The sequence below is a fragment of the Diadema antillarum genome, unplaced genomic scaffold (assembly GCF_040938485.1).
Source record: "Diadema antillarum isolate AM-2024a unplaced genomic scaffold, OU_Dant_1.0 seq00000782_RagTag, whole genome shotgun sequence".
Lineage (NCBI taxonomy): Eukaryota > Metazoa > Echinodermata > Echinoidea > Diadematoida > Diadematidae > Diadema > Diadema antillarum.
Window position 1 is genome coordinate 2,089,910 of NW_027271670.1, and position 72,089 is coordinate 2,161,998.

Here is a 72,089-nt window from a genome sequence, read left to right on the forward strand (position 1 = left end):
CCTCTCTGTAATTTAATTGTTCAAACATCACCCTTAACAATATTCTATCTATATCATAGTTATATTATCAATTCAAACAAGATCCAGCCTTTTTGTAATAGTTTCTTGTCATCAATTAATCCAGATGATATTTCCTCAATTGGTGCTGCCATTGCAGCTTAAATGCAAACATTAACTATAGTTATGAATAATGAGTAGTATTCTAATAATAGATATTAAGATAACAAAATAACAAAATAAAAACATATGATAAGACACAAAATTCACATGAACAAAGGAAAAAAAGTGTACATAAATTTTACCAAAGAGTACCTGAGGGTTTTAAAAATATGCCACAAATCATCTAATGATAGAATGAAGTCAAATAATTATGTCATCCTCACCTGAGTCAAACAGGAAAGCAAGCAAGCAAACAAACAAACAAACATAGACTGGCTTAAGTTTAAAGTAGTGTGCAGCAATGACATCATCAGGACTGATCGGCTGGTTTCAGGCCTCACTGTATTGCCCCCTCTCCACTCGTTGCAGTGTCTCTGCTATGTGAGGCATCAAAGTCCATTCTGATGTAGTGCTCCTTGTACATCAGCAGAAGTGGAATTGTGATCAGTGATGATCCCAGCATGAACCAGTTCAGCCAGCCGTAATCACTGTCTGCATCAAACATGGATTACACAAGAATGTTCCTTCTGGTCAAAATATTCATTGGTTGTCACTTTATCCACACCTTAAGTGAGATTAATTGTTTGATTCTGTTTTTCACTATAATAATGTCCAGTTGGCCCATGCATAGGGGTGTTTGACAGTTGCTATGAAGAAGAGGAACTGTATCACCTAGAATAAATCATCTTGACATAGGCATGTTAAAAAGCCCATTGGTGATGAGTCCCAAGTATACTCTGGCAAGTGCCTATAAGAAATGCGTGTTGTAGCAAAATCAGCCCGTCCTCAATTGGTTAACATACAGACAAACATGACATAGCAAACAAACAATCAATTAAACAAACAGTTAAACACAAACATCCGGAGACTGTGAAATGAATTGGGAGATTCAAAGTTGTACTTTCCTGACCTTCAATCAAAGCAGGGAGGTGACTATCTTCTCTCACCTCCCAATAAGCCAGTTCACAGTTCCAATCTTAGCATGTGCAGATAAAGGTCATTGCAGACCTTCTATTGAAATGGATTTGCAACTGAGGTATTCAAAACCTAGATAGGGCTTCATGACAACTGTGTTATAAATGAACCAGGTGCAGATTGGTATTTACAGGTGAATGTGCAATTTTTTCAGCAACATTGACAAAAGCCATTTATGCAGCACTGACATGTAAATTAACACTTCCTGCATTGCTGTTTTCAACTGCTCTTCTTGAGGACTATTCCATGTTTTGCAAAGTCTGTGGTTGGAGAGGTCATTGCAGACTAGTGCTAACTGTGAACTGGCTTATCAAAGCTAATAGGTTGCACACTATATATCACGACTAGATTTGGTTATTTCTCTGAGAAGAAAAACTACATCATTGTTTTCAGTTTGCAATTCGATCGCGATGGCAAATCTTGACATAATTATGTAACTTTGGGCAGTTCTTCGTACCTATAGAAGGTATCATCACCAAGACGAGGAAAATCAAAGCACCAAAATTGTTCAGCAGAGTCATGCACATTGTGGTGGTCTCCTCGCCGATGGGAAAAGCTCCCTCTACGGTGATCTCGTAGAAGAGTGGCACAGTGGAGGAGAGGAGAAATCCAAACATGATGACTGAGACATACAGGCAAACTGGAAGAGAACAAGATGGGTTGGGTTGGGAGGATTGGCAAAGTAAGCTCCTGGTGAAATTTCGGGGTTATGTTATCATAGTGATGACATACAAGCAAGTGGAAAGAAGAATATGAAATCTTGACTATTGTAAAAACTATATACAAAGTAGAGTCTTGTAGAGATCTTACAAGGTATTGTGAATGTGTATAATGCGCAAGCAGGTTGCAAACAAGATAACATCTTGACTTGATGAGACTGGAGATTTTTCTTTATCACATCTCAGAAGGTACCATTATACAGTGTTAACATATACAAGCAGGTAGAGACTTTAAAAACATTTGTTGAAATAACCCTGTATCACAAAACCAACAAAAAGCTGCCAGGCATGGATTTTTAGTTTGAGGGCAGATTCTGATAGAGTGGACTTTAAGCTTTAATATGTGTTTCTGATGCAACGTCACCTATAAAGTTGGCATGATTTGGGTCAAAGTTCACTGTACCTTTGTTGTATGGAATGAAATTGTTCAGTATGAGGATTGTCCAAATGAGGAAGGCTGATGAACCTGTGATGAGGAAGAGCAGAATTGCCTTCATTTTACCCCCAAGGTAGTCAGCACACCTGAGGAAAGAAGAGAGATAGAAAGAAATAAAAAAGAGAGAAAAATGAGATAAAAAGATGGAGAGAATGAGAAGAGAGAAGAGAGGGGAGAGGTAGAGTAGACAGACAGACAGACAGACAGACAGAAATAGAGAAAGAGAAGAAAAATGCAGGTTTCAGCCAAAACATGCTTGCTGCTATAACGGATCATAGATAATTATATAAGATGACTACCCTCAATTCAGCCAACATGTTTATTCTTGATGAGGGATACCTGTATATTGGGATTATGTTAGTGTGGCAGCATTACATGAGAGGTAGGATGTGTTTAGTTGTTGTTGTTGTTGTTGTTGTTGTTGTTGTTGTTTTTCTCGTGTAACTTGATAAGAATTTATGTTAGAAATCTTGATGGGCTTCCAAACAGCTCACCTTGTCTATAATCCATTGCCTGCAGCACCCTCATGAGTGCTGGGCAATGATTTGGGGGATATTAGAATCATATAGGGAACAGGTTAACGTAATAATAGATATCACAGAGCACCCGAATGACAAAAGTTTCTAGCAGTACTCTAGTATGATGGAAGTTTCTAGCAGTATCAATTGTCTTGATACTCTGCAATTCAGCCATTTTTCTTTTTTGGAAAAAGACAACAACAATTACAAAACACACCAAACGGCGCAACTAATAAAGAGATAACAATAAAAACGAGATAATAATATTTAAGAAGGAATGCCTCATTGATGGCTTGTGACTACAAACTCAAGATTCACTCTTCCTACAAATATTCCAAGAAAGAGTGATCAGACTCCCAACCCTACTACCAGACCCCCCCCCCAACAAAACAAAACAAAAAAATCCCTTCTCACTTACATTACAAGGCCTGAGCTCGCAACTTCAGGCATTCTCAACCCATTCCCCAGTACTCACCGTCCCGTTGCCATGCCGCCCATCACTGCAGCAATGTTTGTAAAGAAGCCAATCCATCCAATTGACGTCTAGAATGGGGCAAAAGCTGACCTAGTTAGGTCTACTCTAAAGGACTTTCAAATAACATTATTTTGGAGATTTGTGTTTTGTTTGAATCAGAGAGGTGAGCCCTGTTTGAATCAACTACACTGCGCGTAATGATAATCATTGTCTTGAATCTAAACCTGTCATAAGTTCCTATATACTTCATGGTATATTGTATTTAATACCATTGTAACCACGATTATTAATCATGTAACTTTACCTAACTAAGAGGAATTCCCATTTGTCTTTTGTCGTCATTGTCCCTCTCTTCTAATACATCTCTTTTGATAAAATGACATGCAAATTATCTAATATAGACATGGATATACATTTGTCAAGAAAAGTTATTACTTGTGATAATTGAATCAGTATCCCATTTTACAATTCTCTCAAAGCGTCTGATTTATTTTGTCATAAATTCATAAAATGAATTGCTCTGTTTCACTCACGGGTAGCTATAGTAATACCTGGCAATGGAATTGTAACAAACATTCTATGTGTAACAGAAACTCTAAGTATATAAGGCCTTTCATTCATTTATTTGTCAACCATTATCTGCCATGTAAAGTTGAATACATGCCCACGTTATAATTCCTGATTTATTCTGTGTATTTATTTGCTGGGAAAAATAATGAAAAATAAGTGAATTGAATCAAATTCATCATTATTTCGTTACCTGGTCTAACTCGACATTGCTGAAGAGGCCCACCATCTGTGTGGACCAGCCACCAAACACTCCTGTGTTGATAGCATAGGCCAGGGCTGGGATCCAGAAGGACAACTTCCTATCATAGATGCACAGAAGATGCAGATGATATGCAAATGAGTCTCTTCACTGCATGGCTACACATTCATACACCAATTATCACATGATATATTACATGTAGACATCAGCACTCAAATATTACGATTATTTGAGATTATTGAGGAAATAATACAGGGGAAAGTAGGGAATAAAAAAATATCTAATGGGAGACTTTCAGTTTCAGTTCAATTCAATAGTTTATTAATTTCCATTAAAAAAAACCAAAACAAATGGAAATAATGCCTCTAGCGTCACTTTGTGGTGGAAGCATAAACATAAATGACACATGATACCAAGCTTTTCTGACCTTTGCTTGAGATTTCCCCCAATTTTGACTACCTATATTAACAACATTATTTGTTGTTTTTATTTCTCATACAAAAGCATAAAAAATGTAAAGGAAATGGAGGCTTTCAGAAAAAAAAAAATAACGATCAAGGAACAAAGCTTCTAGTAATCCTATTGTTCTTTAACATGACATAATCATTTCTTTTTCTTTATAGAATGACAGACAAACAGATGGAAAAGCCTTTTGACAAGGACAAACTCAAGATACTTTCATCTGGAATTTGAAAGGGCAATCATTGAATGACCTTGATCTTCAGTGTAACTGTCTTCATCAAAGGGTAAAACAAAAAACAGAGTAGAATTCTAAATCTATGATTTTATTCTCCCTGTGTTCTCCTTTTGTGTATTCACTGACCTACTTCACCAGCTTATCAGCAAAGCTACCCTTAAACTTACTGCCATCAAAGGATTACATAAGCTAAGTAATCCCTATTGTCTAACAATACCCTTCATGTTGGAGGGACTGTAACATGGTTGATTAATTGAATTCAAGGAAGATATATAGCTGCTTGGGAAGTCAGAATAATGAGTGTGAGCCAATAGAGGTAGAAAAGAAGACAAATGACAGTGTGCACTGAGGTATCAGGGTGTTCTTTAGAGTGAAAAAAAATCTTATGTTGTTTTTAAGCAAGTGGAACAAAACAAAAACATTTACGACAAACCACCCAAGATCTTGCATAAATATATACAGTGATTTCTTGGCATGACTGTACATCCCTGGAAGTCTGCAGTTTATTTGAAAATCATACTCACTTGACAATGCCAAAAAGACCAGCCTTCATACTCTCTCTCTTGACAACAGCCGATGCAGTGGGCGGAGATGGGGGTGTGGCTGGAAAGTAGATCACGGCTGATAGGAACACCAGTGCAGTCAAACTAAACTCTGTCCAGGCAAGAATAGATGTAATGAAATTGTGAAGCTACTGATGAGTGATTCTCCCATGATGCAAAGGATTGATGATATTTGCATTATAACTGGCAACTCTTTACTCCAAAGATACAGCATGGATTTGTTTCATAGAGTATTTGGGTTTATGCTCCCTTGTTTTAGAAAGAGTGCCTTCAAATTTAAAGCACCAATACACTAAGAAACAAAGTAGTTCATGCTAACGATAATACAGCATAAATGTTAATTGATAGACTCTGTATATTATGCACACAAAACACATATGTACCTGGAATACATCAGAGGCAAATCAATCTTGGGCATGAGTGCCCTTCAAAGTTATCTTATACAGGAAAAAGACATGACAAACGTTGGAAAGTTTACAGGAAGGTAATACTGCATGCAGACATTAACAGATCAATGTTGTTATTAGATATAGATCACTGTCAAAACATGGCATTGCTTCTCAAATGAAGTATTCTTACCTATGTACATGAGCAATCTGATCTCCTTCAGATGTTTGTCATATTCATCTTGATCTGAGGAATGTAAAACGTATTGTCAGTCTGTGTCATACATGTCTATATGTTGTACATGGTCAAAATTTAAAGGCTTATTAAAGACACCAAAGAATACCTACACAAAATGGTATATCAATGATAGAAATGTTGTGATAAAATGTCAATTACATTTTGGTATCTGAAATATAATGTGATATGTACTGCTTGTAGCTTCTAGGCACAGGAGATACATTGAATGAATGTTTCTTAAGTATAAAGTTTTTATAGACATAGAGAACAAAATCTCAATTGATACATGACTGAATGATAGCTAGATTGAAACCTCGTTACTTTCATTTTATTTTACAACACGTATCTGACAAGTGATATAGCACATATCAATTGGACACAGCTGCACTTCAGCACTATATAGCAATGTGGAAATATATAGGTTAGTAGAAGAAATCATATCAATGATTCCATTAAAAATATATTGTTTTCACAATGAGGTAACTAAAGGATTAGTCTATAGCGCAAGTAAAAAGCAAAGAAAAGGAAGTGCAATCAAAATTTTGCGATATGGATTTAAGAAAAAGCAATTCAAATTTGCACATGTTTTTCTGATAATTACATTTTACTGAAAGTAGAAAAATCTTCTAAGAAATTATTTTTGGTAGTATATGAAGAGTTTGTTCGCAAAAACCGATAAGTCCATATTTGCCAAATGGAGATATTTGCGATTAAAGGTCAAGTAAAATAAAGAGAATAACAAGAAAATTTTTGCTTCTTTTGACCATAACTTCAAAAATGTACTAGTACCTTTATATGTAGTGACCAACATATCATTTGAAAGGTATTATTTTGTACTTTTTGTCAGAGACAGTATTACAAAATCTTCAAAAATGGACTTATCGGTTTTTGCGAACAAACTCTTCATATGGTTGTGGGTGCTTCAAGGAACTTTACCTGATGAAAATCCTCCAAAAGAAACATTTTCTCCAGATGCTATTGACGGTGAACTGAATGACCCAGGTGACCTTTATAATGAAAAGAGAACATGTCCTATCATAACTAAGTAGGTTTGGGTACAGTGCCATACTCTTAACTTCAGAACGTAGAATAACTATATGAATAATATAATATGAAAGGTTATAAATTCAGATATTGAAAAATATTATGGTCTTTTGTTTTTGTGCGGCAAAATTCATGTTCATACATACACCATGTTATAACAACACACAGAATTGTAGTGTGTTTACACAAGTTAATATTGATAACAATGATACTGCATTTTATTTTTACTTTCAAAATATTTACAAATCCATTCAAAAGCATGAACTACTGGAGTAAACTTGATATCAATCAAAAGTGCGAATTGAATCGATTTTTTTTTCACTTTAATCTCATATTTCTTACTTTTTGTGTGTGTTTGATAGACTTTGCATTCTTAGTAGATATCATTAATCAAATTGCTTTAAAAAAATGAAATAAGCATTCTTCTGCACCATAAGATTTCTCACAGCTTACAGGGTGGTTGTTGAATTTTCTGGGGGAAAATCTCCGACAATCTGAGGTCCTATGACAAAAGACGATGCCACTCCAAGAGTTTGGAATGTTGCAGCTATGGCGGTTGCTGTGGTGCGTTCATTGACGGGAAACCAGGCTGCTGATATGGTGGTAGGCGCAGCCATTGCTATAGGTCCAGCCAGACCAATAAAAACGTGGCCCACGTTCATGGTCCTGAGATACAGAGTTTGAGAACAGTCATCGCAGTCCCAATGTTAATAAAACTGCTGATCCTTTACATTGATAACAAGCAGGCCTACCTACATAATCATGTGCCATTACAGGACACAATTTAGTGTCTATTTGCATCTAATGGACAGTCGAAGAATGCAGGGAAAGTTCCATGAAGTAGGACAAAAATAAGAAACATACAAAATCTGACAGTTATTAGGGTTGGAATGCTTTGGCAATGATGGCTTTTCTAAAGGTGCACATCAACTGCTGAATTTTCACACACACACACACACACACACACACACACACACACACACACACACACACACACACACACACACACACACACACACACACACACACACACACACACACACACACACAAAGACTTTTTATCCATGTGCCAAAGCATATTTGACAGTAGTATGGCAATTATGAAAATAATTATGTCAGATATCCTTTTCCTTGAAAACCTACAAATATTCCACTACCTTCTCACTCTCTGATTTTATTTATTAAAATGTCAATCATAATGCTTATTTGAATTTAAATGATTTCTTAAATTACCTAGGCATGCAATATTGTTCCCCTCAAAGTTTATTGTACGTTATGACTTTAAGTCTTTATGCCTTTCTACTTTCCCTTGAGTCTTTACTACCAGTATCAGAATATGTATCGGTTGACATCACAGCACAACCATGCCATTATCCACTTTACCATTCCCTTCCTGTTTATTTGGCTGAAATCTACTACGCAAAATGGCATTATCAGCCCGCTCTAAAAACTCCAGAAGAAAGGCTTAGCTACATGTACTTAAGTATAGAATTAAAAAAAAAAAAAAACACACACACACACACACACACACACACACATACACGTTCTCATGACCTTCAATTATAGATCATTAGAAACCAATACATCCACCTTATGAATCAAGGGCTTTCAAGAAGGCCATTCTCATTTCTTTCAGTTTCATTATTGGCAAGAGAGTATCATTTGTGTCACTAATTTGCCAACATTGTTTTAAATATTGAAAAACATGATTGCTTCATATAGTCTAAACTCTTTCTGCATGAACCATTCATCTGCAAAAATTCTTGGCAGTGTGGACTCCTGAGTTATGTTAGCACATTTATATGCAACACTAGAAGAAAAAAAAAAGGAAAGCCAAAATGTTGACAGGTGATGAGAGTTTGATCATGAAATGCAACAGAGAATTCATACTTGGTCCTACCACTTCATCCTTGATACTGGTACTGGGATACATCGAATGGCCAGGCCCACCACCAACAGACCTCCAGTGAGGAGAACAGAGACTCGCAAACCTGTCAAAAAGGAAAGAAGACATCAATCATAATCACTGATAAAACATTGCAACATGTTACTATGGTAACAATCCTCCTTGTAGGAACAGATATTGAATTATCATATTGTTTATCAAAATTTATGATTAATAATTGTTTATCAAAATTTATGATTAATAATTACAACTATATTGATGAGAAATCACTCTGACATAATGATCTATTTTCAGAAGAAATGTTTGAATGAAAAAAGCCCCTTAATTCTAACAAAAATGTCAGTGTGTTCTGCAGTTCATTTTCCTGGAAGATGTAAGATCACAATTTCATGTCTTTGTGTAGCATATTCAAAGACACTGAAATTTTGCTTCATAGTAGAGAATAAAAAATAAACAAACATCAATCTACTTAAAGGACAAAACATGCAATTAATGGCTCATGAGTTTCATTGATATCAAGCTTTCCTATTGCATATACACGACTAAGCTTCAATAATTCTCTGTCTATGCTTCAGAACAAATATTTATGATATTGGGGACACTCAAGAAAGGCCCCCCCCCCCCAAAAAAAAAAAAAATATATATATATATATATATATATTGACCTTGTGGGATGAGGTAGCAAACACTGAGACTCATTTCCATCAATCAGAAATCATTCTTGATTGTGAACACCTGAGTACGATTTGATAGCATCCTTGATGATTTTTTTTAAAGTTGAAATTGTCATAAATAGGCAGAGCCAAACAGCGGCAAAGCTCCACATTCATAACCAGCTAAATAGAGAGAGATTCCATGAACTGCAACAGGTCATTTTTTCTACATAGAACAACAGGATGCTTATCATGTTCTTTAAATCATATTTGCAGCCCAGACTGTAAAAAAAATTAAAGGAGAGCAGATAACCCAAAATGTCAATTCCAAGCAATGTTAAAACCCCTACCTTTAGCATGTAGAAGCCAAGAAAAGAAGAAAGCTGAGATGATAAAAGTTATTGGACCCCAGTTAGCAAGTAGAGCAAACTGGCCTGGATTCCAACCAAGCACTATAGCAGCTGCAAAGAAAGAAAGAAACAAAGTAAAACAAACAGGAAAAACAATGATGAAAAATCAATCTCTTGCGTGATACATAATTCAGATCCAATCAAGAATAGTTTCAAATAAGACAGTTACATTCAATTAACTGTGAGTGAAGCACTTTCAATAAATCTTATATCACAAAAAAATGATATTGGAAATAAGATTTGATTTGAATTGAATCTAACTAGATATTATTTGTCTGTATTATAGAATCATACGTAAGCACATCATAGCAAGAAAAAAAAATTGCTGATTCACTGGAAATATATTTGCATATATAGATACTTCAACAATTTCAAAACAAAGAAAACACTCCAGTGTAAGACTGTTTGCAAACAAGTCACAATCTACTTTACCCTCTTGACCCACTCTGTTTTTCTCTCAGAGCGTATCTATTCTCAGCAGTGTTACATAACAAGGCAAAGTTTGATCCATTTGTATGACAACTCTTAGAAGGAATCTTGTAAAAGCAGAACCAAGAGACCTGTGATAAGAGAGACACCAACTTGTTAGTGATTCCCATAACTAATTTCTGTTCTCTCCAGAGTTTATTGAATGGATGATATCTGTAGTTAATGCATATGTGGTGTGACCAAACCCCTTCACATCATCTATACACTGAACTTTCAAATGTTGGGAATCGCCATGAAATCATGGATGAACAAGAAGGGTCTTAGCATTCAACACCAAAGTCAACACTATAATTATAAAGGAATACCAGCAGAGACTTAGGGATGGGACCCAGCAAAAATGTTGACTTTTAAACTAACATAAAGCAAGAAGAAGATCGAGGGCTAGAATGTAAATATTCCCAAATAAACATGTAAATCAGACAAAACAAGTTCCAAAATGACCGATGAAAACTATGATCTTGTCAATAACAAACTAACAATTGCCAAAAAGCCTTAAAGGACAATTAAGTTCACCTTCATATACACGTGGGTTGAGTAAATGCAGCAATATTTATAGTAGAACACATCAGTGGGAGTTTGAGGAAAATCGGACAATCTGTTCAAAAGTTATGATTTTTTTTTTTAACTTCTGCTCAGTCACGGCTGGATGAGAAGACTACTATAACTTGTGATGTCATATGTCATATATATATTAAGAAAGAATAAAGAAAATTCAACATATTTTCACTTTTCTCGCATAACAAAAGAACACTCGACTTCTCTCTTTCAGAAGGCGGGGGGAATAATATTACCCTTAACATACGTCAGTATCAAGTCGAAGAAATGTGCACTTTATTAAAAAAATAAAGTTTTGTGAAATTCTCTTTTTATTTTCCTTACATCGTTGTACGCATATGACATCATACACTGTAGTAGTCTTCTCATCCAGCAGGGACTGCGCAGATACTTTAAAAATTCATAACTTTGGAACGGATTGTCGGATTTTCCCCAAACTTTCAATGATGTGTTCTACTAATATTGTTGCATTCACTGAATCCACATATATGAAGGTTGACTTGTCCTGTAAACAGCATTGCCAACAAAACTAGTATCATAATAATCCTACCCAATTCATTTTCTCAACATGGTTAACTACAAATCAAAGTTCAATTTTCTACAATGGCTTATAGCTATATGCACTTTACTACATGATGGCACTTACACAAATATCTTTCTGTAGGACAAGTATTTGAGCAAAGTTTTTTTGCTGATAAAAGTCATAACGTCAGTACAACTGAACGTTATTAGGTGAGCACTGCTAATGGTGCACTTAATTTACCCCCCCCCCCCCAAAAAAAAAAAAAATGCAATCACTGCTGCTATATACAAAATTGTGAAAGAGGGTCAACATTATACTGTACATTCCTCTTTTCCTCATCACTTCCTAAAGTTTTGCATGACCTTTGACATTCCTATGATACCAGACAAAGCACAGTATCAAGTACTCTACCTGTGTCTTGGATGGGTCCCCATGTGTTCCAGGTGCAGTTCTGCAGGAGGGCAATGAGTGAGAATACGAGGAGGACATACCACCTGTCTGGGTAGAGATGGTAACCTCTGTTGGTCTTCCTGTCTCTCCCACCCTGAGCCAAGTTTCTCACTGGGATGCCTAGATCTCCCCGTGAATTCTCCTGGTTGCCATGGTTACTGGCTCCAACTGGCTGGGCTGGGGGCTCTACCGGCAGAATGGGCGCGGTCAAACTGACGGAGACATCATCATCATCACCAGCATCATTCCACAGCCCTGCTGGATGCTTAGGGCCTGGTAGGAGATGTTCTGTATCCATATGCTTTAGTGCCAATTAAGCTCTAGTGTGCTTGCCAGAGGAACTCCTCGTTACTAATATGTTCACGTAGATAGCTCTAACTCTCATGCAACGTACTCAAGACCTGCATAATTGGCATTGCACAGTATGCTCAATTGTCAACAACTCCTTTACACTTGCCGACAGGATTAGTTCTTATAGACCTTGGTTTCAGTTTCCCTTGAATTGTTTCTATTTCCTTTATAATAATGTAGTATGTAGTAATTAATAATGGCACATTTCAGGTATAAATAGCTGAGATAATGGTATGATGTGTGGGCCATGTGCAATATATAGAATAATATTCATCTACACAATAAACAGTCAAAAATGATCATACATTATTCTTTATTGCTTGAAAGAAGATAATATCTTATGGAGAGAGTAGATTAATGAAAATATACAGATATCATAATAGTGATGATGTTATCTGTGAATCATTGTTGATTTTTGGTTGTCTTTATGATGATGATTCCTTTTGAGCTCCCTCTTCACAAGAGAATGTAAAATTGTGGTGCTCCCATCCTTTTAGTAGTGGCTGAAATCTCTGTATCAAGAATGAGAAAAATGATGTTCAGAAATACTGTATTTTGATTTAATTTGCATATACAGTTGTAATTACACTGCTGAATCTCATCATCCAACTTCATCATAAAGATAAGAATGAGTATATTTACAATTGTTTCATATCACATGAGAAACCAAAAGACATTTGCATTCTGAAAATGTGTTTTAATATGGTGCAACACCAAGGTTGTAACATACAGTTTGCTGCATGCATCATGCAACCAGCATTATATGCCAAGACATTTGAAATCAGTGGTTTTTACAGATCTCCTAGTATGTAGAGTAATAATGGTGTTATTCATAAATGAATAGTCGCACCATTAGGCCTACACAATGACTATTTTATTGATCAATTAATAAAACTACAGAATATCACTACAGTCATATTATTATCAAATGACCATCATTTGTTCTTGAAGTCTGTCATTTCAGGACTAAAGGAGAGAAAAAAAGGACATGTTTCAATAGCAATAGCTTCAACAAACCATGTCGCAAACAAAAGTGGGCCAATAATAATATTGCAACTATGTATAATGGCTTGGGTTTATTTATGACCCTGCACGAAGTGGAGAACAATATTATTATTGATGATTTAAAGCATATGTGTGAGTCGAAATTGAAACTGCGTTTAAAGGAAATGGTCTCCAGGCAGCAAGTGAAAAGTTTGATCCAAAACAACTTAACTCCATTCTTGTGACTATGAGATTTTTGCAATTTAACCTGCTAAAATGTAGAAAATAATAATAAGAAAATATAGAATATTTCTAATCATAACTTCAAGGATATTTCTTCTTATCCAACAAATAAGATATCATTGGAGAGGTTTTATTTTGTTCTATCCAAAGATGGAATTACTTTTCATATTTAAGAATGACACTCAACTCATTCTGTGATCAAATTTTTCAAGTGTAAATGTATAGCTCTTGAAGTATTGGGCTACATGAAGGTATACATCCGCTAACCTACTCCCTAAGAGATTCTAACGTCTCCCCCTATAATTTTCACTTTGTGGGAATATTAAGGGTTGATTTTATACTTTAACATTGTATTCCCCAGAGCTGCAAGTTGAATACTGTTCCAATGAGACTTCAATATCTCCATCAAACTATAATTGAGACCTCCAACAAAGACCCCTATGGGTGTCTTTGCCTCCACTAAATGAATGATGTCTGTTGCGAATGGACATGTAGTTCAGATTTTGGATGGGCTTCATTGGTAGGTTTAAAATGAGGATATAATGAACAACAAAATTTGTATAAGTTATTTCATTTCCGCACATTAGGCAATACATATAGGCCTATAAGATAACATGATTTCATTATGCGTAGATAAGCATACAGGAGCTAAGTGCAATTTGAGTGCGGCAAATTTAATCATAATGCTGCTGTGAATACCCTAGATTACTAAATGAAACATTCAGAGAGGCCATGGATAAAAGGAGGCTCACACATAAATGAAGATAGATCAACATACCTCAGCACAGGTGAGAAGTCTTGGAAGGGTACTGTAGCTAGCCAGATATCTGAGCATTTATTAATTTTTCAAGATTTTTTATCCAACCTGATAGTCATACATATGATATAGAGATCAGTGGATCCAACATGCCACGGCATATGCCTACACATGACTGCCTCTGTTGTTTTTTGGTTGAAAGGGGGCGTGGCGTGTACCCTGCTGATAATCAGCTGCCAAGATCAACTTGATAAATAGAGAGCAGGGCAACGAGGTCAGCTTCCCATGCCGATATATAGGCCGCATTTCAGGAAAGACTAGTTGGACTTAAGGGACGGACGCTAAAAGGAAGAACTATAGACAATGCAGTCATCCCGATATCATGTATCAATTACATGATTATAGACATACATACATATACACACATACATACATACACACACATGAAGACAGACTGACATAATTATAGAGGTATTAATAGATAGATACATACAGACATAGGCCTATATTGAAAGATAACTGACATACACGAGATTTAGATAGACAGACAGACAGAAAACAATATAGTATTGCAGGTACAGAATTGTGATACTATTGCCTACATCTGGGCCCTGTTAGAATTGATTACAAAGTTGATTTCTATGGTAGGTCTATGGCAGCCTGTGTGGTAAGGAAATTTAAAATCGATTACATCTTTTGATAAGGCGGGGCCCTGAAATCGATCCCCATTCTGTCTCTTTCTTTTCCCTCATGTGTGTCATGCCTTAGGTAAATGCTGGTGCTATAAAGATATTCTGAAAATGTAATGTTCAAGCATTGTGATATGAATATTGATGAACATTCTGCACAGTCCATCACAGTTACAAATATAGCTATATAATGACAATCTTAGTTGGATCTCTATTGTGTACAGATGAGAGTCTATCTCTCTCTCTCTCTCTCACATACATAGTATACTCATTATGTTGCCCTGCATTAGATTTTTGTGTATGTTTATTCATGTACCAGTGTGTGTGCATGTCACTAAAATAGGATAATTATTATTGATATTACTATTATCATTATAATGTCATAACACATGTATGTTGTTATTACTCCCCCACTGTTTCTTTTGAAACTCAGGTGCAAACAAAATTGCCAAGTTTTGTTTATTATGACATGACAGGAACACACACTGTTGACTCACACATAATAATAATAATAATAATTGCATTTATATGGCGCTTCATACTGACGTTTCTAAGCGCACTTTGCTACTCATACAAATAGACTAGAAAACACAATAACATTAACAAAATTAACGTTAACAGTAACAAAAGAAGAAGAAAGAAAAGAAAAGAAAAATACATGTGATACAATGGTACAATAATTGATAACTGTGTGCGCCTCCAGAAAAAAAAAAAAAAAAAAAAAACATACATTTATTTCCTTAAACACACTTAGACTTGCACAGACAGGCACTGACACACCCACACACACACACGCACACACACACACACACACACGCACACACATACACACACCCAGGCACAATCAACCAATGGACAACCAGATCAAAGAACTACCTTTACGAGATTGCTATGATAAACTTATTGTGTTGCACTCAAACACTATACACAAAGTGATTTCACATGGAGATCATGTGTTAAAAAGGACTATATTCAGGTCAAAACCATTTCTAATTTTTGTATGAATAAAATTTATGAAGCCACAAAATATACCCATCTTTATACAATTCATTACAAGTATACACATTGTTAATATTGCATACACTGTGAATCACATGCACACACAAGAGAGCTTATACAAACAAGACATTTTTCTTTTTTACTTGGGCAAACATTAAATGCACTCATACAAATATTTTCAAATGAACAAGATTGTCAGTGAAGTATCATTAAAAAAAAATATGGAATATATTATTCTAATATTTAGCTTTTCCAGCCCAATTTCATAAAAACTGCATGTGATTTACTAAAGTAATCTTTCAATTTCAAACAAATTTGAATGATCGCCGAGATCAACATTACAAAAAAACTAACTGCAATGTAGTTTTTCTCACATAATAGTGCACAAAAGCACAATCATTCAAATTATAAATGCAAGTAAACTGCATTCAAATTTGCACCAGCACCATCAAATTCATGAATCTAGGCAAGCATTCATAGGAAATGGGCACTGTTTTCCGTACACAATGGTGCAACCACTCTCAGACATACAGTACATGTCAAGGTGCCTTGTGTATCAGTACAGCGACGGCTGAAGAGACTGTACATCACGACTATGAATAATTGCAGAAAGAACAAATATCCAAATGTTATATATATTGACAACACTTAACATGACATTAAGCACAATTTGTAAAAAAGAAAGAAAAGAATATTGATAAATATATGAAAAAAAAAGAGTTATGATCATTCTGTAAGTGTTAACTCCATACTGTTAGGAAATAAGTGAAACTGGAGAAAAGATTTAACAGATTACAAATATATAAAAATGTAATTAAGATAACTGTTCATTGGAAAATATAAATCATATTACATAATCAAACACAGAATGTGAAAAGGGTAAATAGGAAATTATAAAAATAATGAGGTAAGAATATATGTTACTACCATGTTAATTGAATTGAAACATGTAAAGTGCAAAGGCGTGTCTAGAAACAAAACTGGATTTGATATTTGGGATATAATTGGATATGTATCCAGCTGGCATGAATTTGAATGACAACTTTGTGTCATTAAATTGAATGAATTTCTCTCTAAATTGAATGAAATAATAACAAAAGTAATTGAATGCTCAAAGACTGAAAATGAACCTTGAGAGCAGAGAGTTGATGAAAATTTTTCGAATTTAAATGCCTATTCATGGATTTCAATTCAACTCTGATGAAGTTGGGCAAGAGAACTTACATATGCTATAAATGAAACCTGTTAAATGACAGCATTTTTCAAAATGAAATTAATCAAACAGAAATTTGAAGCATCTAAAAGCAGATGGCATCAAGGTAAATGACACACTGACGGAGTACTGGAACATGAGTTATGATATACAGATATGACACAATCAAATGCAATATGAATTGAATAATACAACTTCAAGAAGCACAAGATTCGACTAAACTCAATCTCAACAAGTGACAATAATATACATGTATTGCATAACATGAACATCCTAGTCTAAGAACAAGAAAAGGAATATACTGCATCAGGTCAGTAAAGTGCTGTCATACTGGTATCTTGGATCATATATTCTTCTTACGCATCAAAAAATTGTCTCATAGCTAACTTACATCTGTGTACACACCTTACGAGTCTCACTGGTAATCTATAGATGTTTTCTAGGCTGGCGACCAAATGACTCTATGCACTACATTACCCTACAATGATGGCAGTAGAACTTTACAAAAATAGTGACCAGGCTGCATATAGTTAATGACTTGCTTGACATGGCTCATTTTCTTGTAACTTTGAATGTGCAATATATAGCACAATATTTTTAGCACCCAGTTAAGGTCGATACAATACTTTACAAATACACAGAAATTAAGAAGCACTCAAAAGAAAGAGAGGAACAAATATATATAAACCTTTTTTATCTTTTCTTTTTTCCTTGAAGTAATACTGAACTGACATGTGACACCACAACAGTGATTGGTTTGCCACCAACAGTCACAGTACTGATTCACAGTTCCCTTTCAGAACAATACCACACACATACACTGGAAACCTGGCATAAAGAGACTCGATATAACAATGTACCTCATATGACAGACACTTTCCCTTTAAAGGGATCATGATACATTTTTGGTTAACATGGGACTTGAGGTTTCCAACGTGTTTTGATGATTGTTTTTTGAGATAATGAGAAACCTCGTATGAAATATGAAAGAGCACAAGCCTATAATTCTATAAGAGAAATTCAAAGTTTAATTGATGAAAATCGCTTTTGAACTGGATGAGATATCTAAGAAACAAAGAGATCCTAATTTTATAAGGATCACCTTGTTTCACTTTGTTCTTGGATATCTCAGCCATTTTAAAACTGATTTTCATCAACAAACTTTGAAATCCTCTTAGAATTGCATACTTTTTAACATTTCATACAGCTGTTTTTATTAAGTATAGCCTTATCTCACAAAAATTCTCACCTCAACCAATACTATACTATTGTAAAACGAGGAATGTTCACGTGCATTTTAATTTCGCGAATTTTGCGAGAGCCGAGTTTCACGAAATTAAAATGCACGCTAAATATATTGTCTACACTATATGCATTGAATGTTAGACGCAACTCTCGAAAATTTCATGCTGCGAAAATATCGTATTTTACAGTATTTTACAGACGGAGAGATCTCCCTTTAAATTTTCCTCGTTCTTCGTTGTCCAGTATCTGTCTGAGTGCATTTCTTCAAATTCTGTTATTTCTTTGTATTGTGTTATTGTTGTTGTTGTCGTTATGTTTTTTGTGGCCGATTGCATATCTTCCTTTCCGTTCAATTTTCCTGGCACACCTGGCCCCATAGTGTCTGTGCCACAAATGTGATATGTTATATAGTTTATACGTTTGCATCCTAAAATCCTAGTAAGTATTGTTCATAGTATCAACATCATTATATCAATGAGTAAAATGTACAATAGTATATAGAAGAATTTAAAATGAATATGTCTTGTTGGTATAACAAATTGGTGCTGTTGTTGTTTTGTTCCAGTGTTCCACGTTTTACAAGCGTGGCTTTTTTAGTGGAACACTGTTTTCCATCATTGTGATTATTTACTATTCTTGTTGCCATGACAAAGTGCATTGTTTCTTTTTTACGACATCATTCGTGTATAATAAACTTTATATTGTATTGAAAAAATCCTTTATCAGACGAGTGTAAGAGAAATGAAAAAAAAATTGTATCACTTTGGATTATGTCAACTTTTTCTTTTCTTTTCTTTGTGATGATGGAAATAAATAAATTATTGAATTGAATTGAATTTAATTTAATAAATCATCTTTCCTCTTCCTACTCCAATGCTTCAAGGGGACAATTAACGACATTTAAAGGAACTGTCTACCATTGGGAGCAGTGATTCAAGAAATGTTCAAGTCATCACATTTGATGCATATGTGTTGGTCAGTTGTATCACAAAACATCCCACCATATGAAAATTTTGCTATAAAATTGAATGTATAAGGAGATACATGTATCACTATTTTTCTCAATAAACCATAAGTCATCTGTTGAGAATGAGAAGGATGTTAAGTTGTCTTGAACATTATAGGTTTAGTGGCAACTTAACGCCCTTATCATTCTCAGCAGACGAAGTGCAGATGGTCTATTCTCGAGACAATTTTATCATAACTGTTATTCACATTTTGTATATTTAACTATACTGAACATTCATTATAGTGATAAATATTTTGAACATTGGATGTTTCTATCTCTAACTCATGTTTTAGAACTATATTGAAGCACTAGAGCTGGGTTTTGTTTCATCTGCAATTGGAAAGTTAACACATTTAGGTCTTGTATATGAGTACATGTATCATGCTTTGTGGGCAAACAAATGATTTATATAAAGCTGGGCTATTGTAGTCTGTACACAACATTAATGGTGGTTTGGGGCCACTGAAATTTGATGGCGGACCACCAAATTTCCAAAAAAGTTATTTTCCAGTAGCCCGACTGGGCAACTTACAGAATATTGAAAATGGATTGCTATGTTTCCTTTTATATTGGATCAATACACTTCTTTTCTGGGCCACCAAAATTTCACATTCAAACATCTCAGTAAATACCCACAATCAAACCTGCTCTAGTGGCCACATGCTGCATACAGCCACTAACACAATTCCTCCTGAGAGGAAAGCCATGTTAAAGATCCTGTCCATCTTATAAAACTTATGGAATGTCATCCTAATCATCACACTGGAAAGCTTGAGAGTTTATCAAGGAATAGAAATAGCACATGAAGTTAGAGCCATAGAGGGCTAAAATGCTTTTAAAGGTAAATCTTTGCTTTATGCAGTCATTATATCTTGCTTGTTCCTTACACTGCAATGATTTTCTCCTACACAGCCTCCACTGTAGTATTCCACAAAACAAAACAACAACAAAATCAGAACAAGGCTGTCCACACAAGTTACACTTTTCAACAAAAGTTGAGGTATGGTTCATGGCCTGCCCAGCAGAAGGGCCTAAGGTTTGCACGTTCGAAAAAGAAAAAAGATGATTACATCATGTGAAAGAGCTTTCAAACTCTATTGAATTATGTCACAAACCAAAATTGTATTTTGAATCAAAATTTCATGCCTGGGCAATTCTGCCTGGTGAGTTATATCTCTGCCATTGCTTGCTGATTTTTACATGTATGTATACATGAAACATGCCACACACAATAAAAGAATTCCTGCAGTTGGGCAAATTCATTGCTGTACCTTGAAAGCAAATTGGTAAGCAAGGAGAATGCAGCAAATGCCAACACAAACAAGCACCCAAGTGGAAATTGACACACTATTAAAACAGACAAAAACACACAAATTTAAAAGCTCGAATGAGTTGGAACTGTATTGCACTGCAATTTGGAGGCAAGAACAACAAACCAAATAGTGCCAAATAAGGAGGATTCAGGCCTGTAACTAGGATTTTCGGGGGGGGGGGGGTTTCAGAATTAGAAAAAGTGGACTTTTTTAGTTTAAGTTTATGTTAAGTTCAGTTATTTCACACATACCAAGCCCAAGAGATTTGAGTTTCTTTCTGCACTTGGACTTTGCAGCAGAATTCATAAGAAATGCATGCTACTTGGGTATTTTCCATAAGAAAGTACAATATTTTCAAAATTCATTTATGACATTAGTATAATGTTCGTATTCTGCAGCTCTCTGAGGAGAAATTCAGGTCTTTCTCTTGGCAGAGCTGTTGTCTTTCATTAACTGGGAAGTAATTATTCAACTTTGAGGATTCAAGACCCACCTGGGCAGTTCATGGTTGGAATGAACTATCTAGAATTTTGACTACATTGTTAACAAATATCAACACAGAATAAACACATGGTCAATCACAAATTAATACACTGTGTGACTTGACTGTTTTTTTTTTTTTTTAGATCTGACACCACCAGACTTACGGACAAGTACACCTTCATATACATGTGGATGTGAATGGTTTTCTCACATAATAAAAGAACACTTGACATCCCTCTTTCAGAAGGCAGGGGGAATAATATTACCCATAACATATATCAGTGACAAGTCCAGGAAATGTGTACTTTTTTCGAAATATAAAATCTTGTGAAATTTTCTTTATATTTTTCATGTATTGTTCTACGCATGTGACATCATGCACTGTAGTAGTCTCTTCATCCAGCAGTGATTGCACAGATACTTTAAAAATTCAAAACTTTTGAACGGATTGTCCGATTTTTCCCAAAATTTTTACTGATGCGTTCTACTAATATTACTACACTCACTCAATCCACATGTATATAAAGGTGGACTTGGCCTCTAATGAATCAGGAGAGAGAGTGAGAGAGAGAGAGAGAGAGAGAGAAAGAGAGAACAGCAAATAACAAGAAGAGCTAGCGAATAAAACAAAAGACTATAACAACATCCATGCATACACTACACACACAAGAAAAAACACATTCTAGAGTGGTGGAGCCTGAGAGAGAAAAAAAACAACAACAACAACAAACAAGCCAACAAACAAGCAAAGAAAGACTCTCCTAATTAAAATCTTCTTTGACCAGGATTAAAAATAACAAACTGAAATTCAGTGTAGCTACATAAAAAAAAAGGTTGCATAGAGCACACAATCCCTTCAATGCACACATTTCAATATGAAATAAAACCAGGGCATGCAGTAACGCCAATACAGCGGAGAGTACACACAGAAGTGACATGAATTTATACCGCACACAAACAATGACAGTAATAACACGAATTGCATCTTGATTACCCAACACCTATTTGTCACTCTGACAATGAAAGACGAATGTTACATATATACCTCGTAAACATTTTAAAATGAGTTAGTATTTATTAATGCCTTTTTTTTAATGAAAAAAATAGAGCGGTTGAGAATAAATTTCAGGACTCTGAACAAGTATAAAAATATCTTGGCCCTATCACATTCAACTTGGCCTCCTAGATCCGCTGAGGGCCATTTTCAAATTCAGTGGAAGGCATCAGGTCTTCCTCATCCACGTCGTCATGGTGATCAACATCAAAGTTCAGTCTGTTGTATTGCTCTTTGTAGAACAAGATGAGGGGTACGCAGACAACTACTGATGCCAGCATTATCCAGTTCAGCCAGGCAAAGTCATTGGCTGTCGGACAAGAAGAACAACACAAGATAGATGAATACAGAGATAACAGAAAGTAAAAGTTGAAAAGAATAGATGAATGAATACAATGGTAGTTTGGTGCACTCTTAAACTTGGTATGGACGACCACAGATATCTAAAAGAATTTAAATCTGAACATGGAAAAGCTACCTGATCATTAAAGACCTATTAAATAGTTCAGACATTTTTTTCTCAATGATGTAATAATATTAAATGTTAAATTCTAAGTAATTCTATGGTTGCGCGGGATTTTTTACTGTTCTGAATTTTGTTCTATATTTGTTAATATAATGGATGCAAATTCCTCGGTTTTGGAAAACTGTCTATACTTTTGCCGCATGCGGCGCACTATCACTTCTAAATTGTGATGACGTCTAAGAACGGAGTCGTCGATATTGATTGTCCGACCAGCCTAGCCATAGCCAGCGAGCTGGCAAGGCTATGCTAGCGCAGCGCAACGCAGCGACAGCCGGCTGGCGGCTGGCTAGCGCTGGCGGGGGAGCGAGCTAGCGAGCGCATAGCTTAGCAGGTGCTGCGCTGCACTATTATCATTGGCTAAGCCTTTAGAAAAAAGAATATTTAATGAATTGTATCGGATTAAATACTGCCAATAATACAGATTACAACTGTGGTACGCTTGGATATCCATTATTTTCAGCAAACTCGTGAAATAGGCCCCACCACTGCGTGTCTGTACTAATACTACGGAGACTCGCCTGTGAATTCAGCCCCACCGTGTGGCGTTCATCGGTAGGTAAGCACGGCGGCGGGGCTGCCTTCCACAGTCAATACTCGTGAATGCGGCGAAAACGACTTCCTAATATGGCCCTCGACTAATTTAATGGCCAATTTAACCATATACAACCTTACCTAACCCTAAACCCTAGGAGGACCTACCCTTGCTTGCTATAAACGCACGGGTAGGCGGTGCACGCGAACTGCGGTGGGGCCTATTTCACGATAGCCCCACCACCACTGCGTGTCTGTACTAACATTACGGCGACTCGCCTGCTTTATAGGCCTAGACCTACTTGTGGATTCAGCCCCACCGTGGCGTTCATCGGTAGATACTGAGTAAGCACGGCGTTGGGGCTTCCTTCCACAGTTAGCCCGACCAGACGCTGTAATTACGCCGTGCGAATGCAACGTACCTACGTACAGCGACTGGGCTGTGTATAGTTATTCCACAGTACGATTTGTAGCATAACACAAAAACTACTCGACCAAAATTGACGATCATTCTTGGTATCGTTTTTCTTAGAAAATGGCGCATCTAAATAACTGATAACAAATACAGCAGAAACTGACCATGGGAAACTGGTCAGGCTTCTTTTTTTTTTGAGCCACGACCCACCCTGTAAGTTAGTGTAACATATCCCCCTAGAGTGTAGCCTCTGTACTACTACCAAAGATTCTGCTATTACTACTTACTAGTCTACTAGACCTAGTGGTAATAGTAGTACTACTAGTAGTAGTACTAGTAGACTACAATACTAGAAGACTGCTACTAGATCTACTATTAGACTACTACTAGTACTAGTAGTTTAACTTGTTAGCGCCGGCCGACGGGCCAGGCCACGGCCGGGACGCTCCCGCTTGCTGCGGCCGGAGTAGCCGATCACTTTGTGAGCGAGCTGGGTGTGTTCTTCTACTACTTACTAGACAAACAGTTGCAACTTACAATGTCAATCATGTAGAATACAGTATATCCTTTTTAACGTTAAACTAATCAGTATATGGGGGCATACCAGACATACCACTCTGTATTTCCCAGGCGATCGTTTCCGTGAGGTCTATTCTCGGACTTGTTGCCATGTTCATACGCTCTTGCACTGGCAGAGGCGGAGATGCAGCTGGTTCATATCGGTAAGGTGCAGCCCCACGATAACGTTCTGGTTCACTAGCGGCTGCCTCTCCCTCCCCATCTTCCCCTTCAACTTCATGTGCCTCCTCTTCTTCTCCGCGATATCGTCAGAGCTGCAGTCTTCATCATCATCATCATCATCAATGTCGAAGTTTACCCATATAGGGGAAGACATAATGCTCGAGGTACCAGGTATTTGTGCAAGCTAACTTAGTGATAATGTACGTGGTACGAATGCGTACATGTCGACAGTCAGTGGGTCGACCGGGAGCACACATCCCGCGCCCGGGCCTGGCCGGGCTAGCTATCGTGTACGCGCGTGTACCAAGCTAGTAATCTAAGTGCTTGTGCTGAGCGGCGTCTGCTAACTGAGCACAACTCCGTGCTTATACGTCATCAATCGGTTCAGGGGTGTTGGTCACGTGACTATCTTTTTCGCAAAAGCTGCAACGAGGTCCTCCAAAAATGTGATATTTGGGGGAGTTTCTAGAAGCGATAAAAACCGGAACGACACTGACAACATATTTACATTGATAATCATGACATATATTTTACATTTCTTTTGCATATTAAAACATTTTGCAAGCATTTTATTAGGTCTTTAACTGATGATCTGATGTGATAACTGATTATCTACTGTACCCTATAATCTGGGTGGAGGATGCAGCTATTGTCTTTGCTATTGTAAAGCGATGTGTCTGATGCGGCGAGACTACGAAAACGGTGGAAGTGCGCGAACCATCCACCTCCTATATCGACTTGTCTTGTTTCAGTTGGTTTCTTTCTATCGACTATGAATCGTGGCATTTTTTCGTACGAGAAACTGCCACTGATTCATGGTTGATAATAAGAAAACGACTAAAACAAGACAATCAGATATGAGCGGTGGATGCTTCCACTATTCGTAGTCTCACCACATTCTCAGATGTTTAGTCTAACAGCAAAGACAAAAGCTGCATCCTCTGCTTAGATTATAAGCTAGATCTACTGCTGCTTCCAGCTGTGTTATTTATTTATTTTTTTGAAAGTGGGGAAGTAATTTTGCAGTGATTTTCATTGTTGGTTCAGTCAAAAGTCAAAGCTCCGTCACGCCCTTTAACCCGTTGAAGACGAGTCCCGAGTATACTCGGGCAGGTGTCTATGGGAAATGCCTGTTGTAGCAAAATCAGTCTGTCCTCAATGGGTTAATGAGAAGGTTCTCAGAGTGGAACCCCAAAAGTCTTAGGTTTCATTTGCTTTTATCATTAAAATTTTTCTCCCCATTTTTGTTTGTTTGTATTTGTTTGTTTGTTGTTTTTTAAAGAGCCAAAAAGTGTGTGTGTGTGCGTGGGGGGGGGGGGAGCAGGGTGCTGCATTTTCGTATTTTTGAAGATCATTACAGAGCTCCGTCTGCAGTATGACAATCTGTGAAATTCAGCCATCACAGTGTTAACTATTTTCATCTTCTTCTTTTTTTTTCTCTGTGACATCATCAGTGTAAGATGGTGACATACTGTAAAAGTGGAAATTTTCGCAGTGTTGAAATTTTCGCGCTTTTGTGCAACCACAAACAAGAGAGAAAATAAAAGCACACGAACATTTTTGCTTGCCATTTGTTCAAGTAGTTTATATCTTGATTCCGCAGAATTAAAGACACGCAAAACTCTTCTTACCCGGCCGAGCGCGAAAAATTAGTCGTGCGAAAATATCCACTTTTACAGTATTTGATGATCACAACCTACAGCATCTCTACTCACACAAAGATGGAATCATTGGGAAGAGCAGGAAGAGCAGTGAAAAGATGTTGGTAAGCCAGAGCATGAAGACAGTCGTCGTTTCTTCTCCGACGGGAAAGGCGCCCTCTACTGTGATCTCAAAGTAGATTGGAACTGTCGAGTTGATGAAAAATCCAAACAGAATGACGGAGATATACAGTTGCACTGAAAGGAAACAAAAAATAAAACAGACAAAAATATTAATGAACTGGATATGAAATGTGATTTTACATCAAAGACCATATCATTTTCTGACAGTGTAAAGAACTTGTTGAATTCAAGCAGTGTGAAATTCATTTTTTGTGTATATCAAAAGATACCTATCTGTCTACAAAATTACTTCGCCCCTTTAATAATGCACAAATACATTTTCAAGATCAAATGCTTCAAATCCCTGCACCAAAACACAAGAGGAAACTTATCCTACATTCAAACTCTTTATGCGCCACGGCATTAACCCCATAAGCCACATTATTCCGAGACAACAACGCAGGCATGCTTAGGGAAAGCAATCTTTTTTTCATCTCTATGTTACCTTTTATAGATTTTTGTTATGCTGGACATGCAATAAGCAAAGTTGAAGAGAAAATTCCCAGCATTGCTTTAATGTGAATTTTATGACAAATATATGATTCCCCCCCCCCCCCCCTTCAAATGACCAGTAGCTACATAATTGTCCACGAATGTCTTTTGCACTCAAAACAGTGACAGGAACTTCGAATTTACTGGAAAATCCAACAGGGAACACCGCATGATATTCAACCACTACACAATGCAAGCTACATACATGTGAGAGGAATGGGGCCATGAGTGCAGCTGTCATTGTACTGTGGCATTTGGCAATTTATTGATCGGTTTGTTCGGGTTTGCGCATTTGAGCAAAATATGCGAACTTGGCATGCCATCGATTGAGACGCATGTAGCGAATGTGGCACACAAAGAGTTAAATGCTAGACCCATTTCTTTGGCTTTCTATGGCTTTCTATGGCTGGCTGACTGCAGCCATCCATACACAGAACCCTTTAGAACGGTGAGTTAGCTCAGTCGGTATACAATAGCGCATCTGCCTCCAACCAAAGTGACCCAGGTTCAATACCCGAGTCTGGACTGAGCAATGTTGTGTGTAATCATACCGTCCCCTCTAGCAAGAGGCAAAAACACTCTGTCCCTCAGATAGGACATAAAATGGAGGTCCTGTGTGTGAGAGAGTCACAACTCATGCACGTTAAAGATCCCGCTTCATTCATTCATCGCAAAGAGCAGAGTGTTTAACCCGGTGAAGTGGTCCTGCCTCACATCCAACTGGACCCCATGGAAGACCAGCTTAATGTAGCTGAATATGTGCTATCCAGCCATCTTCTCAGATGGAAAATGAACAAACAAACAAACAAACAAACTGTGCTTTGTTCACTGATTAGCATGTATGCTGGACCACTTCATATACTTGTATGTGGAAAGTGACTGTTAACAAATAGAGATCGCCTAGTAATCACCCTGATCCTTGTTGCGTCACCATGGACTTTGGTTCTAGTTGGTCTGGAGCACATTACTGTATCTGTGTGGGCTTGCCAAATGAATCTACAAGACTACAACATTGTTGAGTTTGGCTGGATGACTGAATGCTGACAAAATGATGCCAACCCTTTGTGGTTTTCCCAAGATGAGCAGCAATAGTCAGCAGGTCTTTATTAAACTCTTTATGTGCTACGGTGTAAAACCTTCCTGTGGCCACATTATTCTGAGACTGCAATCAGTGGCTGATCCTTTTTTTTTTTTTTTTTTTTTTTTTTTTTGACAGCTGATTAAACCTTGAAGTGGCACCAGAAATACAAACTGCTTTGTGCCCCCCTTATGGAATTCCTGAATCCGCCCCTGGTAATGCATGAACACTTTGGGAAAACATTCTGTATTTCAAAGCCATGCAGCTTTTCATTAGACACATTTACGCTAGACATACAGTGAGCAAAGGTGTAGAGAAAATTCTATGCCTTGCTGTGATGTAAGTCTTACGCCATTAAGCTATAATTATTATTCTTTCCTTTTTTTTTTTCCTTTTTTTTTTTTTTTTTGCAAATGGCCAGTAGCTACATTATTGTGCAAGTCTGGGGGGCATGAATTTTGCTGGCATACGTACAACCACGACAGAAAACTAGAATTTACATGGAAAATACCTATGATGCACCGCTATTCAAATATAACATAATGCGAGCGAAACTGTGAGGGGAATATAATCGCGAGTAAAGCTTTCAATGTACTGTGGCATTTGGCAATTTATTGATCCATTTAGGCGGGTCTGTGAGTTTGAGCAAGCTTGGCACAATCGACTAAGTCGGGCGTGCGAACGCGGCACATAAAGAGTTATGCTTCCAATGCACAGACTTACCTGTACTGAAAGGAATGTAGCTGTTGGCTAGCAGAGAAGCCCACAAGAAGGATCCACAACACCCACACACAAGTGTCAGCAAAACAATCTTCATTTTACCTCCGATGGAGTCCACAAATCTGCAAGAGCCAATCAGGGAAGAGTATGAATAAACTAAAAATAAACAAGGAAAAAAAATGTTTCCATGCCCATTGTATAAATGCATTTTTATTCTATATCTATGACTGCATTTATGTCAGCTGACTTGACAAGCTGTATGAATGGATTCTGTGGATTTACAGGCACCCAGAAGTATGCAACACAGAGTTAACTAAGGTTATACTTTGAACATCTGCACGTCGTACTCTGCAGATAAAATCAAGAGCCATTTTATTTCAAAATACAAAGAATTTTGAAGAGAAGACTGTGCCAGACAACACACCTTCTCTAGCCTAGCTTTTCATCCTGTGTGTTTGGTCTAAAAAGTTAACAAGCATTTGCTTGACAAGCATTTGCTGTATAACTACACCCTAAAGTGTAATCAGCATGTGTGTATTACATGTATCTATGGAAGCAGCAAATGTCCAATGATAAATACTACTGCAGTCAACCTTGCCTAAGTCAAATCTGTTAGGACTGAAGAAATAGCTTCCACTTAAGGAAAATTTGATTTATGAGGGATGAAAATCAATACATGCAGAATATAAAGAGAAGAGGACTTGAAAAAAACTTTGACAGAGGCAACTAGAAATTTACATTGCCTCGCAATGCGATTGTATCCCCCAGCACTAGAGAGGGCACACAAACCATCCACCAACAATATGACCTTTGACCCTATAAAAGACAGAACACTGGGGCAGCACTTCCAAAATCAAAAGGCTTGGGGATTACATTATGATAAACTTCCATACCAAATTTGAACAAAATCTAATGACAAATGTGACCTCTAGAACGCACACAATCTATGCAAAAAAATATGGCATTTTACCCTACAAAAGATGAAACACTGGGGGCAGCACCATCCAAAGTTACAGGTGCCAAGATATTACCAATATGAACCTCCATACACAATTTCAAAGAAATCCGTCAAGGTTTGTAGCCACTAGAGTGCTCACAAGAATGTGAAAAGACAGCAGCGTAACGCTGCTGAATCCAGAGTATCCTCCGGCATACATGCCGGGGGATACAATTATTTGGCTTATGCGAGGTCGACTTAAGCAAGGTTGACTGTACATATAAATCAAGACTAGGATTTTCTTGTGTGTATTTTTGTTTCGTTCTGTTTGTTGTTGTTTTTTGCACAGTCCATAAAACATAAATATACATCTTCAAGGTTTACATTGCAGATGATAGGAAAAAACAAAGACTCACTTTCCAAAGACAATGCCTCCAATGACACCAACGAGATTGCAGAAAAATCCCATCCATGCTGCAGTCGGCTGGGAAGAAATAAAGAGAACACAGTCATAATTCATCTGTTTACTGAATCCAGAACATTGCAGGGATGAGAAATAACACTATTGTTAAGAAATACAACACAACACAGCAATATACTAAAACCTAGAGCAAAACTTGACTGCCACATACTGGGATACCTCTGCCTATAATGGCATATTAAGTATGTTCTACCACTAGTGGTGCTCCCACACATCAGGTAGACAGAAGTTCTTTCAATCTCAGCCTTCCACCACAAGGACTGACTTTTCACCCCTTTACACAAAATGATATGTCTTTTCATACATACCCATTGGACTTTCCTAGCTGGATGCTATAGCTGAAAAATTACACTTTTAAGAGAGACTTTGACCTTTGCCTTTTGATCTTTCATCATTTTGCCCATGTATGTGATTATAATAGTTACACATTCTGCAATCAGACAAAGTTAACAAGTTATGGTGAGAAAATTGCAATTTCCACAAAGTGAAATGAACTGTTGCACTTGATCTTTCATGCAAACGTTTCCAATTAAAAACTGCCTACTCATGTCTATCCTTTTCCTCAAATTACACTTCTACTGGACATTCCTCACTATGGATACAACTGACATCACAGGTCAAAGTTCAGGCACTTTAACATTGATGGATTTGCTGAAAATTTTCAACTTCACATGGGTGCACATTATGAAGATACTCATATGATATTATCTCGTGTATGTGAGAAATAAGCACAGAGAATTAACTCACCTGATCTACCTTGTTGTTAAATATTGCTACAAGTTGTGTACTCCAGCTGTTGTAGCTCCCTGTACTGACGCTAAATGCCAGGGCGGGAATCCAGAACTGTCTCTTTCTGTAGGATGTGGGAGAAGATGTGGTGGGAAAAGAAAGAGAGCAAAGAATATCCTAGCCCTGATAAATTAATTTGGGAAAGAAGAGGATGCACACACACACACACACACAAGAACAAGCTTACAACTGTTTCTAAAACTTGCATATCATTATTAACCACAAGAACAAGCTTACAACTGTTTCTAAAACTTGCATATCATTATTAACCACAAGAACAAGCTTACAACTGTTTCTAAAACTTGCATATCGTCGCTGGGGTGACAAGACCTCGTATCCCAAAAATGACAAATGTTCAGGAGAGCAAAAAAAACATGGTGGCCAAAGCATTGTAGTGAATGGGAAAGCCTTTCCTTTGACATGTCATGGTGGCTTCATTTTTGGAGTAAGACAGTTGGGATTTGGCCAAGACATCACTTGACCCATTATTTGACCATTAAGCCAAAAAAAATTTTCTAACATTTTTGAGATACGAGATCTTGTCACCCCATCGACGATATATCATTATAACCACAAGAACAAGCTTACAACCGTTTCTAAAACTTGCATATCATTATTAAGAACTGAATAGATATAGATTCCTAGCAGCCTTACTGCAACTGCTCTTGTTCCACAGGTGCCCATTGTGCACATACTCATGTTTGTAGAACTGTGAAGACATCATCTGCTGTGTGGGCAAAAATCTGTATCTAAGAATTGGGCATATTTGAATTCATCTCATGCTGTTTACTGAAGTTCGAGGATATATAGCTCTTCCAGTAGATGTATACAGATGTTGTACCATAATCACTCTAGTATTGAATCTGGGAATTGCAGTGATTAGCAATACATTTTAGTTAACAATTCTGAGTATAATGCTTTTTTTCAAGTCTTTGTGAAGAGCTTTTACTCTAGATGGGTGGCACTATGGTGTAGCTTAAACACCAGATTTCCAATGGAGAGTAAAGATTTAATTCAAACAAACACAATCATAATGAAAGTAAACAACAATCAACTTCTTTGGCGAGTTGAAGGTGCTGAATTCACAACAATGGAATACACTCACTGGTAGACATATTTCTGAAAGATGTCCATTTCATTCCAGTACATACATACTATTCTAGAAGTAGTAACCATGACAACAGAGACTAGTCTCAGACTTACTTGACAATGGCAAGGAGTCCGGACTTCATGTCTTCTCTTTCAGCAATAGCTGATGCGGTGGGCGGAGTTATGGGTGTGGCAGGGAAGTATATCAAGGCTGCCACAAAAAGGCAAACAGTCCAAGCAAACTCTGGGCAGATTTGATAGCACAAATTGTAGTAAATGGTTATTGTGGTTGTTACAACATACACATTTGAAATAGTACATGTGTTTATGACATCATACATCATTATTTTCTACAAACTTGGCAGGTATTATTGCCTATGTGATAGAATTATGTGGACATCATGCTCCCCTGGACACCGACAGAGCTCCCCCCCCCCCCCCCCACACCCCCAAAGTTTGCAATGTTCTTCTCAGGCACAGTCTGCAAGAATGCATGGAATGTGAATGTGCAATACTCAGGTGAGTGCTGCACCCACTGGGTCTCCTGTTACCATAAGAAACCTTAGAGGTTCATCTAATGCTGCATTTACACCAGTTCCTGGTGGCCACGGCAGCCCCGTCTGCCCGAAATGCAGTGCACCATGGGTAGAAGAGATGTCCTCCTGTTTTTCCCCCTCTGCATTCTGGTCTTGTTTGCTCCAGTTCTCGCCTCAGTGAACATATTATCAGACCCTCTTCTCACGACTTCTAGTCAGGCTACAATGCATAGACTATAATTCTTTGTCACGTCCTGCTACAGACCGCCTCCAAGTTTTGCTATAGCCTATTACATGCCTATTACATGCCATCGCATTTTGTTGCATTCACCCCATAAATATGACATGCAATGTTCCCCATTAGGACCAGGACTGCAGTGGCAAATTTTTGGTCAGTTTAAAAACCTGATGTGGCATTCGAGGCAATCATGGCCTGTCAAGTCTAATCTATCCCGTCTCACTGCGTTGTCTCACGTCCATCCCGTTTTGTCCACGATAGCCTGAAACGTTACTGCCATGGCCATCGAGAACATGATGTAAACGCAGCATAACACAAGGATGAAAGAGATATGATTTGGGTATTCCACCTATGGACAGGTGTGAGACCAATACTATTTCATAGAAATGTTAGACAGGTTTGTATTTATTTTCCACAAAGGTTATGTCATTCAAGAGCTTTGCTAAGGATAAAGGAAATCCGTTCAACCTTTGTGTGAAATGAGGTTTGCAAATCTCATTCAGATCACCAGGTTCAAAGAATGGAGCCAAAATGAGAGAAACAGCTCTTTAGAACAACTTGAGGGGCTAAGAAATGTCCAAAAGATTTGCTTTGAAACTGACTCCAGCATTAGTGGCTTATTTGTGAACAAGTGGAAAGTCCGTGAGGATAGTAACTTCTATTGACTGTAACAACAACATTTAAAGACCTACAAGCAATTATCAGGTTAACACTAATAACATGGTAATTTTACAATGATACTTTCAAACCGTTCTTCTTGTTTTTTGAACTCACCGACTAATAGCAAGGTTTTGATTTGTGTCAAGCGTATCTGCAGCTCCAAAGGATCATACTCTTCTGAAATGAAAACCATCGTCAAAACTTCTATGTTGGAGAAGAAAAGGAGTGTGGAATGGCTGCCATGAGAAAAAAAATTATATAAATTACTCTGGAGTGATGTACACTATATCACTGCTTAATACTGGTGCTGGTTTGATGGTTCCAGAACAGTAAAAATCACTGTTGGGCCAGTAACTTTTTATAAAGTGCCAAATTTACTGGTATGACACGACTGGTAAAAAAAAATAAATGAATGAAATAAAATTATCAAGGTCAGTCCAGAAAAAGAACAGCGCAAGGATAAGTTAGAGTTTGGATCAGGAACAAATGGAGAAACTGCCAACTGGTCCAACAGGGACAGGTCGGACTGGTAGAAAAAGTGGGTTAGTGTGCAGCCCTGACTACACTCCAGAAACACACAAAAATAGCTGGCTGGAGGGCAGTGATTATTGGTGAATTATTGCTTATAATGAAACAGATTTTACATTTACTCCACTGACTTTTGAAACACTGCTGCTAAAACAAAACTAAAATGAGTTAACTATAGACTATAGCTACGTACACTCTTCCAGAGGGTGCATACAGACACTGCTGAGCAACATAGATTTTATGTGGAGGAACACCAAGTGCAGTACATCAACACTGTCAGTTGTTCGGATACCACATATCAAAGAAAAAACAGACAAACTGCATGAACATTTTTGGGCTCTGCCAGCATAGGCCCTACTGATAGGCGTAGTTGATTGACATTTTGTTGCTGTTATGTAGATATCAAATAGATTGGGACTATCCATGACACCAGTGCAGACAATATGACATTGGTTCACACAGATTATTCAGCAGAATGTCTATGCAGCAAAGAAAATTTACTATGATACAGAGCACTGTAGGCACCATGACTTTTGATACATACCCTTTGTTTCTTCTGCTTCAGTCACATCAGTTAGCTCTAAAGGTGATCTGCAATAGAAGTAACATGAAGAGTATCACTAGAAAGCTTACAACATCTGAAGGGAGTTAATCTCTTTCTCAAAGCTACAATACACAAACACACACATACATCTTTCAGATAATTCATCATTCTGCAGGCACCTATCTCATGACATACCTATGAATCAAAAGTGCCATTTAAGTGGTGGTGTAAATCATACAACACCAGACACTCAAACCTGTCATATGGAATCATCATGATAATGTGTTCGAACTCAGGGCTCTATACATGAGTATAACCCTTCATATAACACCAACAGCTGTCTATATGACAGTTACATCACAAAGGACAATCACTTTGTAGGTAAACAATGTGAAAAAAGAACCAACCATCTGGATGTATTTGAAAGTATGCACTATTGGATATATCAATGAACTACCATGGTATTAAATACAGATTACACAACAGTTACTGTATAGCTTCCATGACACATGAGAAATTAAGTTTATATCTAAATTATCACGACTTTCTCTTATTCAAAGGACTTTATACTAATTATCACTACATTTTTGCGACATTTAATACTATCTCTTCAAGGAATACTTGGCATAATTTGCTATCTCCACATGGATTACTGTATGCATTGGTGTTAAACCACACCTATTTTGCTGGTAAAACAGAAAGACCTACTACAAAAAAGGAAGATGCAGCTTATATTAAGAACAAAATTTGTGCCCATAAAAATTAAGTCTGCATTCTGAATGGTAGAGAGCGTGCAAGGTTTTATTCTAGAGCATTTTGGGTGGCACATAATCATATGATATCTTTAGTAATGAGGCTTAGTAAGGCAAGTCACTTTGCAGCTCCCATTAAGTGCCTGGACACTATGTGGTACCTTTGCTCACCCCTGAAATAGCAATCATATACAATGTACCTTGAATGTCATGATTAATGAAAACTTCAGATGATAATATAGGTGTCATGAGTATGAAATATATATAAATCTATTCATCATGATCATATTTGTAATAAACTGGCCAGATTAAAGAGATGTCGCAAATACACTTTTGTCTAGTAAATAGTTATTTACAAAGGAATAGATGAAATATAATGTGAAGTAATGACTTTGTCTCTATCACCATCAATTGCATTTTATCACAACAATGTGACAGGTAAGAATGGTTTGTGATGCGACTGAGAACCACTTGCAAGGTGTATGAGATGGTGATACCGTCTTACACTGTGCTCTCGTTGGTGTGCGTGGGATAGATGTCCTGCACGATCTGGGGACCGATCAGGAAAGAGGCAGCCACACCTAGATACGCTGTGGTGGAGGAGATGGCTGTTGCCGTGGTGCGCTCATTGGAGGCGAACCACTGGGCAGACAGAGTGGTCACGCCAGACATGAGAATCGGGGCCGAGAGACCGATGAAAAGCTGTCCCATGTTTGCTGACCTGGAGTTTGAGTGAGCGAAAGGATGAGAGAGTGATAAGTACAGGGACAGATGGGGAGAGGAAGATGTAATTTTGTCAATGGAATCTTTAAATCTGACATTTTCGTGGCCAAAGAAAGAAATGTACACTGTAGTGGCCTGAAATTTATAAATGGATATATACATTGAACAATCCATTTTGAATCTTGAGCACATGATTGGGCCACCAAAAGATAGCCTTTTTGGAAAGACAGTGGCCAGACATCAACTTTTATAGGCCCGGGGCCACCACGCCACCAATAATGTCAAACCATGATTTCATACCCCTAGTTGATGTAACATAAACAAGTTTGTAATCACGTTGGATTTATTTATAGACAAATAAACTGGGGCGGCACAAGGAAAAGTTCCCATTTTTAAAGAAGTATTAAATGTAGACACCATTCATTTCATGATGGTTTAATCATTAAAAAGTTGGTGAGTTGAGAGATAGTAACAAAATCCAAAACCATGCCAAAATATTGCCTGCTGTAGCACTTAAGGCCCCGTCACAATACAGCGAATGCCCAACGAATGCCCAACGTATGTCCAATAAATTTGAAAATTTGAAGATAAGTTAAGATCCATTGGTAATACTAGAATAGTTTGTAACATGCTTGGCGTTCTTTGTATTCATTAGCTATTCATCGGGATACGCAGAGATACGCTGGAGCCGATTTTTTTTTAAACATGTTCAAAATCTCCAGCGTATCTCTGCTAATCCCTATGACTAGCTAATGAATTCAAAGAACGTCAGACATGCAAACTGTCTTCACATTTTCGAATTCGTTGGACTTTCGCTTGGAATTCGTTGGGCATTCGCTGGGCATTCGTTGGGCATTCGCTGTAGTGTGACGGGGCCTTTAAAGGCAATGTACAATGTATGCTGTCTCCAAGTTGAATTTTCCCCAGCACTGCTCCTACTTTTCTCAACTCTGCTCCTTGACAAAGGAAAAAAAAATCTCATTCAATAAAATACAGCCTATAAATGTGAGTAACCAGTATACTGCAGTGTACATATCTGTAAACTAGAGTGAGTTCTTTCAGTGGCTGTCTATTGATTTTATAAAGTAATCAGCAAAAAACCTATGCGCCAAACACACACCTCACTGTAGAATTACAATCGTGTTAAAATGATATTAGAACAAGACCTACTACAATGTGTACATGAAGTCTACAAGCTAACAGTCCCCCAAGGATAGCTAGACAATAAATAAATTGCAAAGACTGTATACTATTACAATGTGAAATGAATCACAATTACCCCTTTTGCTCAGTATACAATATTGGACTTCTCACACTTGTTGTGGATATGTGGGTATTAGTTGATGACAGATGCCTACAGACAGATGACAACCGCCTATACAAAGGTAGACCGATGCTTCTGTAAATTAAAAGCTTCTCCACATGAAGTTACATGTATCAATGTAAGGGAGAGCATGTTGCGTGGCAATGAACACAGATCTAGACATCTTAGAGGGCTTTTAACCCGTCGAAGACTAGCCTAAGTACACTCACGCATGTGTCTGTGGGAAACATGGGAAACATGTTTTTTTTTAAAGCAAAATAAGTTTGTCTTTAATGGGTTAATAGCACTACAGTATCCACACCAGACAGATGTTTCTCTTTCTATGCAAATGACTTTTGTTTGATTCCTTCAGAATCTCTCACAGAGGTAATTTTAAGGTGAAGTCAGTTGATGAGAAATTCCGTCTCCATTATTTCACTTCATGTGTGCTGTTTGTTTGTTTGTTCATTTCATTGTAGAGAAACATACGGTGTTCCTTGTAACCACATAACTGACTGTCCGAGTTGAGTGCCTTCAATTTGAGAAAAGGTGATGCCTTCACATACAACAAATCCACTACCAGTACAGCAAAATGCATTTAAAGGGATCGTATAGTTTTGGTTGAGCCTTGACTTCAAGTTTTTATCATTTTTTGGTGAGATGGTAAGAATCCTCTTATGAAATATGAAAGAGCAAGTAATTCCAAGAGGGATTCATTGTTTATTTGATGAAAATTGGTTTTTAAATGGCCGAGTTATAAATCCAAAACAGAGCGATCCTAATAAAGTGTGGGACCCACATTTTATTATGATCGTTTTATTTTACTTTGGTTTTGGTTGAGCTATTCCAAACCCGATTTTTATTAAATGAACTTTGAATTCCTCTCTATGGTATGCTCTGTACTATTTCCAAAGTGTTTTCTTGGTATCTAGCAAAAAAGTGAAAGCCCAATTTTCATCTCCACTAATACTGTACCATCCCTTTAATCTGCTTCTATACAGTCTAATTGCCTGTCACATCGGTAACACCTCATCTTGCACACGTATGTATTGTACAGCTTTGACGAGTGTCTCGCTGTGTGTTGTGAACAGATAAAGCATGGAAACTCACTTCCTCTGTACACATGACTATTCAAATCATGGGACCATTTATCAAACACTGAACCATAACATCAGTTGAAAGCATAGCAACCAACAAAAACACAAAACCAACACATGTAGAGGAACCTTGTTACAGTGTATAACAAGCTGCTTGCGGTCACTGAAATTTCCTCCGACAATGTATATTTGGTACCGTATCCGATTATATCATGGATTTTAAAAAAAAGAGGTACAAGGAATCTGACCTGCAAAATTACCTAGTTTATATCATTCATGTTCCTATATCTGACCTCGCTGTAATGGGGTTTCAGTGTTATGGGTAATACCTTGATTTGCAGTCTCGCTCTTGTTCTCTGAAAAATTCAGATCATACCAGTACTTTCAGGGAAATTACAAATGTTCAATGATGCTTGTAAAAGAAAGAACACAAGTCTGGATAAAATCAGAGATGTGGAAGCAAAATTCCTTACTTTTGAATACCGGTACTTTTAAATGGTGTTCCATTAAAAAGTTCTGTTTAACACTACACAACTGTTTCTTTGTGAAATGAAAAAAATAAGTCTTATCTAGAGAACTTTCTGATCAGAAATCTTGTCTTGTTGCTGCATAACCAAACATGCCTATGGTACAAATGTAAGCTTACATGATAAGAAATCTAAAAATTCTACATGTCCTGGGAACCCTCACTTTACACACAATGGTTACAGGGGTCTAGGGCAATGTACCTCCTGGGCAATTGCTCCCGACCCTTTCCCTAACCCTAACCCTAATCCTGAACCTAATTCTAACCCTAACCAAGACTCTAATCCTAAACCTAACCCTAAGCCTAATCTTTAATTCTAACCTTACCACTAAACAGTACTAGCAGGGGAGGGGGAGGGGGGGGGGGGGGATAACTGCCCTGATACAGGTTCCAGTCTTCACCCTGATTTGGAAAGGTCACAGCAATTTGATGATACTTATTTCTCAGGACAAACACAAAGGAAAGGAGGTGAAACATAAAGGAAGTTCTTAATCTTCAATAAGTTTATCGTGAAATTTGATGCTCCATCTTGGGTTTAACCCAACCTGAATTTGACAAGAAAACTATATAATTTGTAAAATAGGAAGACACAGAAAGCCAACCACAAAGAACAGAGCCAAATTATAGGAGTGGCTTATCTCCTGAAGAAACTTGACCATCAAGTCTTAGGGAATTTTGCAGCAGAAATTATCATTCTGTCACCATCACTAAATACCCCTGCATATCATCTTTAATGTATTGATGAAATATCAGGAGGGACTGGTAAAAATAATTGAATATGCACAAATACAGAGACCAAAAAAAAAAAATGACAACAAAGTGTGAAAGAAACAAGAACTTGAATTGCCTACGAAAGGTATTACCCATCTCAGAACTTCCCTTCTCGTTAACAACTTGCACAGTTTTTAGTTTGTAAAAATCAGCCATTATAAGGATCTTCCATTTAGACAGTTAATGAACAAAGGGGAACACATGAGAGATTTTATTTTTTTTGTTTTATTTTTAAGTCTATGTCATGAAACACTTAGCAATGAATAGAAAAAAAAAATGATTTAAAAATATATACTGGATCAAACCACAGAAATGCGGTCATGGCTTAAAATGTTAACAGGCCTACATTGCAACTAGTGGTTGTACAACTGTAGTTTATCCAGTAATGAGCATGTGATTAGGATGTGCCACACAATCAGCAGGAAGTCAGCGAGGGCAGCATATTTTACGCTGGGAAGACAGACTTGACTGGATGTTAATGTCTAAAACAGGTACAAATGTAAGCTGAAGCACCCCCCCCCCCCCCCCCCCACACACACACACACACACATGCATGAAATAAGCATGGTTTCGGTTGCCATGTACTAACAATGCTCAATGTATGAGACAGCAGTGACTCTCACTCATTACTCATCCTCATATGAAGCCTGATCACGTCTGTGACAAGGTCCTTTAAGCTGTTTCACACTGAATTCTGAAATTTGATCTGAAATGTCAATAGCACTGTTGAAGAAGTGGTCTATGAGATTATTTTGTATTTTAGAATCAGCTCATAAAATCAAACTTGGGACAATTCAACCCCATATCATTAAGGAATGAAATTTTCTGCAAGATAGACAGCAAATGTATCTCAATGGCTAATTGTGTGCTGAACAAATTTACAAACCCAACCACAACAACTCAACTGTCATATAATAAGATACAAGCTCTTCAGAGGTCAGCCTTGGACAATGAGTTTCTTGAAATATCAGACTCTGGACAAAGAAAGCTTGACCTCAATCTGGACAAATTTGTTCCCACCATGATAAAATGGATTTATCTGCAACCCCAGTCACTGACAAGTCACCCACCATATCATATGCTCCTTGCCGACTGGAAGACATCTGATTCCCATTCCAATGACCAGACACCCTGCTGCTACCAGCACAGATAGTCGAAGACCTGTAAATGCATTGTAAACAAAATGTGTGGATTCATTTTTTTTTTTTTGATAAAATATATTCATATTAAAACTGTTATTGATATGTCTAATACAGGGTTTGGCACTAACTTTTTTTTTTTTGGTCTAGTGGCCCATTCAGGCCACTAAAGTATCATAATCTGACATTTTTGATGGCTTGAAAAAGATATATGTATGTGGTGTTCTCAAAAAGATATGTTGTGGCCCAAAATAAAAGCAAAAGTAACAATCCATTTTAATTCTTAGTTTGCTCAATCAGGCCACCAAAATATAAATTTGGTGGCCAGACACCAATTTTTAGTGGCTCCAGGCCATCGAACTATCAGTAATGTCGAGCCCTGTAGCATTTATGATTTAAAACTTAATCTTGACATTGCCTAGAGGAGACACAGTGGACATCCATAATCATCACAGATACAGCATGGGTCTTTTACTGGTTACAACGTTTGATACAATTTTCATATTACTCACACAGCCATTTTATGGGATGACTCTTTTCTTATTTGCAATTTGGCTTGCTAAAAACATTTCACACAAAGTTCACTCGCAAACAACTGAACGTTAATACAAATACAATTGTATAAATGCAGATACCATGCAAGGTCACTGTTGGAGAAGATGAAAGATTGTTCACAGGAAAAAAGAGAAAAAAGAATACAATAGATGGTGAAAATGCAAATTACACTCATACAGGGCAAATACCGCATCATCAGTCACTTTGTTATTTAAATCATTTTTTTCTCAATTCTTCTTTTTAATACTTTTCACAGGTCTACCCAAAAATGGCTGCAACCCCCCCCCCCCCCCCCCCCCCCCTCCCTCAGTCTCCCTGGTATCATATGGACTTGTACTGTAGGTTGTGACTCTTGAGGGGAAATCTCTCACAAACTTTAGAATGACACTATCTGATATTCCTGAGAAAATAATTCTTAAAGGCACAATTTACCATTTGCAGATGAAACAAAAACCCAGTTTTAGTGCTTCAAATTACAGTAGTTCTAATATGTGAGTTAGGGATAGAAACAACCAATGTAAAAATTGAATCAGTGTAATCAATGTTAAGTATTGTTCAATACAAAATTTGAACAATAGTTACTATAAAAAAAAAAAATTGTAGACTAAACTGTCCCAGTTACAGTATGGTTTATTGAGGAAAAAAAAAGTGATATCTCTTTATATTATAAGCTTTAATGCAAAATTTTTACACGGTAGGATGTTTTGTGATACAACTGACCTACAATGTACACATACAAATCTTGTATGCATCAAATGTGATATCTCAAACATTTTAATTTTAAATCACTGCTTTGAAAGTAAACTGTACCTTTGAAACATGTATCATAAAAGAGGGTTTCATGATAAGAAACTCTTATCATCAGTCAGGGAATGATTTACTGCCACTATAAATGAACTCTGCAATTGCCAAATTCTAATAGCAGGATATCCAATTGAGCATTTGTCCTCAGTGAGTAACAATTAGAACTGAAAGCACAATTATCAGTGAAGGTTTCCTGCTGGAGTATTAAAACAAGGCTGCATGATGAATATACTGAGCTGTTTTCTAATGAAACATATGAGAATATTATCTATCCATGGTAGCCTCTCTAGATAGTGTTAGAGGGATGGTATAGAATATGGATTCCAAGAGAGCACTCTACGCAGGTTACAAAAGTTGAGACATAAATGGCAAGCCTGAGAAATTCTACAAATTCGATAAATGCAGCCGAGTTGGCCATTACCAATATAGTTTCATTGTGAATAGCCAGTAGATTAATTGCTTTAAAAATGGACCACTTGTTCAGTTAAGCTCTACGTGTCTTGCGATTGTCTCATGAAAATAATGTCCTTGGTTATATTGTATACTCGGTAAACTGACGAAGGAAACGGGACAATTATGTCAGTTATCCAATATGTTCACAAACTATCCAATAACTCAGTAAAACTAAAACTACAGGGTATATAGTGTTGCATATTGTCATAAAAAAAATGCAGTACTCCATGAGGCGTACATGAAGGTATATAATGTGGGCCTCTTCAATAATTGTTCTAGAAAATATTGCGAGTTGTTATGTGTGTATGTGTATGTAGGGATGGTATGCATGTGGCTAATGTAATAATGTGGCTCAATGTGCATTGCAATGTCAGGGCATATAAGATTGTAGAATTAGACACTGCAGTGAAGAAAAGTCAGTCAGTTTGTACACTTCATTCTAACAGACTCCATCAAGACAAAGAAACCTCAGTGGTCTCCAAAGAAAGATATGCAGTGGAAAAGATAACAGTTTGATGGGCTAGGGGTACTTTCACATGGGAAGACTAATACACCACATGATACAGCGTATACGGGAATATCCCTCGAGGGAATATGTTGAGACTGGTGTTGAATGTTATAATTGTGTGTAGTCTAGATACCGTGTGCCATAATTTGACAATCCAGGTTGAGGGATGAGTAATAGATGACTGTCTCACACAATTCTAAGTTAGATACTCCTCTTTAAGTTTTGAAGTGTTACAGTATATGATAATACAGGATTGTATTTTCGCTATATGAAATTGAGTTGTGTGTTGTATAGGTGTCAGTAGGAATAAGTAGGGTTATTATTAGGTATACAAGTTTGATGGGGGAGACGGAACTAGAATTAGAGTGTGAACACTCCTCCCACTGCCGGAGTGAAAACCACCGGTATGCACACCAGCGAGCCAGTGGTTCTCGCTCCAGCCCTGTGGTCGGATGTTGATGTGATGTGGTCACTCCTCTCCTGCCTCTCGCCAAGGTTGAGATAACTCTGTACCTCGGCAGTGTAGATAGCTTGCTACTTTCTTCCCCCCTGCCTAAACAAAGTCTTTGTTTTAAGTTTTGGACACCACTTGGGAAAGTGAGAGAGTTTATCTCCTCTTTTGAGGAGCCATCTCGAAGAGTGCTGGGGAAAAGAGAGGAGGTGTTTTATTTTATTTTAGTTCAGGAAGACAAGTTAGAAAAGAACCAGTCAGTGCAGATTGGTAGTAGAAATTTACAACAAATGTCAGTGTTATTATATGTAGCCTGAGAGAATCCAGTCATTTGAGTCATCGAATTGTTTTGAAATGAGAAGGAATAAGGTTAAGGGCTTTTTCCATATGGAATTTTATTTGTTTTGGAACAGAATGGCTTAGACAAACGAACAAACATTTTCTTAATTAGTTACATAATGAGTTGGCAGAATAAATTGATTTGGAATAATGTTTGAAGTTAGATTAAGTGAGTTGTAATTTTATGACTAATCATGATTTGTTTATTTGTGGCACCAATGAATTATAGGCATTGATATGGATGTAACATAGAACTGCATTCTTACCTATCGCACAGCTCTATGGGATGTAATCGGTAGTGGAGATAGGAAAGGGATCAGTGAGAGATTGTGTTATATTAAAGTCATATACCTAATGAGTAACCGCTTTACAGCTAAATAAAGAAGGGTGTATTAATTCAGTTGTTTACAGCTGGGGATAGGGTAGGCAGACAAATAACAGAGTATATCACATATGCTGTTTTGTTTCACACAGAGGGAGCAGTTCTCATTCGTAATTACAGGCTGGTAGCACTAAGCAGATGTTGTGTAAACACGGTGTGCTGACATATAGAGCCGTAATTGTTGTACATGATTTTGTTATAAATTGTTTTGTGTTTTATCATTTGAGTATTCATCTGGTTACTAACGGAATAAAAGATTCAAGACTTGCTTTTCACCACAAGAAGTCTGCCATCTCTCTCTCTCCATCTAAGGTCTACGAGTGCGAATGAGCGAGAGGTGGGCTACAGAATTACTTGAGGTAATAACTTTTTGCAAGATATTCGGATACCACCGACTGAAATGCTAAAGAGGTCTTCAGTTCTAAGAGGAATTCAAAGTTTATTTGATGAAAAAAATCAGTTATGTTGGCTGAGGTATCCAAAAACAAAATAAAACATAGTGATCCTATAAAGGGTGGGTCCCACCTTTTATGAGGCTTGCTTTGTATATCTTAGCCATTTCAAAACCAGTTTTCATCAAATTAACTTCGAATTTCTCTTAGAATTATATGATCTGCCATATTTCATAAAAGGTTTCTCATTATCTCAAAAAATCATCAAAAAACAAACAAACAAACAGTGGAAACTTCAAACCCCATCTCAACTGAAACTGTACTATCCCTCTAACACTGTTCTCCAGCAGGTACTGTCAAGGAGGGGATTGTCGCGAGAATATCTCATCAAAGGATGACAACACCTGGTAGGATTTGAACCCAAGACATTCACAACAAAAAATCCTCGATTATCCCCTATACCATCGCACTCCCACAGTGTAAGAATTAATTTGGTGCTATCATAATGGTGTATTGATTGCAAACCAATTATAATAGAAAAGAAGCTGCTTCATGGAATCAAATCAATCAAAGTTCCAACATCAAACAATAACAGAAAAAAAAATGAAATTACAGAAATGTAGTCATTCTACTTACCTTTGGTATGAAGGAGCCACGAGAACATAGGAGCAGAGGAAAGGAATGTAATGGCTCCCCAGTTGGCAAGGAGGGCGAAGTTACTATCACTCCAGGAAAACACTGCTTTGGCTGCAGATAATTGACACAGTGGTGAAAATAAATCAGTTGCCTTGCTGGAAAATCTACTACATACAACTGTAATTCTGATTTCAATTTAATTCTGTAAAACATGATATATTTGCGGCATGAAATTTTTGCGATTTGGAGCTGACGTTCTTTTCGTGGTATGAAATTTTTGTGAATTGCCACTGGCGTTCAATGCATACAGTGTAGACAAGAACTTTTGCATGCATGTGAACATTCCTCGTTTTACAGTACATGTATATTCCCTGATATGAAGTACACAAAGATACTTAGATACTGTAGCAATGTCATCAATTCTTTGTATGCTGTATTTATTTACTCTGGACATGTATGGACTGATTGACTTTCAAAGAGCCCCTTGGGCTGGCATCAAAATGCTTAACATTTATTTAATAATTAGAAATATAAATGATTTTCACATCACTCTCTTACAAGCCTTCATATTTACTGTACCTCCACCAAGGGAGGAGGTCATGTTTTCATAAACATTTTTGCTGGTTAGGCCATGTGCAAAATAACTCCAAAAGTTTTGAACATATTTAAATGAATCTTCTGGAAAAGGTTGAGAATGACACAAGGAACAGATCATGTCATTGAATTTTGGGAGTGATCTGAGTATTTTTATGGATTTTATGAAGGAATTTTGAAATACCAGTATTGGCAGGTGGGGTCAATGAACTTGGAAGTTCAAGCTACGCATTTTGTGAGGTTTGCATGTACACTGTACATGCACTAAAGTGCGTGCTCTTGTTTCTGAGGCAAGGAAGCAGGCCGTGCAGTGGGAAGTTGATGACGTAACAAATATATATTGGGAAATCGGGCGATTTCCAGCATGCAATACTGTACGAATGGATGAAAATCACTGATCTATGGAAGAACAAGATCAGTGGTGGAAATGAGCTACTTGGCAGAGGGCTGGGCTCTCAGAGTGCTTCTCTAGTTGTACATGAAATGAACTCTGAATGTACATGTTACAATGGGTGCATTTATTAACTCTTTTTCTCGGCAGAAACAGGTTTTCCAAACAGCTTTCGAGGAATTTTTAGGAGTTGATAAACGCAAAGCTGTTTTGAAAGCCCTGTCGGAAAGCCTTTTCGGAAACCGCAAATTTGTGGCTTTCCAAACAGGTTTCCTAAACAGGTTTTCAGAAATCTGTTTGTAAAGCCTTTTGAAGTTGATAAACGCAAATCTGTTTTGAAACGGCTTTGTAGTATTGTACTGCAGTTACGAACAATGCACGCCTTGTGTATATGACCTCTTCTCCTTGGGTCGAATTGCGCAATGAAGCTGTGCAGTGACAGGCCAGTTATCGTGTTCACGAAGAGTTGATTAATGCAACTATTTTGGAAGCCGTTTCTAAAGAGCTTTGGAAACGGCTTTCGAAAGGGCTTTGGAAACGGCTTTTGAGAGCCGTTTAAACAGAGGAAAGTTGATAAATGCAGCCAATGTCACACATAATATGCAATTCAGTATCTGAACTCACAGATCTTGGCAGATATCTGTTGAGTTGAATTCTTCACTGAGAAAAATCACTGAAATTAAATTCATCCAAATTCATGTGTTGAAGTCAATGGGTCAATATGATTACATGCAGAAAGTTCAATTTAGCGCATCAAGTCTTACCGGTGTCTTGTATGGGGCCCCATGTGTTCCAACCACTTGAGTTGGCCAGTGCCATCATGGAGAAGAGCGCGAGAATGTACCACCGGTCCGGGTATACCACATACTCCTTGTGGCTACCAGTACTGGTTGTGAGGATCCGTGTCCGCTCATCATCCTCCCTTATTAGTGCACTATCTTCACTCAATCTCGCATTCCCGTTACCGGTACCAGAGAGGCACTGGGTGCTCCTAATCGAGTCTAATTGGGCATGGGATGCAATTTCCATGGAGGCATCTGCCATAAGCACGTCAGGTTGGCCTGACAACAAAGGTTCGTTCTCTTCCTCGTTTGGGCTCCCATAGTGCTTTCCGTTCATTGGGACTGCAACCTTCAATGCTCAATCAGTTGACAAAATGTCAAACTTTGACGTCAATCCAACACCAGAACAGCAGTTTCAAGCAGTTGTCACGGACAAAATAGAAGACTGGCACATGCCGGAGAGAGTTCTGAGTTGTATCATGGGATCGGAGCTGCACTTCAATCCAGTCGGAGACAAAGTCCACTCTATTGTAAGTTCAAAGGTCAAAGTAACATTTATTTCCTTCAACATCAAATCGTTACAATGAAAACTCTACAATGACAATGGCATTTACAATATGTACATTGAAGGGGGTGTGGCACCAGAACAACAGATTAATAGGCATGCCTACTAAACAATATACACAAAACACATTGATAGTCTACAGAGAGACATCAATGACGAGAGAGAGAGAGAGAGGGGGAGAGAGAGAGAAGAAGAAGAAGTTAAGGCTAAAGGGATAGTACAGTTTGGATTGAGACCTGGCTTCAGGCTCCTAACATTTTTTTTTTTTTTCTGAGATGATTTGAAATTGCTTATGAAATATGAAATGGCTGAAATATCCAAAACAAAGCAATAAAAAAAGTGGGACCTATCTTTTATAAGGATATCCTCTTTGTTTTACTTGATATATGAATATATCTCAGCCATTTCAAATCTACTTTCATCATTCCTCTTACAACATTTGGCATGCTCTGTAATATATCATTTTGTAGTTTCTTATACATAGTTTCCTTGCAAAGAGTTTAAAGCACTCCTATCCTCATCTCAGCCAATTGATTTAAATTTGTACATGGCAATTCCAGAGTTTAGGGGCAGAAGGCAGTTATGACTCCAAAATGACACTCTCTGATTATTCAAATGACATAGCAGTATTCTTGCAAATGAAGGAGTAGGAATAAGGATTGAAGGAACTGAGATTACAAGAAGCTGGACTGAACTCCTCTCTCTAGCCTAGGGCTTAGGACTACAATCGTACATGTACAGGTGAGTAGTACCTATGTAAATTTTCATACTACAACTGTAGATATTCTACACTTCTGTTCTATGAATTTGTAAAACAGATTTCTAGCACTACTACAGTGTACTATCACTGACTATACAGTCTACATGTACATTCTCCATAGATGCTGCAGAAGTTTTACATCCCAGTCATTTGCGGTATAGCCTACATCATCATGTATTTTCCTGGGGGGTGGGGGGTGGGGGTGTTTCATACAGAGTCACTTGTGAGTTCATGCAGGTCATGCAGTTGCAAGTTGGTGCAGTCGCTCCTAAGCTACCAATGTGCAAAATGAAAATCGTGTTTCTGAGCTGCTTGTAAGCTACATTGTAAGTGTGACTTGATGTGACAAAACAAGGCAATCGCCAAATTGTGTCTAGCCCATTCGCGTACAAGGAATCAATATTTTTTATAACTCCCAAGAGTTAATTGACATGCTTATGACCTTTGACCTTGTGGTGACCTTCAACACCCTAAGGGACATTTACCATCCAAGTTTGGTCACAAACAGACAAAGGGATCAAAAGTAATGAGCCATAATCGAAACGCGCCATAAAAACTTAACATTGGGCCCTAAAAATTTGTTGACCCCTTTCTGTGACCTTTGACCTTGTGATGACCTTTAACTTCCCAAGGGACATCTACCGTCCAAGTTTAGTCACAAACGGACATAGGGATCAAAAGTTATGAGCCACAATCAAAACGTGCCCTAAAAACATAACATTGGGCCCTAAAACTTTGTTGACCCCTGTCTGTGACCTTTGACCTTGTGACGACCTTCACTTCCCCAAGGGACATCTTCCATCCAAGTTTGGTCACAAACGGACAAAGGGATCAAAAGTTATGAGCCATAAACGAAATGCGCCCTAAACTTAACATTGGGCCCTAAAAGTTCGTTGACCCCTGTCTGTAACCTTTGACCTTGTGGCTACCTTCAACTTCCCAAGAGACATCTACCATCACCCAAGTTTGATTGCCATTGTAGCAACATGTGCTGAGTTACGTGTGATAAGAGTCTTGCAAGTAAACTTTAACGTATGACCTCAAATGACCTTTGACCTTATCATGTGACCTCTTACGGCACCATAACATGAAGGTACCCCCAGTGCATCCATCACCCAAGTTTGATTGCCATTGTAGCAACATCTGCTGAGTTACGTGTGATAAGAGAGTCTTGCAAGTAAACTTTAACGTATGACCTCAAATGACCTTTGACCTTATCCTGTGACCTCCAACGGCACCATAACATGAAGGTACCCCCAGTGCATCTATGACCCAAGTTAGGTTGTAATCCGAGCAACTTATGTGAAGTTATTTGTCAAAAGAGAGTCTTGCAGGTAAACTTTAACATAGAAAAGAGAGTCTTGCACATACTCTTTAATATATGACTTTAAATGACCTTTGACATCATCACATGACCTCTGACAACACCATAACATGAAGATACCCCTAGTGCTTCTATCACCCAAGTGTGGCTGCCATTGCTGTAACAGTTGCCAAGTTATGCATCATAAGAGAGTCTTGCAGGTAAACTTTAACATTTGTGACGGATGACGGACGACGGACGGACGACGGACGGACGACAGACGGACGCCATTTGGATCCCTTAGTCTCGCCTTCACCTCCGGTGGGCGAGACAAAAAGTATTGCATGTTCAAGAACAAACCTGGGGCCTGTCTTATAAAGACTTGTGATAGAAATCAATCACAAGTTTTGTGTGTGCTGCAATGCAAGTTGCGATTGATTTGGGGACTTGTGATCGATTTGAAGGCTTTATACGACGGGGCCCTGCTCTTAAGCAAATGATATACATGTACCCTGGTTCATTTCCAAGGTAAGATAGAGCTCTTTATTTCCATTTCCTTGTTTAAATCCTGAAACCTTTATTGTGAAGTGCAGGGGCGGATCCAGGAATTCTGTAAAGAGGGGGCGCGTTTACAAACTTAAAGGGGGGGGGGGCGCACGCACCCCTTCCCCCATTTTTTCTTTTTATTTCTTTTGTTTCAACAAAAAATAAAGGGGGGGGGGGGCGTGCACCGGTTGCGGTCCTCCCTGGATCCACCCCTGAAGTGAAACAAGCTAGCTATTCTGAAATCTGAAGCTTTGTAATGAGTTCTGGGCGATGCAGTTTTTGTGCATATTTTCACTTTTGAAAGAGGATGACTACAGAAAATCCTGCAAAAGTTAACTACAATTTCATATTCAAATACCATATTATTACAGAACATCAGGATCACCGCCGAGCACTTTGTCGATGAAAAAAAGGGCCAGTGTCACTTTGCGTATGCAGTGAGAAACTGTTGACCGAAAGATTGGTCTGTATCTGGTCATCGAGGATACATTGTACATGTATGTTCCGCGGAGACTGCTTCTGGCTTCACGGCTCCCCTCCTTGGAGAGCAATAACGTCAAAAAATAAAAATAAAAGACTCCTCCGGACAGACGGATCTTTTGTCTACTTGGGGAAACTTATCAAAAGAAATGGTTGCCATAACTATACTATACACAGCCCAGTCGCTGTGGCATCTGGTCGGGCTATGGTTGCCAATGCATACTTGGTGAAGGACGGACAAAGCTATGATTCTCTGCTGTGTTCTTGGGCCCTTTTGGCTGGAGATATCCTCTCTGCATGTCCACTGAACTACAAAGTGTAGGTGTTTACCTCTCCCATGTTTAAATCTGTATGCTTTCCTGTTTTTGTTTTTGTTTTTAGTCATCTTCAGCCTGCAATGGGTCCTCAGTGGGGAGGAAGACTCTCCTCACCCTAGCCTTTGTAGAATCTACTTTGTATACTTGTACATACTGCCATTTTGTTGCTATGAGTATACGAACGACTTCACGAACAACCCTCGATTTACACGAGCAACCCAAACGTCTCGCAAAGTTACGAACAACTTGTTGAACTAATACGAACAACAGTCCTAGTTATCGTAACTTTAATTTGCAAGATTTGTAAGATTTGTAAGATCTGTAAGATTTGTAAGATTTCATTGACTCTATCGACCCCAATATGAACAATTAACTCTACAAAGGACTTTACAAACAACATGGCGTGGGCACATACGAACAGCTTTATCTCTTTATGTGCCACGTTCATACGACCGACTCATCCAAGGGTGTGCTAACTTAGCATATTCTGCTCGAACGCACAAACCTGCCCAAATTAATCGATAATTCGCCAAATGCCACAGTACAATAAAAAGCGTTCTTGCGATTTCGTTCCTCTTAAATTATACTTAATAGCTCTTGCATTTTGGGTGGTGATTGACTACACGTGTAGCTACAATTGTAGCAAACGGTGTTCCCTACTGAATTTGTGTGTAAATTCTAAAGTTTCTTTCACTATTTCATTGGTGTGCAAAAGTCGTGCCTTTTTACAATAATGTTGTTAACCCGTTTCACACTGAATTCTGGATATGCCCATAGACTTAATACTGCGGGGGGGGGGGGGGTGTTTCACAAAGCCGTTCTTAAAGTTAAGAAGGACTTTAAGTGCGACTGGTTATCAGTTCTTGTGTGCTGTACTTATCAGAATCTCAATAATTCGGCAGCACAAGAACTGATCACCAGTCGCACTTAAGTCCTTAACTTTAAGAACGGCTTTGTGAAACACCCTCCCGACCACCAGGCTCCCGTACGGAACGGGTTAATGACCCTGCTGTCCCTGGTCAGTTGAAAGAAAAGCAATTGTAACAGATTTGTCTTACAATTTACATAAAAACTAAAAGTAATAGTAAAGCTTGACATTTTCTCTACAACTTTGTTCACTACGTATTCAGCTTAACAGAATGTTTTTCCAAAGCATGACAACTTTGGTGTCTCAAAATATTAAATGTGGCACACATGGGTGTTACCACCATGGCACAAAGAGTTACGAAACACCCGGCACCCAGCAATGCCCAGGCCAGGCCAGCCGGCCAGGCATGGCCACTTTATTTACACTCTTACAGACAGGTTCGCCACTTACCAAACATGCATGACCAGTAGCGTGTGCTTGAAATCATGAGTAACACGCAAAGTCAGGCTTCTCTTTGGCAGCACAAGATTGGTCATATAACAAGAGAGATCGCCTTGAACTCGTATCGGTAGCTAACATAGGTCATAGCCCACAGCTTGAGATACAAAATGCCCCGCATGCAGACAGCTTCTTCGTACTCCACTAGATCAGGATACCTACAACCTCAGCCGCTATCATGATCAGCTGATCGTCAGTGTTGATCGTAATAGAACGAGTGATATGCACTGTCTTTCTTCTCTCTCTTGATCGCGCACAAACATACTAAGTAGTCTATTTACCAGTCGTTTCAGGCTTACGTAATTAAGTAGGCCTATAAAGCAGATTAGTGTTCTGCAGGAGGTTAGCTGATAGGGCCTACTGTAAATAGGCCCGAGAGTTACTGCAATCAAGAGACATCATGTATGTTGCCCGAAGTATAAACATAATGTATTCATGGTCAAACAAAGACTCGATAATGAATTTGCGGTAACCAAAGAAGCGAATAATCAACAGTCGGGGAAGCATCATTTCATATGCTTTATCGCTGTATGTGATAACAAACTATTTCTATTCAACTTTATTGTCAAATATCATAAGCAGTTATGAACACCTGCTACGAATAATGTCAGGTAGATGTGCTGGCAAGTAGGCCTATTGTAATAAGGATTAAACATGAATAATAGTCACATTACAAATGTTTATATCTCAATCTAAATTTACATCTAACCAAATCAGGAATTGACTGTTAGTGCAAATTTCCTTTCTTTTTTCTTCTCATGCGCAAAGTCGAACTACGAAATGGCCTGTGTAATATTCCGAGACTGCCCCGTGAACAGCAAAGGAAGGGGCGGGGGAGGGAGGGTGATATAATGGGAGTCTTATTATATAATCTTCTCCTCATCATCCAGGATCAAAATGTCAAAATGGTATAACGTCGAAGGGAAATCATTTCGATTATTCCACTTTTTTATGATTGAAAATAAATGAGCATAGCCCTATAAACAATATATAGAAATGATATCACATGAATATTGCCTTTCATCGACGTATATATAGATAGCCTACCCATCGAGTCAGTGTTTTGAGTATTTTATATATAGCTGTGATAAAAAAAAAAGAAGAAGAAGAAGGAAATACAATGGGAACAAAACTACATACTCGGGTGGGATTCGAAACCACTACACGAACTTTTGATTGTTAGACAGTACGTCATTATCATCAACTACTGAGCTCCGCAATGACGGTAGTTGATCCCACGTCCTTATGGCAGTGCATTGGTATACTGAAAGATACGTTGAGTTGTTTCGGGAAAGAAAAAGGAAAAACTAGTGATAACATTGAATTTTCTTGTTGCAAATGATTATTCTTTTCATGCTAATTTGCATAAGGACTTTCCACTTTTCATTTACGTATTACAATAACGTAAACTAAACGTTACCTTTTTTTTTAATTTACAAGCAGCAAAGAAAAAATCTGATCTGACGCTGTAACAAAAATTGGAGCATTCAGAATTTCGAGAAAAATTACAATCTTTGCATGATTAAATAAATAAATAAATGAGATAAAACAACAATAGATTTATTCTATTTGGCTTTGTATTCTAATAGAATACGTGATGAGACACCAACACAACAAGTTTAAATCATAATCGGTCGATAAATTACCCTTTTTAGGGGGGGGGGCAATGTGCATGGACGCAGCATCCCCAACTTGTGGCAGCAGTAGGCCTACCTGCACTCTAGCTTTTACCCTATTCATGAAAATTGATACATGTGGCGCCGGCCAAACAGCAGTAAGAAGATGTCGGCCTATGTAGGCTTATATCGTCGACTCTCTTTTTTTTCTTTCCTGAAGGGAATATTAATATCACAAATAAATAAATAAATAAATTTTAAAAAAAATTGCTCTCATGAAATATCTGCATGCTAAGCCAAACACAAATTCTACCCACAAGTGCAACCCTACCCCTAACCCTAATCCTAATCCTCACATCGAACTAAACCTAAAACCCTGTCACAACATTAAAACAACCCTAAACTACAAGTGTAAACCAATTAGTCCTTGGTGAATACGCAGTTCTCCTTCAAAAGCTACCTTCAGCTGTAATTATTTGAAACATTTCGCCTCATAACCTGGGTTATTTGTTATCTGATATATGTTGATCTTGTTAGATCCATTTTCTGTAATCTCTGTTGTATATTTCTGTAGTGTTATTTGTCAGTTTCGTTTGACTTTTATGAATGAGTTTGTGACACAGGGTCTCTAGGGAGAACAGTGCGTTGACTACTGATAGGGCCACCCTGTATAAATATGACTAAATAAATAAATAAATAAATAAACAAAATTAGTCCATCAGGGTTGATCGTCACAAAAATGTGGGGACGGCTGTACCGTGGATCACTCTAGGTGGCAGCAGACAAGATTGAGACTTGACCGTATTCGTGCTGCATGGCTCTGAAACAGCCTGCGACGATGGGTCACATTTTTGTGGACTTGTATGTGGGTGTTGTATGTATGTATGGGGGTGTTGTAGGCAAGTGTGTGTATGTGTATGTGTGTGTGTGTGTGTGTGTGTGTGTGTGTGTGTGTGTGTGTGTGTGTGTGTGTGTGCGTGTGTCTGTTTGTCCTTGTGTGCGTGTGTGTATGTGTGCGCTGAAAATGATGAAGATTGTTGTGCTTTGAAATTTTACTCTTTTTCTTCAAACTTAATTTCATCTACTTTAAAGTCTAGTCAAGCTGGAAATATAACATGCATAATTATTTTGTTGTTGCTGCTTTTTTTTCACTTGCGGGTGGATTCTAGAACAGATAGAACTGGTAAATTCGTTGCCGCAATAACCACATTTCACTTGTAATCATGTCATTTTTTTTTCATTTTTATGTTTGTCTCATGGTAATGGTTGATTTACATGGATGTCTTGCTATTAAAATTCGCACTATGTACATCATATTACATTATTATCATTATGCATCATTATTATATGTGGGCCTCTCTGTTCACTCCGCTCACGCACCTGCTAATCTCGCTGACATAATACAGAGAACAAACAACGACAAAACGAAAGCTAGGGGAAAATAAAAGCCTCTTTTTATTTATTTCATTTACAAAGCGTCATCAGTTATACTTACCCCTGTAACCGTTCCTATATAATGAACATCCTGAGGATTAGGACCGGCGAAAATAACATTTGTGTGTGTGTGTGTGTGTGTGTGTGTGTGTGTGTGTCTGTGTCTGTGTGTGTGTGTGTGTGTGTGTGTGTGTGTGTGTGTGTGTGTACATTATCATCATTGTAATTCAATTCAATTCCGTGGCTATTCCATTTTATTGTCTGTGATGGAAATTTGTTTCGTTTGCTTGCATACACGTTACATCGTTACGTGCATATAAAATGCATACATTACAGATCAATCAACGTAGGTATATGTACATGTACTTCGATGCGGTAGACATATTAAAGATATACAGCATTAACATCAATATCCATATCAGAAGATACATACATAGGCCTTACACAGCATTAAAGAAAATTAAATCTGTGATATGAGTAAGAATTATTATGTGGTAATACATACATAAATTATACCTTGTTCTGCTATGATAGTATATGATTATAATGGCCAGGATGAACGAAGACTGCACAGTAATTGCAACCAAACATTGCTTTCAATCATGGTTTCCGAGAACGCCGAGAACACACACACACACACACACACACACACACACATATATATATATATATATATATATATATATATATATATATATACATACATATATATACATATACATATACATATATATATACTATGTAGCCTATACACTGACGAAGGCCCGAGGCGGGTTGAAAATTTTGTGAATAAAACCCTTCTTGCCGGATCTACAGATAGCGTATTTGAGACTCATTCTCCTTATAACTATAACATTCGAAGTCCAACACGTGGAAAATTCCAAGATGAACATAATATGTATAATATATTATATTATATTGATAATCTATGCATTATAAATAAATATTGATAAAGAACCGCCAAATTAGACTTAAGTAGGGCAAAAAGAACTGATGTCCATTTTCTGAAACCAAAAGTTAATACAACCCAGTTTTTGCTATGTAGATCCTTATGACTAAAGGATGATGGTATGTGTTGCAACAAGCAAGCAAGCTGCGTGTACTCACAACTGTACTTCATTGTTTGGTGTCAGCAAACAGCCGTGACAAACTTTACGTCATATCCAGTGGTGGGTCGGAATACAGACATAGACTACAAAGAAAGGGAGAGAAAGAAAGAGGGAGATGGGGGGGGGGGGGGTTGGAGGAGAACGAAAGAGGGGAGGGAGGGGTTATTAGGAGCGAATAAACCAATAAAGTGTCACTCTGAAACAACAAGAACTTGCCCAAATGCTTTTGCGTTCTTCAATACTTCCCTGTTATACGATTAGTCTAAGTCAACATAACGTGAAAGACTTTGGACTGTTCTCGAGAACCAAACATTGCAAACTATTTAAGACACAGAGAAAACGTGGGATAGCCATTTCATGTCCACCCGTCACAATAGTCACTACCGGGTGTTGTGGTCCAAATTCTTTCTTCAGTCCAGGCATTTTTGTAGTTTCGATTTCAAGATGTTGAGAAAACTGTTGGCTACCGCTATCGTCTTGACGATTGTCGACGGGATTCTCGGCGCCCCAGTCGAAGGTAAGTAGGCCTACGTCGTTTGAAACGTGAGATAATCATGTTTATAACTTATGAATTATTGAAATATTATCCAGGTGACTGATGTCTATAGCGTAGGCAATTGTTTACGTGAACACACAGGATCATAGGTCCCTACTTGTGTTATTTTGAAGAACGGTTCCGTGTCCATCTGCCTTGGAGTTGAATTTTATCAATATCAAAGAAAGAGGATTCTTTTAGCCAACTTCTAATACGCATGCCAGCTTGAGTAAGAGTAAGACAACGTCGTGTATATGATTTGGCTGAACGCGGTATAATCTTTAGCACGCTTGAGGGAAATGTTCCACTTCACTCCACAGAAGATATGCATAGGCCCTGCTCGAAATGAGCAGTCAAGTGAATAAAGAAGCAGTTATACCTTCCCCGGATAGACCCCTATACTTAACTTATATACTCTTCTCAAGGTTTTTAATTTTATGCCTTTAGCGGAGAGTCATTTTCCCCAATCAACTGATTGGATGTTAGGAATAAGATAATAAATCATTATCCGATGAGGGAGGTGCCCTGGAAAGAAGGATGAAAATCAAGGCAGCAGAACTATTTCAAAATTAATCTACAAGAAATCTTGAGAAAGTAAATGGTAATCGATTGAATCGAGTTCATGTATAAAATCTAAAACGGAGGACTTGTACAAAAAGGAACACAAAAAGCTGGATTCTTGATAGAATATAATTGTGATTACAAATATACCACTTTCTTTTCAAAACAATGAAGCTGTTTAGAAAACGGTAAGAAAAATGCTTGGAAATTTACAAAGCTACCTGAGCCGTACAGTGCTTAACACAATGTCATCGTAGACTGAATATCACACACATTGTATGACTGTGTAAGGAAAAAAAAAAACGACATTACAGATGACTTATGATGACTTACATAATTATGACTTATATATGACTTACATAGTTGTTGTTGTACAAATATACCCTTGTAGGTGTTGCTGACACAATCTATTGTTTTATCTGAAGAATAGAATTGGCAAATTTATGTCATACTCAAATTTCTTTTTTGATTGTGTATCATCATCTTCATTTTATTTGATTCTAATGATATATTAAAAAGGCGTATCAGACTATCCTTTATTTTGCATTTCATCGCTTTGTACATATTGAGTAATACGTTTAATTTGTATCGTGTGCAACTGACGTCGAATTCATGTTCATTTAAAATACTCAATGTTCACTCATTCGCGTAATATTAAATGAAATGAAAAAAAAATGTGTTCGATTCTAGTTATCATGTCGTAATTATTTTACACACATACATTACAATGTCATCCCCGGACGATTATATGCAACCTTGAATTTGTTGTCATAACATATTTTAATGCTTGACATGATATGGATTCAATAATAAAGGAATTGTATATGGATGCTGGCATATAGTTTACTATATCAATGTTATTCTTTTTTTTCAGCAATGATTCCGTTTCTGTTAGACCAAGTGGGTGTTTATCCATAAGTAGGGGGTCATACGTATTACACCTTTTAGTCTTGACATCTAGAATTCAATATTTTGTTGAAATACTTTTTTTTGTAAGTTTATTGAAAAATTGGTCGATTAATCACAATGTGTATACATGAGCTGATGAATACTTTGCTGTTGTTATTGTTCCGTGTAAATTCACGACAGGTGTTCATCCCAATGGTGCGAAAGTAAAGACATCACACATTACAAGGGTATGTAAAATTATATTTGTTTTGTTGCATTTATTTCCTGAACGTTATTCCCGTTGTTACTCGTAATGACATTATTATCGTATGTATAGGATATTTTTTTTGACGAAGGTAAAGGATACCTTGTGTTTCTTTCATAAAGCAATAAATGTCCTCGTAACGCACATTTTAACATGGCGAATAATGATTAAAAAAAGAAATAAAGCATCAAGTGTAATTACCTTTATCCTAACAATAGAAATAACATATTATTGGAATTTATATGATTCAGACAGTTTATCAGGTTCTGTATGCTTATTAACTATATATGAATGACATGATACTATACTGTAGCAAAATGCAAACATACCATAAACTGAACGAATCGTGATTAAAACAGTTTCACATAGTGACATTTTAAAGCGGCCGTAATTTCTCACAAACGCAATAATCACTATCAATCAAGCACGGATGGATTCGTTCGTATATGTCATGAGGTTCAAAGATCCATTTATAAAGCAACCCATATTAACGTAAGTTTGAAATCTTTCTTTTAATCTATTCATGACTATAAGATTCATTCATTATATTTCTTGCCTTTATATGTTAATGCATATTCCAATGTCAATTCGATGAACAGCTCATTTGAAAGTGTCACTCAATTGCTGCCGAACAACATAAATTATAATACTCTTGCAATAAGCGCAACTATAGACTTTTAACACTTTTGTATTAACAGCAAGCCCACAGACGCGAGCAATAATTTATTGTGCATAAACTAATATGATCCTTTTATCCCCTACTAGAAGCAAGTTTCAAGTTTTAATTCATTTCATATTTCTCATACATCAATATTACATCAAGAGTAATATTACAAGTTCTTGAACCTTGTCAATGACAAAAAGAAAAAAAAAATGTGCATACCTGACAATTGCCTGATAATATTATGCTGTGACAGTAAGGATAACTGGTAGAAATCGAAATCGGTTTATGCAAAGAAAGGTATGACGGGACCTACATGAATCCAAACTTGTTTGGCTGTCCATATGCCCAAAATAATTAATAAGTGTTTGTGAAAGAGAAACGGTGAGCGGATAAAGTTAATATACCAGGTGACTTGATAAAACCAAATAAGTGAAGTATAGGAAATGCCTATATGATTTTAAAAAGTGGTATGATTTCCAACAGAAAGTGTGCGTATGGTAGAAAACAGTGACTTTTTATGGCTAAAATTAACTGTTTGTGAGAGTGACTCTTCTTTCCCATTATTCTTTGTACGCTGAAAGGGAGACTTGGATATCCTCAAAGAGAAGGTAAGAACAAATACACGCACTCTTGGATTTTTACCAATTTGTTTAAATCTATTACTCCTATTTCCTTTCCATTATGCCCTTTCATTGATCACAACAATTGATAAATTTCATTCAGTTACGTCTTTAAGCACTGCTTTCAAGCACAATTCCATGCACGAACATGGGGAAAAACTGGAAAAAGTTTAACGAAAAGGATAATTCTATACAACATGCGAAAACATAACTTATGATTAAAGTTAAAAATCTCAAGCCTTAGATGTAGCCAGAAGAATGTGCGCTATCTTACGCTATAAGAAAAAGAGAATGAAAATGAACATTCTTGCCCGAAGCACACGATTTTTTTTTTTTTTTTTTTTTTTTTGGGGGGGGGGGGTCCTTTTTGGAAATCAACCTGTGCGACTTTCGGCGTTGCGGTGAATAATCACTATGTCATTCGCACGATACAAACTACATGTATTCTTAAAACTCTTTAGCGAAAACTATCAATCCGATTATACAATATTACTAGACCAAATAATCAATCAAAAACTATCAGAACAGTGAAAGGCTCGTTACAAGTAGACACAAGGAACGGAATGACGAAATTTCACATTTCAATAAGTTTTATAGCGAAGTAGATGAGATGGTTGTGTCAATGTCTTGCCAGTCTCCAGCGGACAAACAGTGACAAAGCGTTAGCATTGAATTACCAGTATTACTTTCTCTCTCTCTCTCTCTCTCTCTCTCTTTTGCATGATTTCAAGGAGATGATAATATGTCCCAGCACAGCAAATTGTTTTAGAGCATTGTGTTCAGCAAAGATGAATTTGTAAAGGAGTGGTTTATACACTTCATTGATTTTTTTTTCACAAAAGGAATGATTTTCTAAGTTGCTTATTTGTTACAGTGTAGTTACCATCTCACTGTTTCGCTAATTATCACACTGAAGAATTTGTAAACGCTCTTATTTCTTGGCAAGTTGTTTAACTCCACTCCCCTTTCTGAAGTTAACATGATCATGGAGCGGTGTTTTCCCAGTATGATAAATTCACGATATAGCAAGATTATGAAGAGGCAAGTTAAAAGTGCCGATTCCATTTTCCTTTTCGAAATCGAAGTTTCCAGCGTGCATGGTATCGACTATTCTGTACCAAGTTCTGTGATTTCATGGGACAAAAAAAAAAAGTCAATAGGAGGACGGATAACTAAAGTGAACGTTACCTTCGTTTGAATGACTCACCCCAATGTTTAAAAGCGCATGCTGAAGCTTTGAATGTTTGCATTGACGTTGTAAAGGTTGATTTTTTTTTTAATGTGTAAACTTCTTGCGATTATTGACCATTGAGCGTTGAAACACATCCAGAAGAAATTTGTCTTACCCGTGTCTTGGTATGTGTGCTAAGAGTAAATCGTGAGAATTGAATGGTTTATTGATCGTATTTCTTTTTTTTTTTTTAATGATTGCCTGAGCCATATCATTAGCAGTCAAGACACTATGAGGTCATTCATAACCGACCTGACGGAGCCTTTTTATTGTTATAGAGATTTGGTGGTGGCGACTCGTTATCAAAATAAACATATTATTATGGTAGTACTTGTCTGAATAAATATTGTATAACAGATAAATAATCTTGAAAATCATGAATTACAAAATGATTCTTTTTGTTTCATTCTCCCTCTGATGAATCCGTATTATAAACGATGCCATTTGAAGATTTATAGTTGGGTTGTATGTTTTTGAAAGAAACTTCATTTCTCTGTATTTCTCTCATTCTTTATTTCCCTCTTACAGCTTGAAGATTTAGAGGCGGACGTAAGTTCAGATTTCCTTGACTATTTTGTTTTGCTCTTTTATCATGTTTATCTACGATTATGGTTAAATTTCCTCAGTTACATGTGTGTGTATCAGCTATTTCATCGTTTTAGAAATATTTTCCCATCGATGATGAGGCAGACATTTGGCATATATCTGTACGTTCCTATGTCGTTTAGAACACGCTGTCAGTAGAATTCATGCGTTCTCAGGCATCATCAGAACACACATCTGAGAAGAAAAATAAGGAAGAGAAAAGTCAAAACGCTGTCAGCGCTTGAATTAAGTTATTGGAGTAAACAAGTCTATTTGATACTCTGCTGATAAATATTGTTTTGATGACATGAAGTGATTCATTCTTTTTTTCTATCATAGCTCGAGAAATTTGTCTGCGTCTAAATGTCAAAATGTTCTTCTTTGTTGTACATCATGCACCATTATTTCATCTAAGCGTCTTTAGGTCAGTGGGATAATGAATAGGGACTCGACACAAAGTTTAAACACATCAACTCATGTTCCTTGTACAAAATGGACAGATTCCGTCAGCAAAGAGTGCTGTTTAACACGTCCAGCAAACATCATTTCGTCACTGTGTTAGAAATTAACCTGTGACGAGATAACGGACTCTCGTCAATGAAGGTCGAAACCTATAATACTTTAACCAATGCGTATTGTCGTCTCTGAAAGTCAGGAATGGGGTGCGTATTTTGGGAGATATCAACCGCAATCAGTTCAAACGTCATCAAGTGATTAATAAGTGCGTATCTTTCCAAAATGTATTATATATGCAGACTAAATGCGGAACGTGGGCGTCTGAACACAACAGATCTTAATCAAATAAGAACACTCAGTTTTTAAACATTAAGTTACTCTTCAGCGTGTTTATTTGCTGGAAGTCTGACGAAGATTATAAAATACGAAACTGAAATACAAGAGCTCATTGGCTGGCTTATAAGGAACACGTCCATAGCTCCAAATGCTACGATATTATGATTAAAAAAAACTCATTTCGATCGGAGGAATTAAGTGCTCATTTCGACAAGTTATTGTTTATTGATAAGTGAAAAAAAAAAGAAGTTTGTTGCATCTGTCGCCTGTGAGCCCTTAGAGAGCATGATCTGGAAAGCTAATTTGGTTTACAAGGCGTTTTGAATCGGAGATCTTGAGTGGAGATTATAAACTTAATGCTTCAAATTACATTTTATGACCTCACATTAAATGCAAAATCAAACTGGACAACATGATATAAGGACGATTTTATTATTCTATAGTTGCTGCTGCTGTTACCATTTTTGTGTAAATTCTATATCATATCTAAATCAGAAATGCCGTCATTTCTCATTTTGATTTCTCACATCATCATTGTCATACTTTCGTCATCATTAAACCTGAGGATGAGGGGCTTCTAGGGAAGCTGAGATGTTCGCACTAAAATGGCCGATAAAAACGGTCTAATCGCAAGGCCTATCAAAATAAACGTTACGTTAAGTTGACATTATTACTATCATTCATCATAGTAATTCCTTTCATGTAACACAACAACAATGACGATAACGATTCAATTCAATCCATTTATTTTTCATTCTCATTTTTCTTCCAACAAAACATAACACAGAATGAATCAGGAATTACATCATACGCATAATCATATACATTAGAATGTGCGAAAGATAAACGATACTTAACAAAGTAATATCTACATACATACCGGCAAAACACTAAGTTATGTTTAAAGGGGGAAAAGAGAACCGAGAGGTCCACTGAAAATCAGTGATAATAGTAATTATAGATATCGACAGAATATGAAAGATTATGTGACAAAAGGGAAATAAGCACGTTCGGGAACCCGATCGAATGTCCTGTCCGAACTGTTCTAAGCAAAAAGTAATATGTAACTGATTAACGAAACACAGAACGCGATTAGAGCATGCATGCTCAGTCTGTACACGAAAAGCCTGCGTCACAATATATGATGGCAAACACTAAGACACAGATCCAGACCCTGCGGATGGTTGGTCAGTCAAAAACATCCCTAAACATACAAGATGAGGCTGGTTTATTATCAGAGAGGAAGTAGACAGAATGTTTACATAAACTAAAGGTACTAGTTTCTGTCACTTAGATGCCCAAATTTCCATCCCGTATGGTACTTGATTACAAAATACAGATGTCTTTTCACGAAATTATTCAACAAAGAACGTACATTTGATCATTTGCTACCTTGAATGAAATTTCCGATTCGACACAAAATTTAAAGGTAGTTACAGAGATATATCAAACTATAAACCTTTTTCTCACAGCGAGCATGATTTCATTAAGATGGGAAATATCCATCATGTTAAAGCAATCAAATCAGTATAATGTAAATATTTCCGCTGAATCCATATGATAAAGGAGTGAGCAAGTACACTCTTTCGTGTGTAGTGTAGGAAAACGACGTTAAAACATTCTTCAAGGTTTTGTACAAAAATATAGTGCATGTTACAAGCCATGTAGTAATACATTGGAAATCAGACATTCGACGGGAGAGTGTACCTGCATGCAATCTTTTGTTATAATTTTCAAAATAATTATTTGTCTTAACGAAGCACTCAGACCAAATACTTCTCTATCAACCTAATATTCTAAAATGTAGCCTTATTTGCAAGTGTGTATTTTGTCATCATGTCGGCAGTGATTTTCAATCTTGGAATGTTTTAGACATAATTGTAGAAGAATTACGTGCTGTTGATAGATTGTTCCTTTTTTTTTTTTCTCTCAGCTGGAGTTGGAAATTTGCGAGTTACGAATCTTGGGACTCACTCGGGCAATCTTGAAATGCCATAAAACACCATGGATTTTAAAAAGATGTTAGAATATCTGTAGTACTACACTAATATTGTTCCTATTTACATTCCACTCTTGCATAATGTTTCGCCGGTTTCTTTTTTTTTTTTCTAAATTGTACTTTGATACATCTTGTCTGCTATTCTTTCTAGTGTGTGTGTGTGTGTGACACGTCAACACTTAATCCTGATAAATTACTGATACTATAAACTACGAAATAAAGTGATTTGGCTGAAAATAGAAAGGTGATATACATGGATGATGACAGATAGAATGCTTGACATCTCAACGGTCTTACTCTAAAAGAAGTTTTAAAAAGAGTCAGTTTCTGTTTCATAAAACATGTAGGGATATCAAACTGACATTATTACGCTAAATTCTTGCACACTATACTGCTCGTTAACTGCCATTTTTTCTCAAAAGTTAATTTCTTTTGTGGCCGGTCTTTCTGACTAAAGTTGTAGCATTTTCGTTCTTGTTTTATGATAAAGTCTGACAACCTAAATTTTCATTTAAATGCTAAAATACAAGAGGACAAGACTATAAATATGTCCTCAGTTTAACAGTTTTATCTGGCTTCAGTTGTGCCTTTTCAGAAAGGAGTTTCTCGATAGTTAACGAATTTGAATATCACATTTGGTGTCTAGGTAATGAAAAAAGAGCACAACCCCTAGTAACCATACACACCCTCACATAAAAAGCGATGATGTGAGTGACCAATGACTGCATCGTATGGCTATAGTATGAATTACCAAAATGAATGGTATTATAATTCCCCACTTTATCACTGGTGTTGACACTTACAAGATATACAGTTTCAGTATCAAATACGTTTAGTTCACATTGTAGTGACAAATACGAGGGTTTACAAATTTCGACACAAACCGCGTGGACAAGCATGATTCTGGTTATCGAAATGGAAGACGAGTACAGACCTATCATATTTTTTCTGCATTCCGGCTTCTATTAGCTGGAACTACTCGAACCCGAGATCCCTGCAGATGACGCAAATGTTGACGAGGACGTCCAACCACAGATAGCCGACAATGGTGACGAGGACGACGAGCTGCCCAAAGTGCCTAAGCCTGAAGTGATAAAAACGCCCTCAGAGGCAGTAGCACCAGAGAAAACACAGCAATCCGAATCAGCTCAGAAGCCACAGTCTGCGCCAAAAGATGACGTCGAACGTCCTGCAGGTGACGAAACTGTCCCAATTCATGAGAATGTGGCGCCGACAAAACAAGATCAGGACCTTGGGGAGAAGGTGGAGGAGGGCGGCAATGCTGAGGTAAACGGAGAAGAGGAAGAAGAAGTCCCTGACGAAACCAATGAGGAAGAAGAGGAGGAGGAGGAAGAGGAGGAGGCGGGTGAGGAGGAGGAGATGGAAAGTGACTTTGTCCCTTATCGGCCTGAGAACGACGACCTGTACCTTGAGGAACTCATTATCCAGGTACGATTTATGAGTAAGAAATATGTTCAGATAGAAATCCACGCAGTTTGATAGCTGGATTGTCTAATTGCTTGTTTGTTTGTCATTGTTGTCGTCGTTGTTGTTGTTGTTGTTGTAGGAGCAATAGAATATTGATAAAACTAATTTATATAGGGTTGATTCATGAATATGTAATAACAAGTGAAAAGCAACTGCCATCCCCTGCAATCAACATTTCCAGACGTGCAAGACGTTTATTGCCAGAAATGTCAGATGGAAGATTGATACCAGATTGATTTCATTTTCCAACATCTTAAAAGGATTCCGTCTATTCATCCATTCTTAGGGCCTATAACAGTTTTTATAGCCAAATTTACGATTGTCATGCCTTTGAAAAATGACGATCAAATTAAAGATTTCATAACGAGTTGATATCTCTCAGGAATATTTACAAGTTGTGCATAATCTTTACATTGTTTCGTTACACTGTTTCTTTATCCTTCTCGATGTTTTAAGACAGATACATGTATATTCACTTACCTTCTCACCGCTAATTAATTCTTACCCCTCTTAAATTTGGAATCACCATAATAGGCACTGACAATCCTTTATAGAAAGGATGCCGAGAGAGTGGAGAAGATCCTAACGGAGGAATACCTTCGCTTGGCCGACTCTGAAGACGACTTTCCTCAAAACGTCGCCCCAGCTCCTCAAGGTAAGGTTTACTGGCACCTGGCATTTTTACACATCAGACCGCCATGACCCCTTGCGAGTTTCAATCACATGAACCTAAACTGTGAACAAATGTCTAATTAGACTCATTAAATTTTTTAATAGGGGAAATCCGGAACAAATAAAAGCTAACCTATAAAATAGAGTACAATCTTACTAGTGGCAACAGCAAAGGTTTGATGAAAATCGAATAAAAATTAAAGGAACATAGATATTGCGAAGTTTCGCCAATTTTCACGAAATAGTTCTTGAATAGTCACCATGAACATGCAAGTAGCGAATTGATGATGTCATCCCCTCACAATCCGCCATACAGTATGTACATAAAATCATGAAATTTTCCCGTTTTCTTTTTTCAACCACGAATGACATTATGTTTTACACTTTTAGACTAGAAAATTGATTTCCCCATTTTTCGGTGCACGATCAATGGAAACTTGTGAGGTGATTGGTCATTATCAGCTCACTCATTTACATGGCGTATTGTTATCAATTGTTCAAGTACTGTCGCACAAAAATTAGCGTATCTTGCTAATCGAAGTTTCATTTAAATGCCGTACTTTTACTTTAATATTGATCAATTTTTCACTGTTGTTCTTTTCATACATTCTACTCTTTCTTTTCAACCTAATTTTTAGCCGGTCTGGAATTCTTCTCTTAAAGGTTTCCAGATTTCAGCATGGCGTGTAATGCATTTCGTCTCACATCGGCATAGATAACCTTCACATCCCACGAACCTAATCTACACCAATGTCTAGACAATGGGGGCAATTGCTAGTGTTCAGCGTGATATGTACCAAAGAGCATAGAAGCTAGCGTATAGCTTATACTCTTTGATATGTACTGCCATCATTTTGTCTCATACGTACAGTCACACAGACGTGAGCATGACGTGTGCCTGCTTATTGTAAAGTTTGTCTCATTAACCAAATGTCAATGAGATTGGTTAGTGCTCAATACGTTCCATTCATGACGGCGTAAAAACAAAACAACAAAAGCCAAAAAAGCACACACACACACACACACAAAAAAAAAAGATTCGCGTAACCAGTGAGAGAGTGTTAATGAATTTCATCCAAACTTTTCCGTAGATGCGATGAAGTCAATTTATACCTACAGTCATCCTCGAATCGGATTTCATCAGTAATTGAAATGAAAAAGGGATGGGTAACCTAACCAAGTCCTGCAATGCAAAATGCCTCCAGAATAGAATAACGAGTATAAAGAAAACAGTTGGATAGCAAAGCTCTGTTTACATTGGTGCCAAAACTATATCGTACATTTTGATCACTTTATTCTTCCATCTTTTGATCTTTCTGTCTTTTTCTATCTTCCTCTGTCTCTCGATCCTCTCTTTAACTTTTTGTTTGTTAGTGAAGCCATCTTTTAATACTATCTATGCTTGGAACTTTGATATGAATTCAATTATCGTGTAGATCTGAGCAAACAAGATTCGCAGTTGCCGGCTGAAGAAGGAGTTTTCCAAGATCGACCGTTCACCGACGACGAACTCATCAGAAAGGATGGTAAGTAATAGAAATACCCTCTTCTCTCTCTCGCTCTCTCTAGCAGGATAATTTCCGTCCCCCTATAAACGAAATAAGAAAATTATGGGATTGCAAGATTCCTATCTATTAAAATGTCTATTCTTTCTTATTTCGTTCTTTTTCTTTTTAGTTCCTTTTTTTTTGAAAGGAAAATAATGTATTCTTCGTACCAAACTATGATTTAGCCGTTATTATCTAGCAGGGGAAATTAAGTGGTGAAAGGATTATTATTCCAAACGTATGACCCCAAACCATGACTCATGTGGTATTTTTGTGTTCAATCACTTTGAAAGAAGTGATGTGATTGCCGTCAATATGTATCTTTTCTTTTAAGTCACGAATGCAAATTTAAGGAAATCAATGTATCTGACAACATAAATAAGCAACACGAATGCGGGTGTTGGTTTATTGACCTTGTATTATCAATTGTTGACGAGCTAATGACGGATGTCGTACATACCAATACCCTTGTGAGGTGCAGTGCAAATATTTCTAAAACTATAGTTTCTACAAATGTTGCTTTCATTTCTTCCCAATTTTTAGTACTGGAAGCAATTGAAGCAAAGAAGAAAGAAGGTCAGTACAATCTTTCCATCGAACATTGTCAAAGTACAGTTTTGAGTCTCTTAGGAAAAAAGGGTGTACTCAAGCTTCCCACCTGTCATTTGGGATTTGTATTGCACGTTCTGTAACCCACTTCGAACTGTTTGACATAGATAAACAATAAAATATCAGATAAAATATGCTATAATATTGACCTCAAATAGACCTACATTGCTTTCCTAACATTAGTTTCTATTGTGTGCGTTTATTACCGTTAATTCCATTCGGCTTCTGCATAGGAAACACTTTCCCTACGTTACATGCACTTTTCATTTTGACATTTCATGCAACTATACTTATACCTTTTTACGAAGGCCAACAAACTTTTTTTTTGTTCAATATCATGAAACAATTAATCTTACTGAACAAGTGTAACCTCATCTTGTCAAATCAATTATCCAAAGTTGTAGGAATCACGACAGTGATCATCACACGTACACATACGATTCTTGACGAAACAAGTGTCTTGAAGTTGCTGCGCACAGATGGCATGTCAGTACAATAGTTTAGATGATTAAACTATACTGTGCATACTAGTTTCTTTGACAAAGTGCACATAAGGGCAATCAACTTGTATAGGAATCTACTACATGCCGTCATGGTACATCATGCCCCGATAGTAGGCCTACATACATGGTAAACTACTGACATGGCAATGTAATTTCGATATTCACACACCTTTAGACAACTTTTCTGCATTCTGCCAGCGCTGGATGCGGGAATTTCGTGATGATATGAACAGAAACAGTAAAGTGTTATCTTAAATGTCTTGCCTTTGTACGGTAACATAAAGCAAATGATGAAAATCATACCTGGTAACTAATGACAACCAACAATAACAGCCACCACAACTGTTATCCTGTCTTGGTGCGAGTAAAAACAAAACCCGACATTAAAGGGATGGTATAGTATTGGTTGAGGAGAGAATAACGCTTTTGATGTTAGAAACCATTCGATGAAATGTTAAGGAGCATACAATCCTCAGGGGAATTTAAAGTTAATTTGATGAAAATCGATTTTGAAATGACTGAGATATCCAAAAACAACGCATAAAACAAACAGATCATTATGAAAGTAGTGGCCTCTCGCAGAATTTATAAGGTTCGCTTATTTTTTTTTTTTTTGATATCTGAGCCATTTTAAGACAACGCTGAAGACACACTTAACAAATCAACTGTGAATTCCTCTGTTGAAATACATGTTCTTTCATATTTCATAAGAAATTTCTCATCTCATAAACACACACACACACACACATACAAAACACAGTGGCGGATCCAGGGGAAACGCAACGAGCGCGCGCCCGTTTGATTTTTGTTAAAACAAAAGAAATAAAAAGAAAAAAATGGAGGGAGCGCAGGCGCCCCCTTCTACGAAATTCCTGGATCCGCCCCTGCAAAAAAAAAAAAAAAAAAAGTTGGAAACGTGCATCCCCATCTAAACCAAAACTGTACCATCCCTTCAACAATAGGAAAAACACTCTCTATCAAAAGTCACACTCAGAAAAGACTTTATCTTTGCAAAAATGTAAAGTCATTCTCAGACAAAAAGTGTCGACTACTTGTATGCCCTCGACCTATAGCTCTCGACCTGGCCGAGGACAAACTGATAGCCGATATGGAGGACTTCGAAGACCAAGGACTGACCCTGGAAGAACTCATTGCTGACCTCCAAGACAAGAAGCAAAACGGAGAGCATCGACCAGGGAAAACCCCGACAGAGGGAGAAGGTAAGATTAGGGGGAAAGTCGGTCTGATTTTTATATATCTGAAGGCCTTCCTATTAGCTTTTAATGTGGACCTCCTCGCTCAAAACCAAGTGTGTTCATCCTTTTAAGTCATCAGGACATCATTTTATCATGACAAGCATAATGGTCCCCATTTTTTCTGTCCTAAGGGATAGAAAATTAAAACGGGAAATCCATCATTAGTTATGACTTCTACATACCGGTACCAACCTCCCTCAAAATATCGAGACGTAATGTTGTGAGAGGGACTCCGATGCTCCTGTGAAGAAAACCGTCAGTATCATGTCTAAATGTAGATGGACGGTATAAAAAAAAAATGTATATTGACAAGGTTTTGATTTCATTGTTACATTAACGATTGTAATCTCCATTCTTCGATGTTTGGTCAGCTCTGGCGAACAAGAAGAGTACTGAGGAGGACAACCTCTTTGGTGCTTACAAGGATGACCTCGAAGAAGCCGTTCAAGGGGAGACCAAACCACATGCTAATGTGCCTGCTCCCCAGCCGAGGCGACCCGCCATTCCACACACAGCCATATCTAAAGACGTCTCTAAAGCCGAAGCAGACAACGCCAGGGAGAATGAAGATGCCGAGGAGCTTTTGAACGAACTTGTCGAGGATCTAAACTCCTCCGTGAAAAAACCAGATGCGAAACCACACTCGACTGGGCACATGTAAAGAATTCAAAGGATTGCTGTCGAGTTGAAGATAATTATTCCCTTCAGCTGTTCCCTCATTTATTTTCCGATATCACAAGAGGCGTGGTTAACCACAGTAAACTGTCGGCTGTTAAACAGTTAGACGGATTCATGGCGCCGAGCTGAAAATCATGACGGCAAAGGAGAATCAGAAATGAGTTCAGCATGTCGTAAATCACAACTTGTGGAGTAGACATAACAGCATAACAGCAGTCGAGTCATCATTTTGATACATTATTAGCAGGATAAGAGTAGAACCCTATCCATACAATCGCATCATCAAAATACAGTTTAAAGTAACTCAACGAACGATTTAAGTTATCAGTTTTAAATCTACATAAAAACAGGGCTCAGCTACAGTTGAGTAGATCATTACATCCTTCCAATATCTAATAAGATTTGTGGATTTTTGTAATGGATTGGTGAAAGCAGACTTATAGGAATATGAAATGTAAAAAAAAAAGTAAAATCAAAGCATGCCATCCGATACGCCATATTTGAATTTGAATGCATTTACATGGTTCTGCTGAATCAGTATAATACTGCGTTTTCTTATGCAGTAAAGGATATGTTTATATTGCACTAACAAACAAAAAAACTCATTCAATGTGTAAATCTTTAAAAAAATGTGAGTAGTTTTCTATTTATTTTTTAATCAATTTTTAT

At 37.4% G+C, this 72,089-nt stretch overlaps 3 protein-coding genes across 4 annotated transcripts; 1 reads left to right on the plus strand and 2 right to left on the minus strand.

The window, feature by feature from the left end:
- Nucleotides 1-496: 496 nt before the first annotated feature.
- On the minus strand, nt 497-12,273 carry LOC139739104 (solute carrier family 49 member 4 homolog). Its single transcript, XM_071649723.1, has 12 exons — nt 11,927-12,273; nt 9,889-9,999; nt 8,880-8,970; nt 7,433-7,645; nt 6,872-6,942; nt 5,891-5,944; nt 5,273-5,402; nt 4,043-4,151; nt 3,283-3,350; nt 2,257-2,375; nt 1,592-1,774; nt 497-651 (listed from the first exon to the last, which is right to left on the minus strand). Exons 1-12 carry the CDS (start codon nt 12,261-12,263, stop codon nt 497-499), a joined length of 1,641 nt encoding a protein of 546 aa, XP_071505824.1. The 5' UTR covers nt 12,264-12,273.
- A 9,365-nt stretch (nt 12,274-21,638) lies between these two features.
- Nucleotides 21,639-52,532, minus strand: LOC139739106 (solute carrier family 49 member 4 homolog). The gene is made up of 14 exons (XM_071649724.1): nt 52,321-52,532; nt 47,014-47,556; nt 45,265-45,375; nt 40,676-40,766; nt 35,691-35,906; nt 34,434-34,480; nt 33,476-33,538; nt 32,042-32,171; nt 31,680-31,701; nt 30,797-30,955; nt 29,985-30,052; nt 28,635-28,753; nt 26,234-26,416; nt 21,639-22,615 (listed from the first exon to the last, which is right to left on the minus strand). The coding sequence occupies exons 2-14, from the start codon at nt 47,366-47,368 to the stop codon at nt 22,434-22,436; spliced, it is 1,746 nt and encodes a 581-aa protein (XP_071505825.1). The 5' UTR covers nt 47,369-47,556; nt 52,321-52,532; the 3' UTR covers nt 21,639-22,433.
- A 4,367-nt stretch (nt 52,533-56,899) lies between these two features.
- Nucleotides 56,900-71,995, plus strand: LOC139739088 (uncharacterized). Of its 2 annotated transcripts, XM_071649704.1 has the most exons (10): nt 56,900-57,044; nt 58,713-58,759; nt 60,022-60,048; nt 61,820-61,840; nt 65,637-66,116; nt 66,690-66,810; nt 68,264-68,353; nt 68,918-68,950; nt 70,560-70,706; nt 71,114-71,991. In XM_071649704.1, exons 1-10 carry the CDS (start codon nt 56,972-56,974, stop codon nt 71,401-71,403), a joined length of 1,329 nt encoding a protein of 442 aa, XP_071505805.1. In that variant the 5' UTR covers nt 56,900-56,971; the 3' UTR covers nt 71,404-71,991. The 2 variants fall into 2 exon arrangements, with proteins under 2 accessions (XP_071505805.1, XP_071505806.1); XM_071649705.1 differs by lacking the exon at nt 68,918-68,950 and having other exon boundaries at nt 71,114-71,995.
- The last annotated feature ends 94 nt before the right edge of the window (nt 71,996-72,089 follow it).

Coding starts and splice junctions, on each gene's coding strand:
- LOC139739106 (XM_071649724.1), bottom strand. CDS start 47,368: ATGAACGGAAAGCACTATGGGAGCCCAAACGAGGAAGAGAACGAACCT. Junction 31,702..32,041: donor GGACTCCTTGCCATTGTCAA/GTAAGTCTGAGA, acceptor TGCAATTCCCAG/ATTCAATACTAGAGTGATTA. Junction 30,053..30,796: donor TTAACAACAAGGTAGATCAG/GTGAGTTAATTC, acceptor ATTTCTTCCCAG/CCGACTGCAGCATGGATGGG.
- LOC139739104 (XM_071649723.1), bottom strand. CDS start 12,263: ATGGATACAGAACATCTCCTACCAGGCCCTAAGCATCCAGCAGGGCTG. Junction 7,646..8,879: donor CCAGTATCAAGGATGAAGTG/GTAGGACCAAGT, acceptor TCTGTATCTCAG/GACCATGAACGTGGGCCACG. Junction 1,775..2,256: donor TTTCATTCCATACAACAAAG/GTACAGTGAACT, acceptor GTTCTCTTCCAG/TTTGCCTGTATGTCTCAGTC.
- LOC139739088 (XM_071649704.1), top strand. CDS start 56,972: ATGTTGAGAAAACTGTTGGCTACCGCTATCGTCTTGACGATTGTCGAC. Junction 60,049..61,819: donor TGGATATCCTCAAAGAGAAG/GTAAGAACAAAT, acceptor TCCCTCTTACAG/CTTGAAGATTTAGAGGCGGA. Junction 68,354..68,917: donor CGAACTCATCAGAAAGGATG/GTAAGTAATAGA, acceptor CCCAATTTTTAG/TACTGGAAGCAATTGAAGCA.